Source organism: Odontesthes bonariensis, chromosome 10 (genome assembly GCF_027942865.1).
Source record: "Odontesthes bonariensis isolate fOdoBon6 chromosome 10, fOdoBon6.hap1, whole genome shotgun sequence".
NCBI lineage: Eukaryota > Metazoa > Chordata > Actinopteri > Atheriniformes > Atherinopsidae > Odontesthes > Odontesthes bonariensis.
Genome location: NC_134515.1, coordinates 19,928,327 through 19,999,531, shown reverse-complemented (window position 1 = coordinate 19,999,531; position 71,205 = coordinate 19,928,327). Strand labels below are relative to the sequence as shown.

The 71,205-nt window shown below is 41.8% G+C and overlaps 5 protein-coding genes across 8 annotated transcripts; all 5 read right to left on the bottom strand.

Annotated features, from left to right (window-relative positions):
- Positions 1 to 15,386: 15,386 nt before the first annotated feature.
- On the bottom strand, positions 15,387 to 20,903 carry LOC142390285 (uncharacterized). The gene is made up of 2 exons (XM_075475677.1): positions 20,347 to 20,903; positions 15,387 to 16,945 (listed from the first exon to the last, which is right to left on the bottom strand). Exons 1-2 carry the CDS (start codon positions 20,858 to 20,860, stop codon positions 16,548 to 16,550), a joined length of 912 nt encoding a protein of 303 aa, XP_075331792.1. The 5' UTR covers positions 20,861 to 20,903; the 3' UTR covers positions 15,387 to 16,547.
- Positions 20,904 to 30,242: 9,339 nt separating this feature from the next.
- On the bottom strand, positions 30,243 to 63,259 carry LOC142390913 (homeobox protein Hox-C4a). Of its 3 annotated transcripts, XM_075476790.1 has the most exons (5): positions 42,583 to 43,220; positions 41,722 to 42,073; positions 32,974 to 33,117; positions 32,485 to 32,648; positions 30,243 to 31,335 (listed from the first exon to the last, which is right to left on the bottom strand). In XM_075476790.1, the coding sequence occupies exons 1-3, from the start codon at positions 43,016 to 43,018 to the stop codon at positions 33,114 to 33,116; spliced, it is 792 nt and encodes a 263-aa protein (XP_075332905.1). In that variant the 5' UTR covers positions 43,019 to 43,220; the 3' UTR covers positions 30,243 to 31,335; positions 32,485 to 32,648; positions 32,974 to 33,113. The 3 variants fall into 3 exon arrangements, 2 of the variants coding, with proteins under 2 accessions (XP_075332905.1, XP_075332904.1); XR_012770498.1 differs by lacking the exons at positions 41,722 to 42,073; positions 42,583 to 43,220 and adding an exon at positions 62,804 to 63,259; XM_075476789.1 differs by lacking the exons at positions 30,243 to 31,335; positions 32,485 to 32,648; positions 32,974 to 33,117 and having other exon boundaries at positions 40,615 to 42,073.
- hoxc5a (homeobox C5a) lies at positions 51,568 to 54,296 on the bottom strand. The gene is made up of 2 exons (XM_075475676.1): positions 53,819 to 54,296; positions 51,568 to 52,651 (listed from the first exon to the last, which is right to left on the bottom strand). Exons 1-2 carry the CDS (start codon positions 54,294 to 54,296, stop codon positions 52,443 to 52,445), a joined length of 687 nt encoding a protein of 228 aa, XP_075331791.1. The 3' UTR covers positions 51,568 to 52,442.
- On the bottom strand, positions 55,314 to 57,548 carry hoxc6a (homeobox C6a). 2 transcript variants are annotated; one of them, XM_075475673.1, is made up of 2 exons: positions 56,893 to 57,548; positions 55,314 to 56,428 (listed from the first exon to the last, which is right to left on the bottom strand). In XM_075475673.1, exons 1-2 carry the CDS (start codon positions 57,287 to 57,289, stop codon positions 56,118 to 56,120), a joined length of 708 nt encoding a protein of 235 aa, XP_075331788.1. In that variant the 5' UTR covers positions 57,290 to 57,548; the 3' UTR covers positions 55,314 to 56,117. The 2 variants fall into 2 exon arrangements, with proteins under 2 accessions (XP_075331788.1, XP_075331790.1); XM_075475675.1 differs by having other exon boundaries at positions 55,314 to 56,425.
- Positions 63,260 to 66,292: 3,033 nt separating the features above from the next.
- hoxc8a (homeobox C8a) lies at positions 66,293 to 69,940 on the bottom strand. Its single transcript, XM_075475672.1, has 2 exons — positions 69,233 to 69,940; positions 66,293 to 67,897 (listed from the first exon to the last, which is right to left on the bottom strand). Exons 1-2 carry the CDS (start codon positions 69,666 to 69,668, stop codon positions 67,575 to 67,577), a joined length of 759 nt encoding a protein of 252 aa, XP_075331787.1. The 5' UTR covers positions 69,669 to 69,940; the 3' UTR covers positions 66,293 to 67,574.
- Positions 69,941 to 71,205: the final 1,265 nt, after the last annotated feature.

Below are 71,205 nucleotides of genomic sequence, written 5' to 3'. Positions count from 1 at the left end.
GACACGCCACGATAAGAGACTGACAGGAGATGAAGATGTTTTTAGATGTGTGAAGGGGCATGGAGACGGGTGGCTGGAGAATCTTTGAGTCGCCTCAAAATTGAATGAAAATGCTAATTCTAAAGGCTTGTTAAGGTTAATATAATGCTGAGGGAGGCTGGGGTCATAAACCAGTCATTTGCATGTTTTTAATCAGGGAACTTGGAGGGAAACATGCATAAATGAGCAACAGGACTTAACTGTGCAGCGTCTCAGGAGAGAGTGCATCATTTGCAGTTTCTTAGAGGGAGAAAAGTTGGAGGAAGAAAAAGAAAAAAAGGTGTCTGGCTCTTTTACTCTGCATCAACAGTTAGCAGTCCCCGTGAGGGCATTTTACCAATGCCGAGGTAGTGAGAGCCGCAGTCAAAATTTGGAAAAAAAGGAAAAGAAAAACACTGATGCTCCCCCTTTTCAAACTAACTCACCTCAGTGCTGTTTTCAAAGGTAGTTAGATCAGCAAAACAAATGAGTTAATGAACTAGGTTTGGAAGTGTCCCATGAGGAACATCCATCTTTGTGGTGAGTGGCAGCTCTGTCAATGAGCGCCAGGGCAGTAATGCACTGTATTTTGTTGGGCAGGCAATGTGTGTGTGTGTGTGTAAGTCTATGTGTACATTGTCCAGCATCCAGACGTTTGGCTGCCTCAACCAAGGAATGCTCTTACAGAGGATGTTGTTAAGTATAGTTGAATTGCACTGTTTTGCACCCTAGTCAGAGCTCTGTCTCCTGTATTAAAATTATGAGGAGTCTGATCACATTCTTCTTTCCTGCCTCTGTACTTTGCCTGCTCTGCATCTAGAGAGGGTATCTCTGTCTCTGTCTCCACTCTACTAATAATGGTCCATAATCCCTGCTGAGCCGATCTGGTGGTATTGCCGAATTTACAGTCATAATGAGGACTAATAGAGCCAATATCCATCCATTTGACCAGTAAATCAGAAATGTAGCTGAAGTAGGTGATAAATGTTGAATTCCCCTCCAATTTTCTGAATCATAAATGATGAAATAAGTCTCTTCAATCCAGATTAAGCTCCAGTGTGAGCTCAAAATTCATGTCCAATGTGAAATACAGTCACGAGTCTATCAGCTTTCCTCACATCTTGGACATTTAGCTCCTACTATCACTGACTATAAAGAAGGAATAAAAATTAAAATGTGGTATTGATACAAAAAAATTCCCGTTTTCAAAGGCATGCCAAAGCAAACAGTAACTTTGTGGCATCTACGGAGATGGTAGGGATTAATTTATATTTGACTATATTACTGCGATATGCATATTGCTTTCACGTGTTTTTCTTTTTTTTCATCTTCCTCATTCTGTATTGCACTTTGTGTTGAACTTGTGTTTAAAAGATGCTTCATAAATAAAGTTGAGTTGAGAGATACAGAAGAACCAACTATACCAGTGGCACTGATGTTTATTTAAACATTAATGTTCTGTGGATATTATCTTATCGCAGATGTTTTTACCTTTGTATTTACTAAACTACATTTGTTTAAAAAGATATATTTTCCTACAAAAAGTCACACATAAAAGTTACTTACACGTGACACAATATAATACAAACACAGGAAGGTAATTTGTGGAAAAAAAAGGGAGAAATTTGAATTTCTATTCATGTATTTATTAGACATATATTTTAAATTATACTTAACCCTAGAACACTAATGTGCATTTTTGTAACACCATTACCAACATTCAGTGTATTTTACCCAATATATTTTCATACATATTATATTAACCCCTCTCCCAAAAAAAATATCTCATGTAAATATGTTAAAATACAAGAATACATGGCAAATTGCAGTACTCTTCTTTTCTTATAAAACAAAAAAAAAGGTACCATGGGAGGACCCTATAGAAACGCCCTAGAATTACTCAAAAACAAGGGACTGGTTAACGAGATTCATAAAAACAATGATGATAATAATAACAATCATGCAGCTGGAAACTTACAAAAAGTCTAAGTATACACGACCTCCACTTGAACTTTTCACTGAAATATTTCAACACACGTATAATAATTCTTGTTTAAGTACACTTGGCTCTGATATGGGCTTAACTTTTTTTTTGTCACAACTGTCTGTTGAATAATATTATCACAGATATTGCCCTCTCTGAGATAGCATGTGTTTTGCATAGGCCTACAATTCTACAAACATACATGCTTAAGTTTATACTCACAACTCTATTTGAGTGAATGAGGGCAAATAGTTCACTATTTACAACTCAGCTGCTCATGTTGTGCTTGACACATTGCCACTGTGTAAAGCAGTGACACAATGACTTCAGTGAGTTATTGGTTATTAAAAACTTAAAAAAAAAAAAAATTGGATCTGAAAAGTGAATGTGCTTTAGCAAAGCCGCCCCATGCTACAGCTGCCAATAAGAGTAAATATTTAGAAATATAGTTTAACTAAAAAGGTATTGGTCTCTTGTTACTTACTTGAATGTATACTTTCATAAGCTAAGTATAGCTTTAGAAGTATAGACCTAGCAATTGTAAAGAAACTTAGAGTATAATGAAATAAAACTAACATGCAAGTACCTGAAGTATATTATTCTTTGGCTTACAATGTCTTTAATAGCATTTATCCACAAACCAAAACAGGGCCAGTTTAGTTCTAAAAAATACATTTATTCCAGAAAGTATATATGCAAACTTCACATAAGAGAGTCAACAAGTCCTGATTCAGTGGAAACCTGTACTTCCCATCCCATAATGGATGTATGGTAGACTTTTGTAACACTCTGCAGGAAAGTCTCTCTTGCTGATTATTGTCTTGGCCAGCACTCAGACAGCAGAAGCCTCGTGCCTGCTGCAGAATGTGCCCTGCAGAGTAGAAATCCCAGCCAGCCAACTGCATTAGGGATGCTCCTCTACCCTGCGGCTCCACTCAGGGAGTAGGAGGAGACGTACATGGCCATGGCTTCAGTACGACTGTCTGCTGGCCGCAGCCACATGGTCGCATAGTAGACGCTGATACTTCCCAATGAGTGAGTGAGTAGGAGACATTAGTGTACAGGCAGACACATAAATGGCACCAAGATGAGATCAATTAGACTGAGAGCAAGGTCATTAGGCCCCTGTAAGGCCAGTGGTCAAAGTGCAATGCTTGAATACTGTGTTGTGTCAGCTGTCAGTGGGTGCCCGTGTGTGTGTCTGCAACCAAGGTACAGTCAAACAGCATTTCCGGTCCTAGTGTAAACTTGTCAGGGTCAAACCTGCTGCAGTATCTTGTCGTGTTTTAGTCCCTGGAGTTGAGATGCAAGGTGGTGAGTAATCATGCAGTGTCTGCATGTGCTGTCATTGATTTTGTCTCGGCTCCTAGCTCTCCCAATTACCTCCTACTCCAGGCTGCCAGTCCCTTCACTGTCAGGGGGGAGGCTGGAGACTGGGGCCTCTGCGAGCTGTTTGTTTACACTGCTAATTGCTCCTGTTGTTTCCTTTCATTAGCCCAGGCTGAGCTATTGGGCTGCCTCACACAACTAAGTGCTCTTAGCCTTCTGGTCCCCTTGCCTATAGTAAATATTGTCGATGTATACAGTGCCTCCTAACATATGGCAGCAGACTGGAAATGATAGGCTCTGCTGGTGCAGTAGAGTGTTTTATACAGAGCCCCATGGAGCAGTGTTCTGCTCTGGTTATGTCTGACTTACAGTGTGGTCTAACATAACACGCAGCCTTGGTTTGGCCGATGGGGAAGAAAAAAGGCTCATACTAAATGAAATACCAGTATACCTGAAATTTCACTTTGGAAATGATGTGTCTGTGTGGTGAGAGTGCATTTACACCAGTGTGATATGTATGTTTACACATGTGTGTGTGTGTGTGTGTGTGTGTGTGTCTGTGTTTGCATGGCCTCTGTGAATCATAAATCAATGAATCAATCATGAATCAAAAGGTTGCATACCGGAGTCTGCCCCTGTGTCCGCAGTTCCAGCTCCCTACGCACACCCTACACACTCACACACACAGAAGCCCACAGCATCTCAGCACACACAACCGTGGCTCCGTAATGACTGCCATCCCTCTCTGTGCCACATTATTAATTAGCTCAATGATCCTTGCCAATGGGACCTGCACTGCAGATTAGAGCCCTCAGCGCCCGAACCCTGACTGCCGCTGTTACTGGTCCAGGCTAGGTGAAGAGGGACCAGGAGCAGAGAGTTATGTGCGCATATGCATTTGATCAAGGGAATTTAGTCGTTTCACAGTGAATATAAAATAGTTCTCCTGGCATTTTTTTTTTTTTCACCTGCATGACTGTACCCCTGAAGGGGCTTCAAGTTGGTCCCTGTGTAATATATGCTGGTGTATGTGTGAAGAGGTTAGGAAAGGGACTGTGAAGACTGTGTGCAAGAGCACAGGGATAAATCATGTAACAGTGGAGGAAGAAGGGTGGGTGTCACCTGGACAAGCCCCTTATGCAGAATGTTTGGCTCCCCTGTGCACCACAACCCCCTGCACACAACAAGATACATGAACTGGTATAGGCTCCCAGTGCCACAGTTCCTGGCTATCCCCTGAGTTGTCAAGCATACTATTATCTGTCTGAAAACAGTAGACTTCATTGCACTCCTCAGTCTTCTCCTAAATCGCAGGGGTGTTTTTCTGTGTGTTCCTAAAAATCCAACTCTTCATCAAGGGCTTAGTCAGTGTGGCATGCAAATGTGCATTAATATTTTTGTCAGGACAGAAAAAAGGGAAGAGGTGAGGGAGGAGGGGGGAAAAAAAGGGAAACGGCCTCTCCAGATGCTTCACAATTGCGCGGAGCAAATGAACATAAATGTCACTGTCAAGCTGAAATGAAGAAAAAACGTGTTATGGCAGCAAACTGTGCTGGAGTTGGAGGACAGCAGGACATGTTTTGCATATGAAGAGGTGAATGCCCAAGGAGAGAGAAGGAGATTCTGCACCTGTAACAAATGACTGCCCACTGTCAGTGTCATACGCTCACACCCAACCCAAAAAAAGCCATCCCATCAAAACACAGAAGTAGTGAGAGCAAATGTGATGTTTTGCATGACAGACAGAATCAACAGACTACTTCAGGGGTGATGTGCTGAATCTTTTTGACTCTGCCACAGTCACTTGTTTGGACCACCGGCGGAATAACAGTCCCTGTGCGATGCATGTTTCCTGCTCCCTGCCCATAGTTTCTGATGCTGTAATAGTGGTTCACAGTGTTATATACAAAGTAAAAGGGTAGCTTGGGCATGTGTAAGGATAGATATGCAGGGCATGCAGTCACTCCAAGGTGACAGTGAGGTGTGTTGTGATTATTGACTGTGTGACCTCGTGCTGACCCCGGCTGTGAGCGAGTAAAGGGCAGGGAGTTAGTGTGTGCCGCACCACCTGTCATGCCTGTCAATACACTGATGAATGGAGCTGGCGGTTATTAAAGCAGAATTAGAGCGGGGAGGGAGGTGTGTGGGGGGAGGAGGGCGGTGGGGGGATAAATGATGGTGCAAATGGTTTTGCAGTGGAGACTGTGGAGCCGGATGGCACAGCATCAGTGTCATCAGTCTTTATTACCCTCCAGGGAACAGAGGGGGAGAGACAGGGAGCGGTCAGCGCCACGCACCCCTCAACCCCCAGCCGCCACCAACACCTAGGTTGCACCTCCACACCTTCACTCTGACGACCAAACAACTAGTAGTGCTCATGTACTGTAATTGCATACTTACTTGCATGTCAACTTAACGTGTCTTCATCCTTGCCAGCTTGGACACTTTTTAAAAATGATCTGATGTATGAATGCCAACTGAAGGAGACACATACATACCTGTGAAGACATGTTTCACTTTACCCACCACACACTCTCTCCAGGCTTCTTTGCTTTGCCCATTATCCCCTCACTCTCCCCTGTTTTCCCTCCTCCATTTTCTGTCTCACTCAGGGAGAGCAGGACCCCCACTACAATCAATCATGGAGAAGTCACAGTGCACAGCGGCACACTCGGGGCACTGTGAAGATAAGCTGGTTAGAGGAAAGAAGGTGGAAAAACCCAGAGCTGCACTTGGAGGGGAGGCATGGACTGAGGGGAGGGTGCACTGGGTTCACTGCACAGTCAAAGAGTGGGCACGCTCTCTGCCAGGGTGAGTCGGGAATGGATAGATGAGCCAGTGCCATTGGTAAAGCCCCTGTGAGGCCCAACCCCTCAACACAGCGCTGTGCCTGCATACAGATGTAATCGTGCCATTGATATTCTCCCCCTGTGCTGTTGCTGCTGTTGCTCCGCTCCGCTTCTTTTTTCCTAATTAGAGGTTTATTTATTGATACCCCAGTTAATGTCTCTCCTAATTTTGCAGTAGGTCTGTCTCCATTACCCAGGAGATTCATTTGCCGCAGTGTTCAGAGCAGTACCGTCACCCGTTTTTTGGGCACTTCCTATTTCACCTTTCTACAAAATCTGTCCCCATCCCAACATGAGGCCTACTGTCCTCTATAGCACCTGACAGAGAAGAAATCTGACATCGACATTGCAAAATCTAACTAATGGAATGAAATGGCTGCAGCATTTTTTAGTGTAGAAATTCAGAAAGTTAGTAATTAGGAAATAGAGATATGAATTAGCAGTTTAAAATCTACTTCCCCTTCCGTTAACAAGTGATACACATAAAAGTAATGCCTTCTGAGTCTATAAATGATGCACATCACTTTGTTTCAGTCTAGTTTTTCTGAGAATTCCAGTACTATGCAGTGCAGCAAATGTTGATAAATGAGGTCCAGCAGGAGCAGAAGATGACAGAGATGCTTTTGCAGACACACAGGGTATAATGTATTTAAGTACAGCCAACATTTTATCAAATAAGTTTATTGTATTACTTATCCAGAGTCAGACAAACTCATCTGCAATAATCCCATCTCTTTGCATTCTGTTGAAAAATAGCTGCTGCTCTGGTGATAACCGAGCATATTAAGAGAAAGGAGCTACATTAAGAGCAACTAGCATCTTTATAGTGAGGAAATTGTCCTTCCAGCAACTTCAAGGTTGGTTGGTCTATCATTAATTTATATTACATGGCCTTAGTTGTTTTGCATAAATTCTGGGTTAGTTATTTTTTCTTGGTTAGTAATTCCTGTTTTTGTTCAGATTTATTGTGTTTTTAGTTTCATTCAAACACATTTGTGTTTGACTGCAAAGATTTTAAATCAATCATTTGAAATGAGCAGGCAATATGATGCATTTCCCAACTTGTTGTTATATAGAAATTGAAGTTTAAGCCTACTATTTCTTAGACATAGTTTCTCTTGTGGACCCTCAGAGCTTTTGCACACTCTAAAACAACAGTGAAAACTATGTGTTGACATCAGCCAAGTCGTCACTCGATTTAAAATAGAAACCCTTACATGTCATCTCTACAGTGGCCCTGCAGTGCAAAATGCTATCATATTTTATAAAACATGACCACAAAAGAGAAAACACAACCACATTTAATAATTGATTTATTAATGGGAAAACGTAGGGAATACAGATCTCGCTTATGATTGGACAGAATCCAAGTCCTGTTGCAACAGGTTGATGTCAGTTCCTGTTTTTGGTGTTTGCTTCTAATGATCTCATCAGTTACTTCACTCAATTTCCGAAGACTGAAAGAAAGAGCGAGGACTTTCTTTATTCTTTCAATCAATATTTCAATCTTTGGAGGACCTGTTTTTCTTCCTCTGTGGTTGTGTTCTGTAAAATGTGGTTGCGCTGGGCAGTCGTTTATCTCCGAAGTTCTTATGCTTTACAGGCCCTCTGTTGAGGAGATTTCTCACTTGGTACAAAAAAGTGCATAAATACATTATGAAACAACAGGTTATTTAGTGTGTGTTTATTACAGTTTTGTTTTTGTTTTACTTTTTGCATATTACTTTAAAGTTTTCCTCTCTTGAGAAATGAAAATTTCCCCTGAATTTGATCGTAACCCAATCCCTCTCAGGCGTACAATAGCTTTTCTAGTAGGATTTCAAGTAAAACACTGCTAACTTGGCATGCTGTATTCACACAATGCCATGACATCTTACTGGAAAAGTTCATTCTGTGGTCACTTGTCACTTGTCAAGGTTTGTGAATAGTGCAAGGCATTCTGATTATTAACTAGACTTTACATCGTGTAAATATAGACCAATCAAAAATCTTTTGGTGCAGGAAGGGAGAAATTGTTCTTTTATTGTCATTACACTGTTTTCAAAGGATCATATTTTAGTATATTTATTAAGTTAGAATTTGTTGTCTGGAGTGTTTTAAGGAAAACTATGAGGTCTTCCAAACCTTAACGAACAAATGGAGTTTAAAAAGTATCTGGTCTTCTGGATTAAAGCCCTGGGTAGCAGTCCGCTTCCAAAACCTTATACTGTGGATTTTTTTTTCATTCAGTTTATCTTATAAAAGACTTCTTTGTAATTGATAAACCTTTTATGACAGATGGATACCACAGTGCCTCTAAGCTATAATGATCTGAGAAGAATTAGAAGCAAATGTGGTTTTCACATGCCAGTTTCATGATATATATACATATATATCTATGCAGATGGTGATCATGAGAGTTAGATTTCAGAGGAGAAAAAGAGATAAAATATGTCCAATATGTTTACCAAACAAAATTTAAGCTGATGTTGTTGTTCATGGATTTCTCAGCTTGAATAAATTAGATGGCCTAACAGAATGTTTAAAAACAAAACAACCAAATCGGCAACTGCAGCCCACCATATATGTCGATATGTGGCGATTACATCATCCCTCTTAGTTTGAACAGATTCGTTGTTGCTGCCCATCTCTCCCAGCTGCTTCCTCAAGCCCAGGTGCTGCTACACTGACTAACTCATGGATCACAATCAACCCCCTCGTTCAGCCCAGGAACATCCCTGTCAGTCTCTTCTGCCTCCCCAGCCTCAGTCTGATCCTATTCCAGCCATCTCACTGACTACAGCTGCCCCTGGCTCTGCACTGGAATTGGATGGTCTGATGACTAGTGCGAATGGTCGATAAAAGTCCCTGCAATGGTGCACAAGACAATGAAACTCACAACCCCGGTTGTAATTTTGTGGTCGCAGTGTAGCTGGTTCTGCAAATGTGTCAAGAGATAAAGGTAAGATGCTAACAAGATACAAAAGCAGTTCACTGTCTCTTTATCATTTGGCTCTAATGCCCTTCAAATAGGGAGGATGAGCTTTTGTGCACCAGGCATCGACACCAATGGGTTAACTAATGATGGCATTAGTGTGTGTATTGGTGTGTGAATGGCTGCGCCTGTGTGCGCATGTCCCTGTCTGCATCAGAGTCTGTGAGGTATCGTTTGTGTGTATGTGTGCATGTGTGCATGTGTCTTTCACAGGTGATCAGTCAAGGCTATCCACTCAGCCGTTCTCTTGCAGCCCCCTCATTACAGCCCACTATCTCCTCTAAACACCTGCAGCCCCACAGCCCACCTTCAGCTCCTGGGCCCACACGTTGCCTCTTTTTGTCCCAGTGTGGAAAGAGCCTGCCCATCACATCAATCTACTGCACTGTTTATATTTATGTACAGGAGAGAGGCTAAAAAAGGCCCCTCTTACTGTGGGCTTTATTGACTAAGCATTAAGCGGACATTATCAGGCGATAGCCCAGTTATTTATGAGGCGGTGATAAAGGCTGCAGGACTGAGTTATGTGAGAACCAGGAGCAGGATGAAAGCTGCTCATACAGAGGCGCTGATATCCGACACTTGCCTCTCTCAGTCTTGGTAGAGAGGCATGGCAAATGCGCCAAACAGAGCTGAAACACTCAAGGATTTATGGGCGGCAAATTTATGCTCCCCATAGGTCAAACGAGGGACTGTTTATCTGAGTTTCATTGTCACTGTCCTCGTGGCGCTGTGCCGCAGGTACTGAAATTTTCATATTTGCTTTAGGCATGTTGCCAAGGAAGGGAGGGGAGGGGGGATCTCCAGGCGCAGTACTCCACTGACCTTCTGAACTTAGTTTTGAATTTTCATAGCAACACAGAGCTCGTGCTTTCGTGATGTTGACATAAATTATGCATGAGAGATCATACTCCTCTTTGATTGTGCATGTTGTACACTGTATTTCAGCAATGTGTAGTAACTTTGCTCAAAAGGTCTGTGGCTGTCTTTGACCTTTTGCAGGAGGGTTGCATCAATGTTGTTGACATTTAGTGTCTACATACCAGGAGTTCACTTTGATTTGGTTCTTGCACTGTTAAGCCTGAAGCACCTTTGGGTCTTGTGTCACTTGTTTCTCTTCAGAGTGCATACACAGCTGAGGTATATTTTTTTGTGTCGCTTTCATAAATCTCAACCCCCTCTGCCACTAAAATTCTTGACATACATATATCCTCACCTCTGTATACTGTACATCGCCCCGTCTTAGCTAGCCAAAGCCATCTCTCTTTTCAATAAACCAGGTCAACAAACAAAAAGCAATTACGTTGGGCAGCTGCCGCCTGGGAATGGGTAATTACAGTGTGGTGTGGACAGCTTCATTCTAAACAGGTACTAAAAGCATCATTAATCATCCTCCCTCTGATGCCTCACCCTGGTCACGTGACACAGGCTGCTGATGAGCTGGGGAGGGGGATCTGCCTTGGCTGGGGGGGAAAGACCTGATTGGCTACTTACAGAAGTCCTTTTAGAGGTCAGCCAGTCAGCAGAGATGACCCGCCAATGACCTTGTATCACTTGACCCCTGAGGGCCCGAGGGTCACCCTCTCATATCAGTTGGAGAGCAGGCAGCAGAAAGACAGAGGGGAAGACGAATGACACAGAACGAGGGAAGAGGAGGAGAAGAATGGTGCGAGGGTAGATGGAAGGCACACAGAGGGTTTGTGCAGAGAAGCAGTGGGAGGGGTAAAGATGAAAAATAAAACAGTAGGCGTGAGGTTTGATTGAGCACCTGGTCTTTTCCTTTTGCATAAAAAGGCTGACGGAAAAAAACTAACTGTTTTTATAACAGCAAGGCCAGTCTTGATGCCCGCTATAATCCTACACACCTCTTCTCCTTTCATTCTTGTCTCCCTGCTCCCCCTTTTTCTTGTCTAATGCCAAGCTGCCCTCAGGTGGGCTAAAAAGTTGATAACATCAGATGAATCTAATTAGTGAGGACCAAAAACATGTGTATGTTTGCTCTCTTGATGTTGATTAGTCATTTAAGTAAACAACAAAACAGGCAAGAGACTGCAAAATGTGGGTAGATCTAGCCTAATCAATTTGATGATACACATACTTTCTTCTGAGGGCCGAAAAGTTGGCTCATAAAATCATTTCTCTGCCACGTGAAAATGGAGCGAAGGTGGCGCCTGATACTTGATACTGAGACTTGACTGAGGAAAGTTCATGAACTGTTCCTTCACGGAGCATAGACTTCCATGGATGGCTGATTGACAGATGAAACACAAAGACACATTTGAAATATAGAGCGCCAACATCCTCATACCGGCACCCATCCCTTTCTCCTCTGTCGTCCCTCCAGCTCACCCCTTTAGCCCCACCCCTTCAACCCGGCTCCCTTTCTCTCCTCTCTCTCCATATGTCTATGAATCTGTCACTATGGCAACCTCGCCCCGGGGGCAGAGAGTAGGGGGTTGCCTTCGTACAGACAAATAAGCATTGCAGGGCTAATTTATGATGGTTTGTTTAGGGATTATAATACACTGATGAGAGGTCAAAATCTGTGTTCTTGCACATATGTTTGGAAATAAGGCTGCATGTGTATGATGGAGCCTACTCACATTAGATTGTGTGTGGCATCTTGCTAAGCATATGTGCTACAGCTGCACTGTACACATTTTTGAAGGATAAAAAAGACAGAAGAAATACATTTAATCGAGACATTGGATAGCTTTACACAACAATTGCAAATTTGTGATGTGATGCAAATTTAGGAGGACAAGGCAACTTACTACTGTAAGGGCATTGCCATTAAGCCAGTGCCATCATTAGCATCAAAGGTCCAAGTTTCAGCCGATGTCTCTGATGCAAAATCAGCATTATCTAAAAGGGCTTATTGCATTGTTTCCCTTTTTTTTCCTTCACTTTATGCTTGCCTGCAACTTTTCAAAGGTCAGCCGAAACTAGTAAGTAGACAGAGCTACATGGGAGAGGTCACATAGCCAGATACGTCTCAGGGCCGTCTTGATTGAGTTTGTTGAAGCTGCATGATGTTACATGCAGCATGCAGCAGTACATACTGTACACGATGCTCTCCTGCTTCATTCCAGCACACAACAACAGAGTTCCCAGGGAATGTAGGTTATATTTTATACTTTTCCTTTTTTTTTTTTTTTTAGTGCGGCACACTTGCAACCTTGACACAGTTTCACCTCTGTGTGCACCCCTCTTCTCCTTCTCACTCTTTTCCCCTCTCCTCCCATCCACACAAAACCTTCCACTGACTCAATGGACCCATCCCCACCCCACCCCACCCCACCCACCCCCACCCCCAAGAGCAAATTTCCCACTGCAGCCAGAAGTGCTGAGTGCTGCTGTTTGCTGTGTACACAGAAATTCGCTGAGGCTGTAAGCTGTCCCCAAACATCTGCTCCCTGGAGTGGAGCAGAAGAGGAGAAGCAAAGACTGGACTGGTGTGTGTGCTGTTTAGTGTGGCTCCGTCAGAATGTGTTACGTACAGACATGTATGTGTGGGAGTGCGTGCGCGTGTGAGTGAACAATTATTCAAATAGGTGCTTTGTATGCTTTTAAACGCAATATTAGTAGCACCTAGGAAACAAAACACATATTTGTGTAATTGTACACAGAGCATCCAAATAGGCATTGGCACACACTCACACAGACAGGTGCACTTCATTTCAACTTTCTTGATGCACAAATTGTTTGTTAGTCAAATATGTGAATTAGACCGACCAAAAAGACTAATAGTGCGTGAAAGTCTTTGCAAATGAAGAAAAACAGTAAAACCAGACAAGCAGAAAAACTAAAAAGGAGGAGAGCATTCAAATGATCTATGATTGCAACATCAACAGAGCTATATGTATGTGTTTCACAAAGAGTTAGAAAGAACTTAACATGACCAATTGATTTTACTCCCCAGAGCTCTGGTAAGGATGTTACATGCATATTATGTGTTGAGTTAATTTTAGGTCAATGTAGCATTAATTACAATGAGCTCAGAAAACGTATATATGTTCATTTAAAATGCAATGGAAGATATTCTGTAAAGCACATACGCTCCCTCGTTGCTCATACCACACAGCCTTCCCCTGGAGAGTCATAACAGCTGCCCACATCAGCCAACTTGCAACAGGATACGGAAGGAAATAGAGGCTGTCAATACTCTCATCCATCATGCACGAATACATTACTGGATTTAATTTGATATCTCACTTGTGGTGTTTCGTGTTCAGGAGAGTTTCATCCAAACAAAATGTGGCAGGAACTTTATTTTTATAAAAAATGAGGACTTTATTATTAATTTGCCTCTTGTTGATTAAAATGAATAAGTGAAATAACCAGATTTCTAGAGCGGATTTAATCATGAGAAATTAAGGTGAAGAATTAAGGTGAAGGAAACTGTAGCTTGTTCAGTGTTTGGCTCAGCGCTTGGCTACTGATGGGAAGCAAGTTTTCTTTTTTGTTTCTCTCTGTTTTTGTGCTTCATGTTTGCAAGTTTGAGCACAACAAAGCTGTCAGTCTTGCGAACCCTCCGCACATCTTCAGCAAGGAATTACAGAAGAGTAGAAATTCATTAGACTGGGGTCACACTCAAATGCTTTCAGACTAAATGTCAGGTCTGAACAAACAATGCAGTTCCCCTTTCATCAATTGTGACGCAAATGCTGAAGCTGCCACAGAGTGAAATTAGAATGATAGTTCACCCAAAATAAATCAGCACTTCCTTTGGCCTTCACCTCAGCCATGTGATTCAAAATAACTACTTCCTTTCATATGTTTGGTCCTTGCTAACAGTACATTTCTAAATGAATCCATTAAAACTATGATGAAGTAAGTCTGGATTTTAAAAAAGAAGTCTCAGTGCACACCTGCTGCAAGCATCCCTTGTGCACATTCTAACCTGAAGCCCTGAGGCAGGGGAACATGTTTGCACAAGATGATAAAGGAGTTTCTAATAAGGTCAACTTACACTTCTCAGCAGGAATCATTTCTATAATCGCGGGCATTGTCATTATGTTGTTTCCGACATCGTCATCATCCCCGTAACCTTGACAAGTGCTCACTTTGCATTGAAGAGATGGACACATTTGGCGGTTTTGTTAAACATTCCACTTTGTGCTATTTTGTTTAGAGAAAGGCAGCCTTGATGGCCTGCGTTTTGCTTAAATGCAAATTTGAAATAAATTGAGCGCGACACTTTTTTTTAATTCTGCTTGCATGTAAAATTTTTCTCATGAATTACCCCCCAAAAAAACAACTTTCAAATGTCATCTTCTCTCCATGTTTGGTCTTTTATTTCTCTCTAGTTTTATTTCAAATTAATGACATAAACATCGTAGAAAGTTTTTTTGGGGGGATTAATGTGTTTTTAAAAATTATTCAGGTAAATGTGTGTGTGAAATAAATAAGCTGAGAGCATCAAATGAATAGTTGCTCCAAATGTTGTTTGTGCTGCATTGAATAACATTTAGTGCTCAAGTAACTTTTTTAACTTTGCTATTAGAAATAGCCCTTTGGTTTATATTCTAAAAACCTATTGGGGGGTAAAGAGTCTTTCATCCAGTTTATAAAGTGAGCCGGTAGCATATTTTTTGGCTTATTAGAATAAGAAATAGACCAAAAATTAGGTTAGCTCTTGGTGCAGAAAAAAAAAGCATTATCCGGTCTGCTATGGAATTATAATATGAACAATTATCATATGGCCTGGTCGCTCTGCTATTCAGCTCGATGAAATATTGTTGTGTGGACACAGAGACTCACACACACCAGAACAAAAGCGCTGGGAGTTGTATGTCGGGGAGAAAAAAAAAAGAGAAAATGAATGAAAGAAAAAGCTCAGACTTGGAGGTCACCCAAATTAATGGTGCATCTTTCTCTCTGAGAGCCACTGACCAGGTCATCGTTGTCCCGAGGCAAGACAAGGGTCAAGAGGTGAGAGTTGAACTCTGGTGTAACTGCATATATTAGCTTGGCCTTGCAGCCCTCGTGTCCACTGTTTCGCCCCACAGAAGTGCAATTGTCAAAGTGTTATCCGTAGCATTTCGTTTGCATGCTAAAATTCTAAGGATGACACCTGTTAAAGGTTTAAAACATGCCTTATTATTCTTTTAGTTACAGCGTTTTATTTCAAACCAAGTTTGATTAATTTGTTGTGATGAATTTTGGAAGTATCAACAATCATCTCCAAAGCAATGACGTTTAATTGAAAGCTAAACAAAAATATTCCCTTGCAAAGAATTAATGTGGCTGATGGCTTATAGCTTGATATCATAATAGACATTAACATGATAGAAATGCCCTCTGATACCGAGCACACAGCAGTGTTTAAGAGTCGTGTTTACAATCATTTATTTTATATGAGAAGAGATGTGAATCTGGGAGGAATATTTAGCTGCTCAAACTGCTGGGGCCACCCAGTTTATGGGTGAATCTGCAAAACAGCACAGACATTTTATTGTCTCTTCTCCCGCATGAGTGTTCAAGCCACATTATCATTTCCTGATGCATGTATAGGGGTAATAAAAGACGCAACATCTCCCAATCGTGATGCCTTTGCGTTTCATTAACACGCAGTTAAAGATACATGCAAATGCCCCCAGATTTTCAGACTTAAACAGATGGACCACCGTGGATCAATATTCTAATACGTTCGGTCAATAAATCTATCCCTCAATTATGACATGTTAATTTCTCGGTGGATGTAGGATAATGAAAAACTCAAAACGGGACAAAGAGACTATATAATATATCACAAAATAAGCATCAACGCTTCGCTGAATTAAACTCTGCTAACATATCGAGTCTTAAACAGGAGCATCTGAGTTAAAGAGAATCAAATAAACCAATCAGATCGTTTGAGACAGCAGCAGTGGGATTTTATGGAATATTCTTCCTTAATTTATTGAAAAGGGGGATTCAAATAATGCTAAATAGATATTCTGTTTGTGTAGGGGAATTTTTTTTTTACACCAAATGCTGATCTTAAATCAATTATATTAATTTGTGTAGCCTATTTCGAACAAAACACGTGTTCTGTTGAATATATTCAAGTAACGTCGGTTCCTGAATAAATTGTCCAAAATAAACAAATAGCCCTCCACAGCTTTTATGGTCAATTGAACAAGTTTGTATCTTCGTTTACATTGTGTAGATAGGAGCGCAATGGGATGACTTGAATTTTAATATTCAAATCAGAGCGCCAGTCTGAAGCCGGGGAGAATGACAAATCGCATTCACCCGTTCTTGCGTGGAGATACCTGCCATTGCGCTTCTCGCGAATAGCATCCAATCGTTGTAAACAAATAAAGGTAAAGCCCGATTGAGAGCGATGCAAACGCGAATCAAAACATCTGCTGCCTGGCGTCCGCGCTGTCTTAACGCACGATGCAGTTCAGGAGTTCAGGGGCAGGTGCTTTGGCGAGGTCGGTCCGGCAGATGAGTGGGTGTCCAGCAGAACGGCGTGTGAGTGCGCGGCCCCGGGCCGCTGGTCGCAGAGCAGCCCATCCCTCTGTAATTTCTTCTGTTTCATGCGTCTGTTCTGAAACCAAACTTTCACCTGCGTCTCGGTGAGCTGCAGGGCGCTGGCGACCTCCGCCCGCCTGGCCCGCGTCAGGTACTTGTTGAAGTGGAACTCCTTCTCCAGCTCGGTCAGCTGCTTGGTGCTATAGTTGGTCCTCGCGGCCCCGTTCACCGTCAGATGGCCGTCCTTGCAGATGCCGCGGCTTCCAGCCTCCAGGTCACCGAGGCCCGAGCCGACAACACTGAACCCACAGGTCATGTGCATTCTGGCTGGGAACAAGAGCACAAGGAGAAAGAGGAAAAAAAAAAAAAAAGTCATCAGTAAGATCAATGAGGCGAGCCACAAAAGAAGCACAGAACTTCTCTGAATTAAATTATCCACGCCCATATCCTGAAAATGAGATGAGCTTTGCCTCAAAAGTTGCAACGGGGAAAAAAAATCTGTTGTATTAAAAGCTGACCACATTTATATATAAACAGAGCTTTTGTATATAAAGTGGATAAACATTTACTACAGATCTAAATCATGTACAGCCAAATCTGAAAAAAAAAACATGGAAAGGATAATTAAAAAAAAAAAGATCAGATACAGAGAAAACAAGTATTAAAGTATTCAAAGGGCCTGTATTAAACTGATTTGTAGGAACAGGCTCAGGGCCAGTTTGTTTTCACTCTGTGCCATATTTCTGTCTGTACAACAAAGATGTATTTCACAGAGGTATCAACTTTAACAATAGCCCATAGGCACACTGCAAAATCCTGTGGAGCTGTGAAACAGCTTGATTTGGAACTGTGTGTTATCTACAGATGTGGACGTGATAACAGACACAAACGTGCAGTACAAAGCATCACAAGTCAAGTTTGGGAAAAAAAAACAATCACCAAAGCTTTGTATGGACACCTCTGGGAGATTTGAACATTTCACTTGAAACGCAGGGCTGTTACAGCATTGCATTAGCCTACACGTTTATTGTGTTGATGCTACACTGCAGGCTGATCTGGGGGAAAAAAAGTGCCATACTGAAAGCGGTAGAAGTGTTTGGCCATTCACAACTTTGTAGCATTTACAGTCCATTAACTGTATTCATCAGAATCATTAATTATTTGCCTTTGGGCCATTCTGTGTCAATGACAGTTTAACAGTTTACAAATCCTTACAAACACTGCTTAATGACAAATGTCCCCCATTCTTATCCTCTGAGGTTTCTGGGTTACGCATTAAAGTATCATCTGCGCTACTTATGTGCAATGAATGACAGGGACTGCAGCTATATCTTGATTTTTCATTGCTGGCATTGTGGGTTGTCGTCAGTGTGTCTTCACCTCTGAGAAAATGTGCTGCTGTTGGTGCTGCTGCTGCATAATGGAGCCAGGTGTGGAGCAAAGCCTCCCACCAGAATTCATTGAGAAGAAGGTTAACAGGCCTCCAGCCACTTGGAAAAGCATAGCAGATGGAAAGGTCAGTTATAGGATAAATGTCAACATCTGTGTATCAAGAAAATGAATGTGAGGGTAAGTAAGAGAATTAGGAGGCAGTGAATATGAGGGGCCAATACACAGAAGCTGTACGTAATTAAGAACCTCTGCTTTCAGTAGTGCAAATCACATGCACGTTCTGATTAATGGCTGCAAAGATAATAGAATTGATGCCAGCCAGAAGGCATAAAAGAATCAAACTAAATATTTGAGCAATGACTTGTACGCTTAAAAATAGCCAGCCAGCACATGGAATAGAAGGGCTTTCCAAACCAAGGAGAGGGAAGAGGAAAAGGTATAGATCAATACACATTGCCTCAGTCATCTGGGCATCCAGCCCACAGTAATTCAGGTGCTGTCAAAGCATAATTGAAGAATGACGCACAGGGAGTATATACACCAAGAGCCAGGAGATCAGGTTACAGCAGGTCTTTGGAGGCCTTTCAACACAGAAGAATACGTGAGACTTTTTTTTTTTTGAGCCAAAACCAATACCACCTCAATAGGAAAGCGCACTTTCACTAATGATTCTTTTACAAGTTACACAGTAGTGCTAATGACTTACTCCTTCAGATGATCTCCTTCAGAGAGATGCAGAAAGAGGTTACAGAGATCCCAACAAAGCTGCGAGGAAACGTCTTTGTGTGTGGGTGGGTGTGAGTAAATGGCTTTCTGGAGTGCATGGATTTGGATCAGATGAGCAGCTATTGTGTTATGGATAAAGTGACTTCTACCTGTCAAAGGTGTGGTTGCCAACTTACCTCCCGCATTTTGGCAACATCAGAGTTTATCCACAACAATGAAAAAAAAAAAAAAGTCAACATGCATGAGCATGAACAAAAGTAGTTTCCTTGTTAGGTTTCCCCCAACATTGCATTATTCAAGACATGTCAATGGTGTTTATATCGTGTTTCCCAAAATAAAAGCATGTTCGCAAGAATGAATGCACATATACCCACTAATTTGAATTTAGATTTATGGCTCTCAATCTGTAGTGCCAAAGTTAGGAGTGTTCCATCATATGATACTGAAAGTGTGTGTAAAATCCACCTCAACCCACAAAATCCATATGTTGAGCTTGTTAATTGGTGACGAAACAACGGATTAATTTGTTTATACTGAACTGAAGTTTGTATCAGTTTCTTATTGGTTTGTTGCATCTCTTGCAGAGGACCTTTTATGGCCTTTTACCACAAACAGATAAAGCTGCATCGTGGGTCAGCTGAGCATTAGGGCAGCACCACTTACGCTCTTGTAAATCTTCCTAAAATTTATGAAACCCAACCAAAGTACAGTGGCCAGTCAGTCAAGTGACACTATTGATCAAATGAAGGATCTATATAAGATACTATAACTCAAATGAAATTGAGGATTGATAGGCATTTTTCACATTAGTAGCCTATTGGTATTTTTAAGCCTGGGATGTGTATTCTTCTGCGGGCTCCCTGCCCAGAACTCATCAGTCAGTGAAATGATGATCTGTGACAGCAATTATGTTAAAAAGGTGGACACATGTAAAGGTGCTGCAAACTGAAATCAATACACAAGGGCTTTCATTACAAACAGACAACTAATCAATACTTGGGGAGCACTCCAGCTTAGAAGAGTAAGTTTTACTCAACTTCCTGTGAGTGTCGACAGGCAGTGGTCTGCTGCATTATTCAAAGTCTGCTGGTTAGTAAGGGCAAGGGTAAATAATTAATCACCATCTGGGTTGAATATACACTGAGGCTAAGCAGGCCTTTCACTGTACCCTCCCTCCCTCTCTGTACAGTCTAAATCCTGCTTGTAACAGTAGGTGGAGCAAAAATGTTAAATAACACAGCATGGAACCGTTAAGGAAATATGAAGCGACTCCTCGTGTGCATATTCAAATGTCTCATCGGGCAAACAGTTATTACTGCCATTCAAAGGTTTCGATTCGATTTGTATGCATTTATTATTCAACGCTTGCTTATTGATGACGGAGAAAATTGTTTTGGGTGACGCACAAAGGACGTCAGCTATTTTTCTTTTTTTTCCCCTCTTTTCCAAGACCGAGTTAGAAACTTCTGACAAACTCTCCCAGCCACGAACGAACGTATCAGCTAAACACACTCAAGCTTGTGCAAATATAGAGTATAAACGTATGTTTAAAGATCCATATATCCCTCTATTCACTTCTAAAAAAAAAAAAAAAAAAAAAAAAAAATTACCCGCCCGGTGCTGACTCCTTTTCATCCTCATCCACTCAAAAGTTTCCCTCCTGTCATCCGTAGCAGTTCCGTGACAGTCCGAGCTGGCCGAACTTCCCACGGCGACGTGAATCTCGCGGCCACTGTTGGAGGAGGCGTGGATTTGCTCTGAAAGTGACCCAAATACGGGGTGTCGAGTGTCGTTGTTGTGTGAATGTTTGCATCCTTGAGAGTCGTGCGCCCTGCACCGCCAGGGGACACGGGACGAATGGAGGGAGGCCGGTGTGGAGAAGCCCTCGTGAGTCTCACATTGCGGTTGTGCAGGAGGGCTGTCCGGAGAGGTGAGCTCCGTCAGATACGGAGAATACAATCCAGAAGGAGCTTCCAGCTCCACTTTACCCTCCTCCTGACGACTGCAGAGTTCAGGAGCAGACCTGCCGCCCAGTTCCAGGTTTATGACCTCTTTAGCTCGGCAGAAGTTAGTGAACAGAAGGCTCGTCTGCCCCTCGGCCGTTAACTCGTGATAAGAAGTCATTATCACCTTTCCCCTGCATAGTCATTGGACGGGGTTGCACTCTATGCCCGGCCTCTCATGCATCCAGCTACGCTTGGTCAGGCGGCTGGACAAGCGTGGGGACATTCCACAGAAGAGAAACAGCAGTTTCTGATTGATAGAGATGACGTGCCCTCCTAGTCTCGGCCAATAGCCGGACATCTCTGCCACGAGGAAGGACAACGCGGATTAAGCCAAGCAAACAACTTGTGATGCTCAGGCCAGGTCAACAATTTAGAGTTGTCCGCGCACAGCAAGCAGGCCACACCTCAAAGCGATACACCTTCCCACAAAGTAGCAGATCCCCAGCTGTAGCTGTGGGCCTTCGTTTGCCCCTCACCTGTCCAGACAAAGAAGAAATGACGTCGTTGGTATTTAGATTAAGTATGCTTCTTTTTTATTGAAAGTTTGTTTTTCCAGAGAACAACCCCCCCCCCAAAAAAAAAAAAAAAGAAATAAAAAAGCTAAATTAGCATAATATAGGCCCAGCTAATGGATTATGCAAATTTCCAAATGATTCTTGAAAACCCGAGGCCCTATTAAGCAAAGGGCTTAGGTCATGTGAAAGGCACACTTAATGGATTCAGAGGTCCAGGCAGCTGGTATTTGGAACTTTAGCGGATTTGTAATTATCCTGAAACTTTTTTAAAAAACGGGGTGGGGGGTTTCTAAAAATGCTACGACGATTAATAAAATGAAACTGACCGTGCGATCATGTCTGGTTAACTCCTCAGTGTAAAACATTCAAGTTAGAGCCTCATGAATCTGCTTTGAGGACTGCGCTTTGTGTGTGTGTTTCCTTACAGAAATGAATTGCTGTGATGCACTCAAAGTTGCTGGAGAGACATATAGAATATTACTCCTTCTCATCGTCGCTCAAGCCAGAGACTGTTAAAAACATGCGGACAGTTCAAGTGGCCCGCGTGAGCAGCAGCAGCAGCAGACCTTCAGCCAGCGGTGGAATGTTTGCAGTGCAGAAACCAAACTGAATGAGCTCCACAGTGCAGCACAAGTCTGACCTACTTTCACTTAACTGTGAAAAATTGGAACTAATAAAGCCAATAACCTCCCGTGCCAGTGTCAACTTCTAATTGCAATAATTCCCAACAGTTTATTTTTTCCTTTTAATTCAGGAGATGTGTCTCGTGTACAAGACTAAAATGAAAACAGGAAACTTGAATTCGCCTGTCGCATTTTAAACTCTACTGGCTTTCGCTCATTTTAAGGTGACCAACTTAAGTGATATTTAAGTGATATCAAACTATCACTGACGAACAAAAGTTATGTTTGCATTAGTTATTAGACCTAATTCATTAGCATTATTGATTTTTTTTTCTCATTGTTGTATTCTTAGAAATAATAGTGAGAAATAAATACAATATATGAATAAAAAGTACTTTATAAATGAGACTTCTAATTAATAATAATAATAATAATAATAATAATAATAACAATAATAATAATAATACATTTACCAATGCCTAACACGTTCATCCCGTAACATTTAATTATCCCAAAAACCTAATCCTCAAACTACTCTGTTCTTATCGGTTTATTTTTAATACTTCTGATGTCATTTAGGTTTGTAGTAATCACAAAATAATTCAGCGTAATGAACAACTTCTAACTGCATTCTTACAACACGGAAATATGGTCCCAGCTGTGGGAGTTAATGGGATTCTACAGGCAGCGATGTGCTGAATGACTGAGTGCAATATATCCCTTCTCTCCATGCATTTGCATGGTGCACTGATCCATCTTCATGTCAGCTCGGAGGTTACTCAGGGTTCACGCGCTAGCTTGTTTCTCTCCTCCACACTCAATAAATAAATCTCTGCAGCTTTCTGTTTACCGCCTGAATATAAATTTGTTTGCAGTCGATCGAAGACCTGTGCGGAGGTATTAGAAATTGTATTTCTGTAATGGCTTTCAGCAGTGGGAGGAGGAAGGGGGGCAGGAAGGGACTACAGAGAGGGGAAAAGAGGAAGAAGAGGAGAAAAAAACAGGTGTGAGCAATCTCTGCTTTTTTTCCCCCTTTTTTCAAACGAAGTTTTAAGAAATACTGCAGCCTCATCCTGGTACAGCCCTTGGACACACTGAGATGGAATTTAAAGTATCTAGCAACCATTTTATATCACAGGATGGCAACAGCAGTCCACGTTAGTTCCAAAGGGCCATATGTTTGATTAGCATATTTGAGGTGTTGTTCCACATCACCGCTCACCGCAACAGAAGTTACACATTTAGTAAAACAGCAACAACAAAACATGTCAGCTGAGGCACTGTCCTTCAGACGGCTCTTACCCCCTTATCCACTAATTTCTGCTTGAGAATCTTTTTTTTTTTTTCTAAATGAGAAAAAATCACAGCCTTGCCAGTAAGGTGAAATAGATTGTGGATTTGATTCTTCTTAAGCCAAACTGGAAATATTCTGCCTTCTAACCCATAAAACACCCTCTTAAAATTCAATAGATGCATTTCTCATCATGATCACTGTGTCAATTGCTGTGACTGCAGGTGAGGTAAACATGGCAGCTCCTGGGTGGCTGTGTCAGAATGAGGAAGGGGGGAGAGAATATTGACTGATGCTAATTTGTTTTGCTTCCACGCTTTGATGTGTGTCAATAGGCAGTCAAGGTCCTGGGATCAGTGTGGCTGATGCTTGGATTAGCTCCTTGGTTTGGACTGAACCCTCCTACCGCCTCTGTTGACACCGGACCCTTGCCTGGCCTTGCAGCACTGTCAAGCCTCATTATGTGTCAGCTCTCGAACCCTCACAAGACTGGGAATTAACCAGCACTGACAGACGACTGTCACCACGAGCCAGACAGGTCACTGATGTTAATGCAGTTCCAAAGATGGGAAGATGACAGCCGTCGATGGCTGGTTTATGGCGCAAAGGCTCATCAGGCATCATAATCGAGCAGTTATATGGCACAGGGACATAGGGGCACAATGCGGGAGAAAACAGTGGAATTATAAGGAAGGGTCAGAGCGAGGCTGAAGACTAAGCAGACAAAGTGAAGCACATTGACTGGCTGGAAGATGGCTATCTATTTGATTGATAGGGCATGTCAGCTTTTTTCAAATATTGACATTTGTGAAAAATTGCCATGTCAGATGTAAGGTTTAGCCTAGTGTGTATCCAGCCCCCACACACTCCAAGAAAGACCTCATGAAAACACACACACACACAAATTATCCACACACAGCATGAAACTCTAATTATCGTCTTTGCTTTGTTGTCAAATGATATGAAATCTATCCCGGTTCACAAGCCATTCTCATAAATCCAATACAACTACAGTGCAAATGGCCAGGGACATTACAGATAACTGCATTGTGCTCAGACCCAACAGTGTGACAATGAAGCAATACCTTGCTAATACCAGGACTTTTCAACAATAGCCTGTAGTATGTGTTGCAGCTCTTCGCAGCTTCAGTGAGCCAAGAGGCTTGGAGTCGGCAGAATCCCAAACATCATGACAACAAGCCATCAGTCATCTTCCCCCCAAGCTGCTGCGCACTCTTGTGTGTTTCCGGAGTTCTTACTGTGGGAAATGAGCAGGGTTAAACATGAAACAGGAGGAAATGTTCATCACTGCAGCTCACTCTGTAATATTCTCCCTCAGCATTGTTTTAGCTGCAGGGAAAAAGTAAGAGCTGTTTTTTAATATTTTTTTTCCTTGCTTAAACACCCCCTGCTTGTTCACACTGCAGATCAGCAGTCTACTGTGCATACTAATCATGGTTATTAACAAATGGCTGATGTAAAAATTACATTGTATTAATATGCAGTGTCACTAATCTTATGTTAAAATGTAAGAAGGATCGTGCCTGGAATTTAAAAAAAAAAGTTGTTTATTTGCAATGTGAAAATAATAGATTAACGTCTTTTATATAATATTAAGAGGCTTTAAGGGAGTCAAAACACTCTTATATCTCCCTGTTTGACAATTACAAAGGACCTTTCTGATTGTTCCCGCACTGTGTTGAAGTTAAATATTTGAACTCAATGCAGTTTGCTTATGAACTCCATTGTTCCATCAGAGGAATATTTGAGCATCATTTAATCCTTTTTGTGTGGTAGAAAAAGGTAAATGTATTATTAGTTATTTAGGTTTAAATGTTTGGTAGCACAGCATGGGTGTAATCAGTGAAACTGAGTTCACATTGAAGTTTCAGAAATCTTCAGTTTTAATGCCAGAGGTTAAGTAACAACAATGTATGTAGTCGAGTCAGAAAGAAGTCATTGTTTTGTGTAAGGTCACATGTTTTTTTTCTTTTTTTGTTTCTGATGACCTTTACTTCCAGTGTCCACTGTCACACAGACCACCATGTTGTTCTTGGAAAATGATGATGTTATTTGCAAAGCTCACCAAACTTCTTTTTTTCTTGAAGGGGTTGCGTTCTGGGTTTAAATCCAATATGTAGAAATGGATTTGAGAAGTAACTCTAAAAGTGCTACGAGCTGAGCCTGTGCTGATGATGAAGGTGATAAAACATTTATGGGACTATAAAGTAGAATTATTGCACCTAAAAAAGATAAATATTCAATATTTTACATAATATGTAATCTGTATATATGAGGAAATGTATAATCCGCTGCCAGTTTATTAGGCGCGTTAGTGGAAAAATAATGCAGTCTAATGTAACAGTACAATAAATCCTATGTTTGTAAAGATTATATATTCGCTTATGTGGAAACTGTTGCCAGGAGGCGTTTACTCTACTTTCTGTTTTACTTTGGAAGCTGTCATGAGCAAAGCTGTTACTAATATTATACTGAAATGTTTTTCTAATATTGAGTATATCCTCATCTGTATAAGTGGTCGATAAATGAACACTTAAAGCTTAAAAAAAACTAAAAACTAAAATGGAGCATCATGATGAAGGATTCAGTGCAGAGCTGTTTTTATTAAACTGTGTTAATGTAATCTCAACCTACCGTATGTAAGATATTCCCATTCCCTTGTATCTGAGTGCATATCTGTATAAATATGTATCTATGTGTATATGTTTTCAGAGAAGTTGTGGCAAACAAAAACTTAGACTAAGCTGCACCAAGAACAAATTCCAATAGGATATATACAGAAACATCAACATCTTGTTATTTTAATTCTAAATTTGGGCAGATTTTACTGTTTGAAGAAGCACTGCCAACATCAATCACAGTCATAGATCAGGCAATCTGAAACCTGTCAGATATATGTCAGAAACCTCCAAAACGCTACTTCAGCTTAAAATCATGTTTGCAAGCAGTTCCATGAAAAACAGGCAACACTATACACGAGCAAGTGCTGTCACAGACAAATCAACATCTCTGGAAAAACATTCTAGCAAACATCAGTTTGAACAATAATTCAAATGTCCAAAAATCAGTATGAGATATGTTTGCATTTTATTCACCGGTGACATTATCTTTTTATCCTTTGGTATTGAGGGATTTTCTTTCTTCTGTATACAAGTATGTCAGAGTAGCGGAAAGAGTGTGCATTGATTAGGTTCAATGTGATGAAGCCATTGGAAGCTGAACAATTCAGGAGCGTTCGATATCAGTCAACATGTGGCATTTAGCTGACGGTTGTGCCTACAAGTTCATTCATTTGACCAGAGCTCTTCGGAGGGAGAAGCCAGTTCCAGCAGGTGACGGACTCCCTGTGCACAGCACCGCTCACCACTGCTGAGACAGTCTCATCACTAACTTACCTTTTTATTGTCACCGATCATCCTTAACTGGGAAGCATTTAAAATGTCATTGATCTTGATAATGCTGTGCTATAATATGACAGTAACAGTTGTATGAGATTCAGGAAGTCAAATTTCCAAGACTGATGAGTCGTAGCAGTTGAGTTATAATCCATCTACCTGAGTGATGCTCCGGCTCTTTTCTGCATGAAGGAGCAGACAAATAAATAAAAGCCATAAAGGTGACACAGGAAATTGATACTTAACAATCATTTTGAGCAACAAGCACCTGGAGAGAGTGGTGGGCAGCAGTTACTGCTGTGGAGGGAAACAGGCTGAGAAGGTTAACAGGTCATTAAAGGGAAAGACTCCTTAAGGCCGAGCATAAAAGTTTAAGATTTTACTCCATGACAGGCAAAAGTTTTGCTCGTGAACCTTTCCTCTGGTAATGTAAAAGGAAAACTTAAGTTTGATAACATCATAATTTTGCAGATTTTGGAGTCTGTCTGATAAAAAAACAAGACAACACACAGGAAAGATAACCAGTGTTACTTAGATAACTTAATTTTGTATAATAGCGCCTAAGAAAACTTTGAAAACAGCTCTCTGTGCTGTGTGATTGTCTTATTCCAGTGTTGGAGTTTTCCCCGAATGCTTTTTAGTTTTATTCATAAAACATTTTCTGATAACCTGTGATATTTGTCCCATTGACCTGACATATTGTTTGAGATTTACAAATACAACACACATAAAAACACAACCATTATGTTGTCCATAGACCTTTTAAAAATGTTTTATAAAATGAGGAAATACATTTTTTTCACAAAGGGTACGAAAATGTACAAGATAAATATAAATGACCACAAATACAAAAGATGTGTAACCAGCCCTCTTGGGGTTCATTTTTTGTATTTTTTGCCTGAACCGAACATTAACTAAATCTGCCAGAACCGGGTCTTTTTGTTTTCTTTTTGAGTTTGTGAATACTACTCTAACATACTGACTCATGAAAGAAGGAAATCGCAGTGACAGTGCTATGATGTGTCTGTCACACTCTGATACATATTCATTGCTGTTTCTTCATTTGGGAGCAGTCGTTCGGGTTCACCCTGTGATTTGAGCAAATCCTCTCTGTATCCTCGTCTTTAAAGTTTTTCAGAAGCTTTTCCGTGAGATGTTGTGTTTCATTACAGAGAGGGGACACAAGGTTTTTGTCTTTAACATTTTTCAAATTCAGCAGGTCTATTGTTACTGCTCTTGTACACCAACAGAAGTTTTCTTATTCGTAATGCATTAGAGACATTCCTCTTCATGTGTTTCCAATAAGACTTGTTTACCAAAACATGAGCTTTATGAATGACGGTTAAAAAAAAGAAGTGCAAACTGTGGCTCCAGTAGTGAAACACACTGATGATGATATGATGATATAGATATATAATGATATAGATGGGTGCATATCCTCTGGGAGGAAAAACCTCCTGTCATATTTTAGGAGCCTCCCATTTTTAGGCCAAATTTCAATCAGAGAACAGACATCTTACTGGTGAATGGACTCACACATAAGACACTGATTATTGATATTATAATTTTTCATGTTATGTCAGATAGTGATACCCATGTAATGAATGGAATCACAACTTCCTAAGGGTCTGACTGACAGCAGGAGGATGCTGTGACAACAAATTGACAAGCTGCTGGCTTTTACGAGTGTATTGTGCAGGGTCAAATGCTTTCCAAGATACTTAAGGCCACACATCTTTGTTAAGCTCAGAGCAGTTTTGTTTTCACACCAGCTTAAGAGAAGTCTTCACGCACAGGGCATTTTTCAAGTCCAGCAGCAAATCTGTTTCACAACAGCTGCAAATGGGACAGTCAAGCATCAGTCATAGTAAAGGACAACATATTTTAAAATTAATGATGGGCCGTAACCAAAGCTGGTTTCATGGCAAACTACTACCAGCATCATTTATCACTTCAAAGAGCCACTTAATGCAATGCTAAAATTGTGAGTCTGTTTTAAAAAAATTACATGTAAGGATCTCTGGCTTTGCAGATCTTTCCCTCTAAGGACACACGTCAAGCTGTCGGAGGAGTCAAGTGAGTAAGAAGGAAATAATGACTTTAGCTGCTAACTAGGAGCTGCCTAATGTGAGAACAACTGGCTAACCTAATGTTGAGATGGATGTTGAGTGTTCCCCCTTGCAGTGGGGCCCTTAAGGGGAGGCTTTCCTTGACCTCTGGGGATCCCCCTTGACCCCCTGCATAGAATAACTGCACTCCAGTTGTGGATCCTCCTGGCTTTTAGTGTCTGCACGGAGAGCGTGTTGAGGAACCAGAGGTAAAGGTCCTTTTGAGCCTCAGCACCATTAGAACCATAAATCACCCAGCATATGCAAGAATCCCAGGAATCCAGCACTATCTGTTCCTTCTTTCTCACAATCCCCCCTCTTTTGGTCTCTCTGAAAGTGAGCAGATTTACAGGGAGGAGCTTTTTTTCCCTTTGCCTTTTTCTCTCTTGGCCTTTATTACTTTTCTCATGTCACCACATCTCTGAAAAAGATGTGGTGAACACTTCTCTGTATTTGATTCAAAATGTTCATGTCTGGGTGCCGTATGGGCTCCCCTGACAACTACAGAGATCTGCTGCAAATGGTGTCAAATATTTACCAAATGACAACTGATCCATGGGCTGATTATGAATTGGGAGCAAGAAGTCATTCTACCCAGGATCAGTTTCACCGCTTCCCATTTCATAGCTGTCAGTAGACCTCCATGACAGCTCATTCACTAAGACCACTGATATAAAACTGTCAGCATGCCCAAAATTTGTGTGCAGTTTTATTTGCAAAACTGATACTGAGGCTCACATTATCAAGTGTAAAGGAAAAGCTTGCTCCTTTATCATGTGAAGTTATAATCTTTGACAAGCAAAAGTGTTGAAACCCTGAAGCACAAGTGACCCACATCTGTCAAAAATGCCCTTTTTACTCGGTTAGACTCCAACATTTTGAAAGGGAAATTATATTTCTATGACACAGTTTGCGTTTGAGAATCCACTCTCCATAAAAGCACAGCGGATGCCAGTAAACAACTCTAAGTTGTTCTTTAACATAACATATTGTCATCGGTGATTGAGCGGTATTGGTCTCTTGTGGCCGTGTGACATGCTGGAAGGGCTTCCACGCTACACAACTAACATGCCCCTGAGAGGGAGGCCAGCCCCAACTTGCAGCACTACAATTTGGCTATTGAAAAGGCAAAGGCTGGGAAGGAGGAGGCAAGAGATCTTGTCATGGTGCCCAGTGGGTTTAGAGTTTGTGGTTGGAGCACTGGAAAGGCTGCCTTGTCTCAGTGATTAATGACGGGGAACTCTAAGGCAGAGGAGAGGGAGAGGTAGGATTGTGCAACTTGAATGCACGATACTGTAGAGTTTTCAATGAATCTAAAGCATGCTTTAATTTGATTACAGAATCCTTCTCATTTTTTTTTTTCCATTTGGGATCGAAACCAGGAATCTTCAATCATAAAATACTGCTGGAAAAAAATGATTTCTAATCAGCTATGAATTGGGTAAATACTGCACAAGGGCTACAGTTTTCCCCGATGCATTTATTAAGCATGTACAGTATATGACATCTCAATTAATCAAGAGCGGTATGAAAGATTTGTTGGATGTTTTAATGGCTTAACAAAAAATATAACATAATCCAATATGAACAGTATTCTGCTCATTTCACAGTTAAAGCATTTTACACAAACAACCTGCTTTTACAGTTCACAATGAAAAAGACTTCTAATGCAAAACATGACAATACACTTAGTTACCGTCTAAGAGAGGGAAATAGAAAAAAAAAATCCTCTCTCAGGTCTGATTCCCACATGTGTTAAACATGCAACTACACGAATGTTACACCCATAAAAGTATAGCACGAGACAATTATGTAATAATTGTTCCAATGTCTCCTGCATGCTGTGAAACATGATATGAGCCGCAAAAATGTAAAGACCAGCAGTCTTCAGTTGCTCTGACTGAGAAACATGAATGATATTGCTGTATCTCTCCTTTAATTAGGCTGTCTTCATATTGTTTAATTAAAATGTTACGTGAACAATGAAAGATTGGTTAAGGGGATTGCATTCCTGGGATGATGATCAGACACCCACCAGTATTTCATAAGTAAGTAAAAGTGGATGCATGATTGAGATTTTGATGAGCGCAGAAGAGATGGCCATTATGAGGCCTCAGGGCCAGTTTGAAATATCGGCATGCTGATGACCATCTACACCCTTTCGGCAGGGTGGTGGACCATTTGCAACAGAGGGAAACATGCAGTCTAGATGGGGCAGATCTGCAGGCTGAAAACACTGTGCACTACTGCTGTTGCTAAAGGAACTAAACAGGGAAGACATAGCACAATCCATGGAGTGCAGGTCTGAGGATGAAGAGGAAGAAGCTCTGAAAGCACATGCTGATGGGAGCCTCAGGTGGTCTGCACAAGAGCTTAGGCTGTAAGGAGGACTCTGTGAAAAATCTGTCGCTTTTCCATGCATGTGTTGCTTCTTGTGCCTCATCCTGCGGTTCTGAAACCAGATCTTAACCTGCCGATCGGTGAGCTGCAGCCCGGCAGCCATCTCCAGCCTCCGGCGACGATGCAGGTAAGGGCTGAAGTGGAACTCCTTCTCCAGCTCCAGCAGCTGGTTGCTGGTGAAGGCTGTTCTCTCCCTCCTCACTCGTCTGCCTGACACAGTAGCTGCCACACCTCTGCTGACTGATGGTGGAGGAAAGTACATAAAGAAAAGAAGATGTTAAAAGCAAGTGCCATGCATCTAACAGCTCCGTCCGGAAATGTACAGCCTCTAAAAGGAAACCTCAGGTGCCAGCCAGGCCCGTGTTAATTCTCAGCTAATCAACCTGAGACAATGTGGAGCCCTCATTTCTTATTCAGTTGTGCTTGAGACACCATAGAAGACTGGTTGTCTACTGTTTCATGTTTGGAGGGAAAGTTCCCTCCCAAAGAGGCAGTCTGGGGGAAACATCTGACGCCACTACGGCTGCCTGACAGGCCACATTAATCAGAGCGACACATGGAAGCAGACCTGTCAAATCCCCATCTCAGTCACTTAAAAGGTACCTTGGGAGCAACACTGAAAATAATCACCATTAGGGATTCAGCTTGACATGAATATGAGCAATACCAGGGCCCTGTTGATAACAACATGACATAGAGGGGTTAATGGATGTTTAATAAGACCTATAGTGAGTGCCTTAGAGAGAAAGCTGCACTCTTTAACATGGCAGACTCTTTTCTTTTTATATGCTGGCTTGTTTGTAGAACTATGACTGTGATAGCTATCTGTTTATGTGGAAAATAACAGCATCATTAGTATTACATTCAAGCAATCATGAATGAAATTGCTGTTGGTGCCTTTCTTTCATCACATAGATAATCTCTCTTTGAGGTTGTCTTCTGTTATCTTTTTGCAAATTGTTCAGAGATTTGTGATTGTGCACTAAAAATAAACTTACATACCCACCCTTTGGGGCATAGTATAATAGGACCCTATTTTGTATTTGTGTTAAGAAACAACAGAATGTAAAGTGATGACATTTGCCATTTAAAAAGCAGGATCCTCAGTTGCAAATTTACAGCCCATGTGCTGCAGCTCTTCTTATTTGAACATTTGCCTACAGGAGTGGTAGAACAAACAGTGCGTGACGTTAAATTTGTTTAACTGTGCTGCAACATTTTGCCATAGACTAAAAAGAAAGAGATGTCACATCCGTAGGGGACTTTAACAAGCTGTTTGGCAATCAGGATCCTCATTCCACTCAAAAAGTAGCAACAACCACGAATCATAACTATTCTATGTGTACTCAGTTCTTACCTTTAAAAGATTGTAAAGAAAAGTTTAGTTACCAGATTGTTCAGAGGCAGTTGTCCGTGGCTTCATCCATGGAAAAATCCCCCCTGAGTGGCAGATGGTGAGTAGACTGCAGCCCCTGCTTTTCATATCCTCCTTGCCCTTGGCATGACAGTGAAATGCAGGCTCCAGTGGGCACTCATGCGAGTTCAACCTGGAACTGAGAGAAGTAGAAGAGGTCATGTTTTGCTGTTTAAGTTCTGCCACATGGCCTCCTCCTCCTCCTTCACTATATCCCTCGTTTGGTTTTGGCAAATGTCCAGATCTCATTGCAAAACTGTTGCCATGCAGCTGCAGTGGGAGGGCATCAGACTGTTGGGGGTCCATGGAACCGGCTCATCAAACTGTCTAAAATAAAAATCAAGAGTCCCTCAACAGCAGTAAAGAGAAGGACCTCTATCGGTCTAATAACAGATCACAATTAACCTGAATGAATAAAGGCATGCGGAACAGTAAACCATGTGGAACATTTGAATAATATTTACCAGAAGGGTGCCGTGGTCACGTGTTGCCGTCCGCCAATGACTGAGCTCTGGAGTTGCAAAGTAATCCGCTGGCAACTTGGGGAGCCCGAAGAAGCTTCTGCCATATTTCTTCAGACATTTCTATGATCAGCCTGCCTTTCTTACCTAGGGATTAAAAAAAAATAAAAATCACTGCACGGAATATGAAAAGATGCGAAGAAATGTGTGATCAGTGGGCTAGAGAAAGAGGGAGATGCGTTTAAACGGAGAGAGGGAAATGGCAGACAGACAAAGATTGCACGTGTGGTGAGGAGCGTCTTATTAGAAAGTGAGCAAAGATTTCTTATAATATTGTAAATCCTTTGACAAGAATTGAAGGAGCCGACGCATGCAGCTGCACACCCTTAACTGTTTGGTGGTAGGTTTTCATCACAAAATGACGGCAGAATAAGAGTTGCTGCTACAGAAGCCATGTGTCTATATGCAATATAATTTACGGTTACGAGCTGCTTACAGAACACTTTTCTATTTTGCTGGAGCTTTCGAAAATTATTTGAATACATTTAGCTTTGTTCCACTTTCTACACACAAACATGATAACAAACATTGAGACTACCCCTGTTTTCATGCTGCTGGAGGCTCAGCCTGCAGTAAAGGCGTTTTAAGCCTTTAAAACTAAATTACAGGAATTATTTTTGATAACTTCATTTTCAACTAATTTAAGGGCGCATTATAAATCGGCGGGGTTTTGCTTTAAATAAGAGCATATGCTTATAACTGTCGGAGTGGAAGTGTAGCTTAATAGGATTCACTGGGAGTGGTCAAACAAAGGCATGACAGTCATTGCTGCACAAAGACAAAGGAGGCAATCATTAAAGATTTTTTTTCCTCTATAGGACGACTCCACTCATTTGCATTAATCAGGCATCACCGTACAGTATCGGTCGGTAGCTCTGTGAAGCAACATTGTGGACATGTTTTGATGCTCAATCCCGCTTGCTGCACGCCTGAATGGACAAAAGGAGGACATGTTCAGCACAGAGCTCCAATGTGCGCCCGTTTTCAACCACAGCGCTCAGCACACAATACACCACAGGGATCTGGAAATACAGACTGGCTATGAAGGAGCAATACACTTAAATAAAATATGGAATTTGCAACTTAATTTCAAAACCCCATAATAAATATTTTCAGGGAGATATTTTATCATTTATTTATTTATATATATATTTTGTACAAATAGCTACTGATTGTGGTATAACTGAGTTATTGTGTTTGGGGGGGGGACTCATAAAATGCGTTTGCTTAATTTCAGCAATGCACAAATATATGCAAAATGGATAAATAAGTAGAATAATGAATCCAACACAAGCATTTTTAAAAGTGCCCCCTCTTCCAGAGGGTTGAGAGAAGTCTGGGCCAGAATCAATCTTAGTTGAAGCAAGCTTCGGATATAGCCGAAGTTCCTTGTGGTGTTTCACTGCAACAAAGCTGTCTAGAAAGCCCTCTTTAGATGTCTCAGAGGTGATGGATTATGCACTCAGGGTTGCATAGCTTGGAAGGAGAGGAGCCGTCCTCCTTCTCTGTTTCACCCTTGCTGCCACTGTCGCCGAGGTTTTACCTGCAGCTCCAGAGAGCAAAGGTGTCTTTTAGAGTTTTACTTTAATTTCAGTTCCAACTGATGGCATGATTGAGCTACTTCAAAGCCACACGGATGCCCCTACTGATTGACTGATTGACTTGATATATGTATATGATCATTTGACTATTGTTGGGCCCCAACTTTGGACAATTTAAGACACTGGAATATTCTGTTTATTTTAGCTTTTAATTGTGGGCAATATGACTAAAGCAGTGGCCTCGTGTTGTACTTCCAGTGCTCTTTAGGCTAAATTGTAAAATCACTGCAGTCAGTGTCAGGATCAGGTGAAAGTACAAAAATGTGACATCTGCTTCTGTCTAGTTTGAATATAATTGCCCAATAATTATTAGGATTATAATTGTTGTTATTATTATTAGCATGGTCGTTATTATTATTATTATAAGATAGGGAGGTTCACCCCAGGATTGAGTGAAAAGTAATTAAATTCGTTTAGTTTTCCTCGCCTCACACCCCTGAACACACTCTCTGAATTGAAGATAGAATCCATGATATACTGGCTCAGCAAGACCATAATTTAGCTCCTCCGCGCCTCCACCACAATTCTCCGTGAACTCTGTTTGAACCGCCTCACTGGCAATAAATCATTTTTCTCTCTCACACAAAAGCGCGCCGGTCGCTCGGGGTGTCAACCCTTTTACAATTCCTCCTTACCTTCTGCGCTCTCTCGCCTGCTGACACAAACAACCGAGGAAATTGTCGATAAACTTTTATTTTTCATACCAATAACCCACAGAGAGATCGGAAAAGGGGAAATGTCTGCAGCTGCACACGGGAAGCGAAATCGGGCGAATGCAGCACTATGCTTTTATTTTCCTTTGCCATAAATTAAACATTAATGTAATATATATTCCTTACACCAAAATAAGCAAGAATGTTGTTTTTTTCAGGGCTCAAGGGAGGCACGGATCAGTTAATGCATGTCCAGGGGACAGAGCTGCACAGATAAGGGGAGACTGAGAGAGAGCTGGGGAGAAGACGTTAATGGGCAGAGGATGCTGTCGGTTAAAACGGTGCATACAAATGGCGCTGCCAGAGCAAGGAGAAGATTTATGGGCCCGGTGCCCTATATTGCTGTAAACAATGCAGAGTGAAATGAAAGGACCAGAGTTTGCAGACTGTTCTTCATAAGGAAGGAGAAGACACACGTTGTCAATTTCCCAAACAAGTGCCGACTTTTGTAAGCATGTGCATTAACGTGTAGCATTAATGTCGGCCTGTGCGTCACACCAGCCCTCCGTAAAGCCTGGCCTGTCCGCTGCAGAGTGGAGGCAAACATTACTCCTGCAGCTTGGAAAAGTGCAACTTGAAGGTGACACTTGGATATAACTTCTTTCCCCTTAAAATATTTTTTTTAGGTACACATACATTCATGCACTTAGACTATGTAGGCAATTTGACAACACACGATATTTTTTTCTTTTCTTTTCTCTTTCTTTCTTTCATTCTTTCTGTTTCCCCCCCCCCCCCCCCCCCCCCCCCCCCCATATACTTCACAATTCAATCTGGCGTGTATCTAAATAGCACAACACTAAAGGCACATTTTCGCGCGTGATTTGGGCTCATTTTAAGCTTTTTTGTCATTTTTACAGTGCAACCTGACAGGTGAAGAGGTAATGGTTGTTCGGAGCAGGGTGTCATTCCTAGAAAGTACCAGGAGTAAAATGATTCGCGAAAAAAATGTAGAGGCACGCAACGTCACTTGATGTGTTACATGAGACCTGGCTGTGGAGCTCATATGCTCAATCAAAACTAGTTTGTTTGGGTTGAATGTTGATAAACAAAGCCCAAATATAATTTTGCATCACATGTGATCGAGTGAGTTTAAGCTGACAGTTCTAAGAAAATCCATTTCTTTTATTTTTGTTGTTTTAGATCAAAACTTGTTCATCAATCTTGGACATTTTTGCAATGTGAACGTGGAGGGAGGGGTTGTGTTTTTTTAGTTTTTGGTTTCACTTTGTTCCCCACATAGTCTATCATACAGTAAGTAATCTGTTATGATGGCATTTATAAATGTAAAACTACAGGGGTAGTCCTCAGAGTGCTCCAAGTACACATCGCTGCAGCTTAGATGCAACTGGTGGCCACGTCGACGAATCATTGTAAAATGAAGAAAAATGAAAATAAAAATCAAATCACTTATCCCACGTAGTTGTAGATCTGTAGTGTCAGGATTGCACATTCACATCACCTCTGCTGATGAAACGTTAATAACATAACCATAACTCAGTCTAGTGAGTATCTGGGCCCCTGGTGACACATTCAAGGGAGGGAAATGACTGTCATTTTTAGGGTCCTCAACGATGCAGCAAATAGGCAAATTAAATATTTCTCAGCGAGGCATTATGATGACATAAAATACACCGATATGTTCAGCCGCACCATCATTTCTATGTGATGTAAAGTCCACACTGGGAGTGTTTATCCAGGCTGCACTCGTCCCCTGCTTCAAACGTTCGCCAAGCGCTGACGGTAAATCTTTTCAACATTTCTGATAGGTTTTTGAAATCTAACTTTTATGGAAATGAATACCACTCCACCTCCAACGTAGGCGCGTGTACGTACATGCGCTGCTGCAAGCTGGTGCATTTGCTCCCTTGAGGGAACGGATGGGAGAGAGATTTACGGATTTATGACACACCCACTGCTGGTCAATGAGAAGCAGCCTCTCCGTCCCTGGAAAATAGCAGCGTGACCCCTGTTTCAACCCTGGGCCTTAATGCAGCTGCTATGGCCGCCGTTCAAACACACCACACACATAAACAATGCTTCGGCTCCGCACCTTTCCCCACAAACCAAAGTGGCAGAATGAGACACTTACCTGAGAGGAGTGGACAAACATGTGTCGCTGCTCAGCCTGGCGCAGACAATAAATGCTGGTCATAACTCACGTGAGCGCCAGAGCAGCTGCTCATTTCTGTTTTGTACTTGTTCAAATATTTCGATGGGTGCTTATGTAAAGTTTTTATATCTTCCGAGAGAGAGAGAGAGAGGGGCCTCGCCCGAGGTGCTCCATAAATCACAGGGAGCCTGCAGCGGTGCAGTGTGGGCTGGAAATCATGTGTGTTTCAACAGATTCAAGTCTGAGAACCAGCTACAGCTGAGTAAGTGTTTAGGAATTTAAACAGTGAAATTCAAACAAACAAAAGAAATGCACCATACTATGCAAGCTGGAGGGGTTAAAAAAGACACCACCTCTCAAAGTTAACCCACAGATTCGGCTTCGAGCAGAGGGCTTGTAAAGCTTTAAATCAACATACTTATTCTAGACTTCAAGAATCACATACTCATTCATAAACAAGACTGAAGGCAGAGGACGTTGTTTGGATGGATAATATCTCTCGCATTCATGTTGATTCTCTGACAGATAAGAGCTTGGCTTTGAAATACGGGTTGAATTAACAACATGCTTGCTCAGACCATGTGAAAAAAAGTAGACTACAGACGTTTTTTTTTGTTGTTGTTGTTGTTGTTGTTGTTGCTGTTGTTTTTTTTTTTTTTTAATTATCACATCTAACGAGGATAACTATCAATGTAAATACCAAGAAAGGTTGTGGCGTTGGTGGCGGCACGACGTCAAAAAACAGAAATGTGAGACATTATGCTGATTTATGACGACAAACGAGGGGTTTCTTTGTAGAGATTACAATGCAAATCTCAGGTTTAGTTTTACACCAACCCAAAGAAAGTCCAACAAAGCTATAAAGGAAAGTCAAATTCAAATTACACAAACCCTCATTTACAAGAGCTCAAACAAACGGTCCATGTGGTCACTGTTCGGAGTGTACAATCTGAGCTTCACCTGCAGCTTTGAAGACATGACAGGGAGGATGAAGGATCAAATGACACAGTGACACATTGGCCTTCGCTGTCAGCTGTTAATCTTGGAAGACAAGCTGTGGAATATTTTTCCATCAACGCTGAAAGTTTGGTCCTTGCCACAGAAGAAAGATGTTAGCCAAATGATACAAGTGGAGTGTTGAGGGTGAAACAAAAGTAAAACATTTTCAAATAAAATTAGAAAATAATGGCATTAATTTTTCTTCACCAGTCATAGCACACGGGTCAGTTTAAGGATTGTCAGCGTTCAAAAGCTAAATACACTGGGAGAAGTTTGCAAGTGCGTAAAACTAAACGTTTGAGGGGAATGTGGAGTCTCATTGGAAGGTTTTTCTGAGCAGAAACTTCAAGGTCCCGGTGCATAAACTAATCACACTGAACCAAGTGTCCCAATACTGTCAGAAACACCTATAATTGGCAGCTCACTTCTGAACACAGGAGCCAACCTGGGACCAGTTAGTCGTTTAAGTATAAGTCACGTGAGCACACAGAGTTGAACTATTTTTACTGCGTCTTTTTTAGGGGCCCTGCGGGACTGTCACTAATCACTATGTAAAAAATGTTGTTTGTTTTTTTCAATCCTGCTTCTAAATTTAACGGCTAACTGCGAGCAACCAGCTTGCATAAAAAAATCTGCTACGATAAAAACATTGAATATAAAATACTTTTTTGTTTTTGTTTTAGTATTTCAAAAACCATTTTGGACAAGATCGAATGAGGCTCCAGACAAAGTAGGCGCGTATTTGGGTGTCCTGAAGATCTGCTGGATGCAGAAAGAAGGACTTGTCCGTGGGTTCAACGCTGTCTGATGTCACCCTTTTAACAAAGGGAGCAGCACATTCAGTGATGCCCCGCTGCAGGCCCCTCTATAGACTCGACGCAGAAAAATCCACAAAGAAAGCCTAGGCCAAGGGGGACCAGCGAGGGTGCACACAGAAGGTACACGTATAGTGAGTGAGTCAGGTCACAGGGTTGGAGAGGTCGGCCATCCAGACTGAAATGAGCCTAATGGGACAGAAAATGTGTCCTCGAGGTGAACTCGGCCTTCTCCTATTTCGCCCCCAAACTTCAATGAAGTACCTTTTCAGCCTCGCGACATGGAGGCGACAGGGCCTAGAAAAGGGCTGGAGGGATGCTGCGACTGTGGCGAGCACATTAATTTCTCTAATCTGTCCAGCAACATAAAGGCTTCTGGATTCATTTTTCAGCGCCGTCTCATCGCTATTCTAGTGACTTTCCCAAACCACGTCCCAAAAGCAGATTTTAACATCTGTTCCCGTTAAAGTGGTCTTTTCTGGAGTGCAGCTACAAATTCACATTTGTGGAGAGTGGTACAGATTTCAGCATGGTAGATAACATTTGATGGGATAAAAAACCGGCTATCTTCAGGGCTGTTTTCCAGAACATAATACAAAGCTCTGCGGTGAAAGATTGATGATGGAGAATATCTATTCCCTTTGTGTTCCTTTGCCTCCCACTAAGCAAGGCATTTTATAAGACCTATTCATGTCACAGTTTCAATAATCTATCAAATTCTTGCGCGTCTTTGGGTTTAAGTCATGTTTAAACTCCATCTGTCCAAAAAAAAAGAAGAAGAAAAAAGAAAAGAAAAAGTGGGCTGAAAAAAAGGAGAAACAAGAAAAAAATCGTAAGACTTGTCAGTTGAAAGTGCAGTTTGAGTGATAACTTTCTCAATCCAGCAGGTCTGCAGCTGTAAAACAGCCCTACAGTCCGGTGAAAGGCGCAGGATGACGTTGCACAGTGTCTCCTTAAGCGCCGTTTTTTGAAAGAGTGGGGTTTTGTATTCTCGCGAGTTGCTGCAAACCATGGAGGTAAAGTGCACTAGGGAGTCAAAACAAAAGGTGTTTCTACAAGCAGAACGCATAGAGTGAGCACACAAGGAAACATCCCTGCGGCCAGAACCTGATAACAAAGGTCAGCCAGTTAACCGCAGCACCCTCCTAAGATTTAACCAACACCACAAGAGGCATTACATTGGATCTATCGGCAGTTCACGACTTTATTTTATTTATTTATTTATTTTCACATATGAAAACCCAGTCGCATGGCGCAGTGGAGAATAGAAAAAGCAGGGCCACTAGTCGTGTTACAAAATGAATAAGAATATTATTACAACAACCTATAAACCACAACACATTACAAATGTACTCTAAATGAACCGCATGCATATTTGTGTTGAAGTCAGGGAGACGGAAGCAAAGGGCTTCATTTGTGGCACCAGCACAGGCAGTGCAGTGTGGACTGGAGGGCCTCAGAGGCTTGTCTGTAGCGTTAATTGAATGCCCTTCAGACTGATGAGGTTGTACGTATAACGCACAGCGTAAACTACTTCTTTTTCATATTTCAGAAACAACTTCAGTCCATTAGACGTGAGGCTTTAAACAAAACGTGCACACGCACTCATTCCCACACACACGCCATGTTTGTACACATTGCTAATTCAAGGGCGCAAAAAAAAGAAGAAACTGAAGGGTTGAAAACTCAGTCTGAAAACACAGTGATTCTTACTTCCCTCATAAAATGTTCTATATTTACACATATGTACAGTGTTAAGAAGAACCTCCACTCTATAGTCGTAGACCTCACCATACCTTAAATGAACTTCGAGCAAACGTTATGTAAAACTAGTAGACACTCACTGTTTTATTGACCAATATGATTAGCACAAGTACACTAAACTCCGTTTATTGCATTTCACAATAATCTGCTTTTGAACGGTCTAAACACAACAACAACACCACAAAAACTAAACTGCAGATCAAAAATCCTGTTTCTGAAATACACGAGGCAATTCACATGGTTGTAGTCCTAAACACACAAGTTCAAGATCAATGGTGTGTTCCAGCTTTTTTATATACCAAAAATAATTATTATTATAGCGATATCCTTCCAGTGTTGTTTGAAATAAATAGATTGTGCATTTTACCTTGGGCAGCAGGGCAAAAGAATGGCCCACAATAACATTTTGATAAAATGTAATTTTTTTTCTACTTTTTCCTCCTTCATTCAAAACATTTTTTTAATAAAAAACATCATAATAATTGAACTTCAAATAAATTAAACCCTGTGTCACGTAAAAATAATTCATCGGTGTTCGCAGTAATCCATGCCATATAACATGCATTTTATATAACTTTGGACTTAAAGGAAACCGCACATGATAGCTAAGAAAACAAAATATATAATTGTTCTATAAATAACCAGTTCTTTGTCTACCCCCACTCTTGGTTCGTGGTTTTTATAACCTGGTAATATCCTCGCCATGCTGTGCTCCGGTGAGTTCGTCGGGGGCCCCAGTGTTAGTGGCCGAAGCAGCGGCCACTCCGCCGGCTGCTGAGCTTGTGTTGGACCCGGAGGAGGAGGAAGATCTCACTTTGGTGTTCGGGAGCCTGTGATCCTTTTTCCATTTCATCCTGCGGTTTTGAAACCAGATTTTAATCTGTCGCTCGGAGAGAACCAGGGTGTGTGCGATCTCGATGCGCCTCCGCCGTGTTAAATATCGGTTATAGTGGAATTCCTTCTCCAATTCTAAGACTTGCTGCCGGGTGTATGCTGTCCGAGACCGCTTTGGCTCCGTCCCATTGTAAGCAGAGTTCACTGGAAAAGGGAGAAGTGGAGAGAAAGAGAGACACAGAAGGGAGGAAAGGAGGGGTAAACAAGAATCGCCTCAACTGAGATATGGCTCCAAAGATTTATTGGACATAAATGTTTAGCTGTTTGAGAAATTTAAATGGGAAGTTAAGAACTTCTCAGCGTAATGAGAGGACACTCACATCCAACCATGTTCTAAATTATTAATGCAAGATTACAAAGCTCAGTTTTTTTTTTCTTATTCATTTCTCCCCCTCTCTTCGTCGCGCAATACATAACAGCAGAAGCCACATGGTGATACGGCTGCCCTGAGTATACCTCGGCTATAAAATTTATGGTGGGTGTAATTACCAATGCCGAGTCGTAAATCCGCCTCAATTGTGCCATTTCAAAGGCTTCCCTGCTATCGGAGCAGGGGCTGGCAACGAGATGGGAGTCAGAGGGACAGATAAAGGGAGGGAAAGGGAGAGAGCAGCATGAGGAGAGCAGGGAACATAAACACACAAGTTTCCTACCAGTGCTGACGTGAATTTTCTTCATCCATGGGTACACCACAGGCTGTTTGGAGGAGGCTGTGCTGTTTGGATGCTCCGGGGTAGCTTGGTTGCAGGCGGAGGTTGCGGCCGGTGGGGTGGCAGGGGACATGGACAACTGTGGGGTTTCACATGAAGCAGGTTGCCCTTTTCCTGTCAGCAGGTGCGCAGAATGGGGTACTCCATGTCCCCTTGGCGTGTCAGGCTCAGGGATGCTTGCACAGTTATACTGGCGCTCTTGGTAGCTCGCCCGCGGAGGATATAACTCCTGGTGGTGATGCTGGTAGCCAGTGTCCCTTGCGCGGCTGTAATATTCTGGACTATGCTCAGGGATGTAGTTATTTTGCGAATATTCCTCGCATGGAGGAAATTTCGGATCAATGTAGTTAGACTCCATCAAATACGAGCTCATGATCATTAATTTCTGGAGTGGAAAATAATTTTTCTAGCTTTGTCGTTTTTCTGCTCCATAAAGCCCTCCTACTTGCGAGCAGCCCTGTAAAGTTACTTTAACCACGTGACCCAATGGCCCAATAGCAGAGTAAGAGGTAGTTCCCGGATAAGGAACCAGAGGTATTTAGCATACCTACAGTCGCCATTGTGGGCACAAAGCGCTCTCTCTCTCTCTTTTTCTGTGTTTCTGTCTGTCTCCCCCTCCTTCTCCTTCACCACCCCTCTCTCTCCCCCCTCCCTCTCTCTGGTTGTATTACCAAGGCAATTGATCTTGGGGACAAAACTAGTAGCTGCTGACCAAGGAAAAAATAAAACAGGCAAAATTCACTGGTCTCAATTATTCAAAGGGACAATGGTTCGCCAAGGATAAGGCACTACAATAGCGAACCAATCATTTTGTTAGTTTGCATGTCTTATGTAAAGGTTATCTGCTAATTAATGGAGTCACATTCTTTACCAACAGCACTTCAGCTGTGAAACAGATTACGGTCCATTAATACAGTTACGAATTAGAGCTGCCTGTGTCTGTAAAGAGGTACTCCTAAAACCATTTGAGTACTAAAGCTAGGTAGGTTGTGACTGTCAGGGTGCACCGGAGAGGTGATGCTCTGGGGGTGTGGCTGAATTTAGAAAACATGGCTTGATCATTCATAAAGCCGGTCAATACTAGACATGAAGAGACAGCTGCCTGGAAAAAAAAGAAGTTTTTCCTCCCACACAAATTTTGAAATAACATTTTTCTTTCAGGTTCTTCAACAAAAAAATTTGCATCTGTTTTATGTTAAGTTTTGGCGAGAAAAACAATGACAATGCGTCTGATTGAGATTCCGATTCAGCATAATTCCCCAAAAAAGCTGTCAGGGTAGTCAAAATATGTGTGAACCAAAGGTGTTGCATGATATTTGAAAAAAGTAACAAACTGTTAACAGTAGTAGTGTCATGTTGGTCCTACTCTATGGTACACAAAGAAAAAAGTAGACAAGCCAAACTTTAAACTCAAATAATAACTTGCGCCTCTTAAAAGTTCAGTGAAAACATTATTTATGTAAAGTTTGATTTCATTGTGAGTATTTTGATGCCACCTGCAAAATGCCATAGAACTGCAAAAATGTTGCAAAAACAGATCAATGCTACATATTACAACACATCACAGAGCACGGTGCAGTGATGCCACAAACCTGACAACTTTGCAGCACAGTAACATCATTCCGAGGCCACAAATCTGTCAGGACTGAAACCAGAACAACCGTGATGTCACAAACCAGGGAGTATCAGAAAGCTATGATCTGTTGACTTAACTACAGAGGACAAGTGTTATGTAATTTTTTTGTGGTTAAGCAAAAAATCCATGGAGCCCCCTTCTGGAGCAATGCCACATCTTAGTGACACATTTAGCAAACCTTATAGGGAAGCTCTTAGAGATAAATAAATAAATAGAGATCAAACGCTTCAGCACTTGCCTCCCTCTGACAAAATCACTGCACTTGGCTACATTATTTCACTATCCTCACGACTACAACTGATAAGCCCTTGTCTGCAACTTTTCTGCACATGATGTGAGCTTAAAAAGAAACAATAAATGAATAAACTGCATCTGGGCGGGGACTAGTGTTAGTATGACACAGCACATAGGAGCTGTAAGCCATATTCCATATAGAAAGCACATAGAAAGAGTTCAGAATTCCTTAATATCCGTATAAATAACTGATACACATAGGCCTACAGAAATGGCTACACTATATTTTATATGTATTTTAAACCTCTCTGGGCCTCTTTGAACTGTCCAAATATTTTAGATTTACAGAAATATTTCCTCCCACCTGGAAATCCTTTCCTCTACATGTTACATGCTAATCCTGACTGAGGCCCTGACCATGAGCTAGGCTACATTACTGGTGGTCTCCCTTCATATTGTAAACTGATCCTGCCTAGCTGTTTAAGCTTGTCACATGCTCTTGGTTTCCCATTCTTATCTCAGCCAGTTGTATACAGTGTGAGCTTGTTACTCTAACTCCCTGACATCTGAGCAGTCTATCCTGCCAATGTGACTTACACATATAATAATGACAATAATTACGATAATGATGATAATAATCAGAAAAAGAAGAAGAATATTTATTAATAAATACTAGGGTGCTGCTTGAAAAACATTGGGCCTGCACAGATGTGTCTGCCCGTCAATATTTTGGTCAAAAGCACCACATTGGAAATCAAAGGATCTATTGTCACAACAAAAATTGCATAATAAGGTTAAGAACGACGTGAAACTGCATATCATATTTCTGGCTGTAGAGTTTGTAAAGAATGCGCACGACATTTCTATTACCCCTCGCGAGGATGTTAGAGGGGTTTTATAGAGCAATAAAAGCCGTAAATCAGTCACTTTTAAACGACCCCTGGTTTCTAACGTGTTTTACAGGGTCTGACACAGTAGTAGCCGCCCGCTGCACACATGGCTTCACTCTCTGTGGCCTACCTACACAGTCCATGGCTGTTTTGGACTATGAATACATTATGTGACAGTGTTATTGCATCGTGCAGGCTGCACGTATCATCGCTGGTGCTTGTACTGTGCCTGCAAAAGCAGGAGGGGAATAAAAGCCAGAGAGACGTGAGGAGAAGTAGATGCAGAACGATCCATTGGCCGGCGCGTGGTATTTCAGTTGCCCATGTATTCCTGTAGAGACGTATTTGCGATTGTTTTTACTCCACACAAATTCGGTTCTACAGGGTACATATAGACAACTAATGTGTTTTAGGTTTGACGCTGCAAGAAGGGTCTGTCGGGTAAACAAGCAGGTTATCATGTCTGACATCTAAGTGGCATGCATTGCAGGGAGGTGCTATAACACAGTCCACTGCTGCCATAGAGGAGAAATATCTCAGAAAGCATGTGCCAAAGCGGGCGTTGTTTATCAGGAATACTGAAGCCACAAACATAAACGTTCTCTGCTATTGGAAATATCTTCTCCCCCCCAAAAGAACATCCGTGCGCACACACATATGCCTACACACACACACACACACACACACACACACAGAAGCAGAGGACAGAGGGGTCTCTTTTCTCAACATTCAGACTCTGTCTTTGAGGTGGCTCCTGTATGAATATTCAGCCACAAACACACAGGACACAAAGGGACGGCGTGACAGCGCAGATGAAAAATAAGTTTCCATTGTTCCCAACCATTTCTTCTGCTTGCTATTACCATACTGACCGCTCGGTAACCTTTCTTCCTGCCACTCTGGGGGCTAATGAGAAAAGCCTTGGATGAAAAATGCAATTTCTGACATGTGACCTGTTTCGAGGTTATTAAAAACAGAAAACATGCTCAGATTGTGAATCAATAGAAATTGATCACAGTGGAGGTGCGCATGGGACTTCAAACACCGTCAAAAATGTCTAAATCTGAATATGTCTGTGCTGGCATCACTTTGATGTATTTGTTTTTTAACATTTGTGTTATCATATTTTATTAATCTTTTCAATTTTTATTGTAAGATAGCTTTTTCGGCCAATAAGCATCAAACTGTCTTAGAAATGGCTACAAAAAGTGAATACTGCCGTATTAATATCCTTTGCCATATACTGATCTATTTACATACTGTTTGCTGTGCACCCAGCCGGTGTGAAAGAGCTGCACGCACGCACACTCCCTCTCTCCCCCTGCGCTCTGGCGAACGCATTTTAATATTAGTTAGACAGCCTGACCCGCGTTTCACCCCTCGTGTTTGACTGGTTCCAATAGTTCACTGCCAAGGATTATTGATGGAGAGACAGCAATGAATTCTTTCTTCCCACAAATGGCTTTCAGATCGTGCACCTAGTTCAATAACTAGTTATAATGTAGAAGTAGAAAAAATGAGACCCTCAGGCGGACTAATTTGATGTTTCATTTGTTCATTTGAGAGATTGTGAACCCCCCCCCCCCATACATACACACTGCAAAACAGCTGCACAAGCGTGTTCACACATGTTACACGTGTAAACAAAGTAAAGCTGTGTAAAAATATGTAGAGGTCGCTCTGTCTGTTTGTGGCTGATTTTAATTTGGTGGCCGAGTACCTGACCTGGATGTAAGCAGGGCAGCGATACTGTGCTCCCTGATGAAAATGGTTACGATGCGCATTTAATCAAACCCATAACCTAACAGCCTTTGCGCACTTACTCTACCCAGGTGTAATAACGTTAGGCTGGATGGTCCAGCTAAAATAAAAATAGTTTTAATGAAGTGCAGACGCTAATTTTACATGAATAGTCTTTAAAAGCCAGGGGAGCAAAGGTGGTTCTAGAAACCGTAACCCCCCCACATACGCCGCTGCTTGGCTTTGCTGCAGTGTTGTGGTTCATTACTCCACTGTCAAATAACTTCCGAAACAACAGTTCTTCTTTTCTGATTATTAATTAGATCAAATGAAGCTCTTAATCAATCTAATTCTTGATATCGAAACAAGAAAATCCCTAAAATGAAATAAATAAACAAAGGCCAGATGTCAGAAGAGACAGCTGCTTGCCTTCAGCCAAATTACAGGCTCCACCACGAAGGTTCACTCCTGACTGAAGTCAGGTGGATATGCGTGGGGCGATGTTACACACTTACTGATAAATCCACGCCTGCACTCATTTTGACCCGACGGGGTGTCTGAAACAAAAAAAAGAGAGAAAATGTTCATTAAGAAAGGCCCAACGAGGCTCTGTTCCAGATAATCTTTTTTTTAAAGTAAAGAAACTTTTTTTAATCCAAATGGTGCTATTCCACAAGTTGTCGAATCAAACATTTTGATTCCTGGACACATATTAGATAAATGAATTATCCGAAATCTCTCTAAATTAATTCAGTGAGGGTCCCATTTCCAAAGTCGCGTTTACAGGCGAAATATATGTCGAAATCAGCTCGGACTCTTTGTACCATATTAAGCTCTTTGCTCAATTTAAAATCTCAACCCCCAAAAAAGTTTTGAAATGGTAATGAGATAAATCCAAATAAATATTAATATATATCTATATGTGTATAGCTAAAAAAAAAAACATTAGGCGATTTTGAAAACATAGCTTATATTTTTCCTACTTTTAAAGTCAAATTGTTAAGAAAACCAAAAAAAAATAAAAAACACACACTAGAAATGAGCAGAAAGAAATCATTTTGCAACGTTGCCATATCATTTTTTTTTGTAAGTCTTAACCTGATGATACATCTGTCTCCAACGTCCTCTCTCATCTCACAGGGAGGCTGTGCTAGAAATATCTCTGACACGTATGAGCTCCTGCAGAACAGGGACCGAGGACAGACATTTAGGACGGGTCGTTTTCATACAGCAAAACTAAATTTACAAGGTGTTTTTGGGGGGGTATTTCCTTGGGCAAATGTGCTATGAATAGAAATCCCTGGACTTCAGCGCCGATGAATTATGGCGCGCAGTCAATAAAAAAAAATCACGACTTTGTCTTCAAATCGCATTCTTGCCGTGTTCCGAAACTAAGTAATGGAGCTTTATGGTTCTTATTTGGACAAAGGGAGTTCTGTGCTCACCCGGAAATGACCTCTGCAGATTGAATGATGACGATGTCAGCTCCACAGGTCAAAGAAAGGAATACAAGAGCACAGTGAAAACGGATGTTTACGCCGTTTCACTTTTATGATGGGGGTTATTGGATTACTCTGAGCAGGGGCTGTTTTAGGATTAAACTATATCTTTCGGTCAAGTTTAGCATTGGCTGGAAAGTCACAAGAATGACATCATTTCGATACAGTGACTAGGATGATTTCAAAATGTGTTTCTGTTAAGAAAATTAAACCATCAATTTGTTTTTGACCAACCAAAAAGAAAAAAAAATAGTCTGGGAATTACTGATTATTTCCTGGTTCTGGAAGTACAAAGAATTAAAAAATGAAAAATATGAATAAAAAGCTAGTGCGGGGGGAGCGAAACAGAATCAAATCTCTGGCAGAAATGACCTCTGCAAGATACCATGGCTTGGACATGATACCCCCACAGTGCATCACTCACACAGGAGCATGTTACACAGTGCCCCCTATTGAAAGTGTACGATTGATCCTGAACACCTGAAAGCAAACCTACAACTCTATCCTGACACAAACATTCTGCACCGAGGGCAGCTCAATAAGACGGAAACCAGCAAGTGACAGGCCACAGGAAACATACCAGCAACGTCTAATTTCGATGAGAGTTTAATATAAAAATAATCCTTTTCATTTCTGTTCATGGCAAATATCCCCTTCATTGGCTCCTGAATCTGCATCACTGTTTGCAGGTGCATCCCGGCTGCACCATGCGCCTGTCAGCTTCCATAAAACTCACCAGACTTGATACCAAAATGTGCAATTCCACACATTGAATAAGCACAGAGCGCTGTTTCATGCTGAAACATACGGGTAATTAAATAATGTGTCCAACAAAGGCACGGAAAATGTTTGCGGATAAAAGATCCCACTGTCCCACCAGTCTCCAAACTGATCAGATCCGCAAAATCTGTCTATGGGATGAGGTAACAAGCCAAACAAGAAGAGAAAATAGATATTTATATAGGAACGTTAAAAGAACATTTTGATCTAAAGTTTACACCCAGACTGTTTGGGTTTGACTTTGGATCGTGGCAAAATTACACTGCAAGAATTGTTGATGGAGACACGACCTTCCAACAACACGACGCCAGCTCACCAGCACAAACAGTACAGCTGTTTCAAGGTGAAACAATAAAGCCAGCTATTTTGACGTTTTTTTTTCTCCAGCTCGCACAGTAAATACATACAATGCATTTAACAACATAGCAAGATGATAGTAGGGACAAAATCCATTTATTTGCCACAGAGCCTCCAAAAAGGGTCGATTCTAAGGGACGCTACTCAGAAATAACCAAAAATATTTCCATTCACAAATCGCATGTGAGCAAGAGAGTCTCAGATAGTGTGTGTTAGAAAGAGAGGGAGGGAAAGGGTGGGTTGGATGGTGAGGAAGGACTCCAGATGATTTTTAATAGTTCTGTCTCACTTTTCATTTTCCTCACAGTCACTTTTTGTTTTTGTCTTTAAAAAAGAAGGTTTTCTTTTGTCGCACTGACAATATTGGCATGCAGAGCAAACTGTTGAATCAAGCAGTTTCTACCCATTGGGGTCAGAATTAAAAAATAATTTGTTTTTGTTAATAATATTATCACTACTTTGCCATTTAAAGACGAAAATGCAAGAGATTAACAAAATAATTCCGAAGCGATGCTGGTTTAAAACAAGTGCCATGTCCACAAAATGACCATGATCCGCATTTCTATATGATCCCTTTTTTTCCCCTGGTGAACTGAACATGCAGGTATCCTTTAAAATATACTGAAACGAACATTTGCCATCTATTTCAATAACATGACATCTGCATTTATATTAATTGTCAGTAAATAGCGTTGATTTCGGAGTTGGACGGCTGAACGTCCGCGCAATCATAGTCAAACTAAGATTAAACAAAAGCGACATTTTTCAGGCTGAAATAACGGCACAGACGCGGGCCTCTTAGTCAAAGTTAAAAGCAACTTACAGCCGCAGCTCGTAGACCTCCGCACCGCTCCACTCCACAGTCCGGAGAAAGGTACTGCATCCTCACTGCCACAAAGCCCTTTCTTCCTCCGATAAGGGGAAGCCAGCAGCTGCGATTCCGGACAGTTAAGATTATATATGATGTGTATATATCGAAGGTTTGTCAGCTCTTCCAGGCCATAAAACCCACTTAAATGACACCACGTGCTTCCCATGCACCATTCACAGGCCCTGCTTGGGGCAATTGGCATATGTAACCTTGTAAACTTTAAAATACCCTAAAAGAAAGACATACAAAAAGGGATTGAATACGTCGTCCACGTATAGGTTAGGCCCAACAGAGAGCAGAGAAAGTGGACGCTTAGCTGGCCGGTTGTCTTAACGTGCAGGAAGCTCAGTAGGAAGCTTTTAGTTTGGGAGGTGAGTTGATTTTTTTTTTAATTTTCTTTAAGTAGTGGTAGAGAGAAGAATTGCCTCATGACCTCAGGCTATTCTGCGTCATATCTCCACGAACGTTGCTGTTGAATTCAGGCACCCAGCAAGTGGCTTGATTTTATGTCCTCTATAATACTCAACAGTGCTGCTTTAACTACATTGGTATTAAAGAGCAGGGCGATATCATAAAGTGGCCATATGGCCTTTTCTCTGATGACGCGTCAGCGTGAGGAGACAGGAAAGCAAAGTTTAGCGTCCATGTTGTGTTGTTATCACAGGCTAGTGTGTCCCTTCCTTCGCTGACAAAACAGGAAACGGAGTGTGCCTGTGGTGTGGTGGAAGAGGGGCAATAAAGTTTTATGAGGGCTTTAAACTTCAGAGCGCGTTTGTCAGCCTGAGAAATTCTGGGGAGAGCTAAAGAAACGTGACCAAACCAAAGAATTCTACACTTAAAGGACGTGCAATTTATTCAGAGAATACATAGCTTTAGAAAGAAAAAAAAAAAAAAGCAGTAATTATAAGTCAACTGTATTAATTTCTCGAATAAACCCTGGTATGAGGGGGGAATTATAGAATTGGGCACACTGACAGTGGGATATTTCCTCAATTTTAATGATTTTATTGGTTACAATCCACAAACAGGCCATCTATCAGTTAGTCCAGGCCTTGGCTTTTCCAGACACCTTTAGTTGACAAAGGGGGAAAGAGATAGCTTCATTGCACATTACATTATTATCACATATAAACACTGAAGTACACATGTTTCAGATTCATAGGAATATGACATAAAACAGGGATGATGCCTTCACAGGAATCCACTCACAAAGACATTGCTTACTGAACACACCACACGTTCAACAACACCCTGACTGCAACACACTGCTTTTAAAAGAAAAAGAAACGAGAGGGAATGTCGTTTTGAACACTTTGCTTATAGGACAAGTTGTGATTTATTTAGTATTTTCTTGATTCACTGACCTTAAATTTGAACAACATTATGACATAGCTGGAAGGATGCAGGCCACCGCCCAGCCGCAACTTACACTTACCCTAACCATGAGCACAGAGTATTAATATTGTGCAGCTTTTAAGTGCAATGCAGACCAAAGCCTGGCAGCGTCAGGGCTCCCCTCAACCTCCTGTTCCCTTCGCGCAGTAAAGTGAGGTTATCATCGCATGGGCGGCAAATTAATTTAGAAATGTAAACCGATTGATCAAAGTGAGTGATATTCAATACATTAGGTCCCAAACTGCAGCAAGTGACACATAATTGGTGATGAAGCACGCAGAGCGGTGTCATGATGTCATTGCTCCTAGCGGTTCATCCGAAGGTCAGGCGGCACTCCAGCACTGTGCAGTCAGTGAGGGGCTGAAAACGTGCTGCATGCACCCAGTTCACTGGGTACACTTTTACTCCTTCACTTTGATCTTTGAGTCCTTCTTCCACTTCATTCGTCTGTTCTGGAACCAGATTTTGATCTGCCTCTCGTTTAGACACAGATTGTGGGCGATCTCTATGCGCCTGCGGCGGCTCAGGTACCGGTTGAAGTGAAACTCTTTCTCCAGCTCCAGAGTCTGGTAGCGGGTGTAACTGGTCCTGGACCGCTTACCCTCCGATTCTAAAGTGGTATTGAAATAAGTTAGTTTTCAATAGCAATGTAATTGTCAATAAATATTAATAATAGATTAAGATATTATTGCATTAGATAAATCTCGGTTACCCATAAACTGCAAGCAAAGATCTACCCACTTAGCCCCCCTTCCAGCCCAGCGTTTAAAGATCAAATATTTTCACACTACTTAATCTAGCCAGATAATACTGTGGATTTGTGCAATAAAAAATTATGATGTGCTGATAAGGATGGTTGGCCAGATACTATAAATATACTAAGCGTAAACTAAGAGGGCCCTCTTCATCGCTTCAGACATAAAGAACAATATTATTGGTTAATAAATCGTCTTTAATTTCAATATGTAAAATCAGATAATTGTAAAATGTGGGCCTCCTTTTAGACACTGCATCAGTCTCATACAGCGCCACAGCAGTGTAGAGGAGTATAATGTCGTGGGAGCAGAAACGGATATGTACAGTCCAAATAAGTGGAATTAATAAACGGAAACTGATGTTTTCCAGATATTTATCTATTTATAGACTGACACAGTGCCAAGTAAAGCCACAGGCCTGTGCTGCTGGACTTTCATTTTTGTAACATCCATGTGTGCTCCTAGATATTTACATAACGTGGGAACTAAAAACAGCTTTCGTGGCTTCTTTTTTTGTGTGTGTATTTACAGTCCATCTTGCAGTCTAAATAGTCAGCCAGTGGTTTAAGGGCACGCAGAAGGAGCATGCCTATTCAAATCTTTTCGAGGTGAAAAGTTCATGATTGGGTCAGGGCATTGGTGTTTCCCAGAGTTCAATTTAGGGCTAAAGCTTTTACTTTCTCAGAGCCTCCTGGTGTAAAACATGAACAAAAAGGGCAAAAAACTAACGCTCTGATTTGGATATGTGATATTATTTCGTAGTTTTATCATAGTTTTGGTCTCTTATCCAATCATACGACCATAAATCACACCACAGATCACCTCTTCACCGTAACAGAGCAGGTTTACGAGCAATGGATGCCTTTGTCATAAAATTTATGACCACGAGTTTTTATTATTTCCTGCGTTTGGCCTATAAAACTCATGAGAGACAGTGGAACGAGCGAAAAGAAGGGTTGCTACGTTAAGAGTGTATAAGGGAAAGCATCTTAGCCGCACTTTAGAAAAGAGGCAAACTTTACCGTGGCTCATGTGCAGTTTTGTCATCCATGGATAAATCTGTGGCCGCTGCTCACTGTCCTGACGCTGGTTGACATTTGTGTTTCGTTTCACTGATTGCGTGTTGTCCGCGTTTTTGTCGCTTTCCTGGTTCTGGTTGCCGCCGGATTTGGCGCTCCTGTCCGGGTCTCTGTCTACCCCGAGTCCCAGCAGCGTGCTGCTGCCGTAGCTGAGCCCGCTTGCGTCCACGGACGAGCTACTGGAGACCATGGTTATCTGTGGTCCTGACGGGAGAGGAGTATCCGTGCTGCCACGCAGGCTAGTTTTCATCTCCTCCCGTTCGACAGAGGTCGTGGGGACGGGACAAGAGTAAATCCCGTTCACATTAACACCCTCATAGCGGCTGGACCTGCGCCCAGAAAGATCGAAACTAAACATAGTGTTAGGAGAAGTTGTATCGCTTGTTTGCCTGAGACCGGAGCTGTCAACATAGGAGCTCATTTCAAATTAGCACCGACACTTTCTTTTTTAAACTACACAGGGCTGCGGGAAGGGAGTTGCGGGTATTTCCTTGTTTTTGTTGATCATTGCTTTTCTTTGTAGCCGCTTTTGGAAAATTCAGAGCTGTCTGCCTTAAAAAAAATAATCCAGGATTTATACGTGGAGAAGGCTTTGGTATCTTTTTTTTTTTTTAATTCTTGATCCGGCGCGCGCTGCCCAAATATGGGGTATTTGTATGCGATCACGTGCGCATGTTGGCCAGTCATAAATTGGCTTGATACTCAATGGGGATATTGATGAATAGGAGAAACGTGTCCGGTAAACTTTGAGCTGTTGGTTGTTGGGGACCAGGCAGGGGTGTTTAGCGCAAAAAGGGCAGGACAGTAAGACAAGAGCGTCATCTGGCGTCTGGAATGGAGAAAGGACGGTCAGCAGCGGCCAGAGCTCTCTGCCACTGACCCACTAAGGGTCCAGTAGTGTACTCTTAATAATAATAATAATAGTAATAATGATAATAATAATTCTAATAATTGTAATAATTCTAAAAATAATATTAGGTTGAAATATTTTAGGCATGCATTTCTTGAAACATGAACGTTGCTGTCGTCGCTGTGACTTTGTATTATTGTAAAGCAGCCGGAGGGAATGTCGGAATGTTATGGTGTTTATACTGTCCAAAAGCTCATTCCTGTTCTCCCGTGATACCAACCAAAAAAAAGGGTCCCAAAGTTAATTCTAAAGAGGCAGAATTTAGCTTAAAACGCCTCTCCTAGCCTAACTGTTTCCGTTTGCCTGTACAACCTACTGAATATTAAACAAAACAAAAGGAAAACAACTCGTGATGAAATGAAAGAGTAACGGCAAAAACTTTCACGGTCATACACTCTTTGGGGCTCCAGTGAAAACCCTGCCTTTTCAAAGACGTCTGAAGCCATGTCGCAAAATGGCAAACGCACCCAACAAGACAGACAGAACCAGGGCGAAAGTTTTACAAAGATTTTATTTCATGATACACAGTTATGACAAAACATGAACCTCTTTTTAACTCTCAAACAAAAGTGGAGAATTACTAAGTGTACAAATATCCCACATGAAAGGCCTATTGTGTGAAATGATCGAAAACAAGGCGTTAGGCGCAATTTTTACATACCGCAGCTCCTAACAAAGCGCGTAAATGCACAGGTACTCACGGGATTGACATAATATACTGTTGCTTTTATTATATACAGGTATTTCAGTTGTGTTAGCGTGTGGATTGGACATTCTCCGTGCAACTTCCAGGGCCCTTTATCCGCGGACGATTCAAGTACTAGTTTACACTGTGGTCAAGTGAGTGTCCGCCTGGTCCTTTTTTTTTCCCTTGCGTAATGCCGTGGAATGTGCATGTACAATAATGAGCTAAGTCAAACCAACACTGTATTACGTGTGGTGATCAAAGAGTTCACAGTGATGGATGGGGTGTGGGTGGTAAATACACAGATTTCCTGGTATGGCAAATAACGCAGAAAATAATACTTCTTTTTATTTTCACAATACAGGGTGGGACATAGCAATAATAATAATTATAATGATACTAATAATAATAATAATAATAATAATTATAAAAAAAACCCTCAATGCTCCAAATGTCACAGAGACCAAACTGTGGCTGAAATAATTCGGATTTTCTAAGGCTCCACACACTCCTGTGGTCAATATGAGATAAAGAGCAGCAGGGCAGCCATCATGCAGTGAAGTCGCTCTCAAGTCCATATAGATTTTTAGGTAGTTACGTTGGATTTGAATGGTAATCAGGTGATTTCCCCCTCCCTCTTCTTATGACTATTCTTTCTTCTTGTCCTCATCCTTCCCTTCTTCAATTGCGCCACCGCGTTCCTCTTCTTGTGTGGCTCCTGTCTGTTCGCTTCCAGACACCGTGGAGGTCAGGTTGCTCTCTTTCTTCCATTTCATGCGTCGGTTCTGAAACCAGATTTTGATCTGCCGCTCTGTCAAACAAAGCGCGTTTGCGATTTCGATGCGTCTGCGCCTGGTCAGGTAGCGGTTGAAGTGAAATTCCTTCTCCAGCTCTAGTGTTTGGTAACGAGAGTATATTTGGCGTCCTCTGCGTCTGTCCGTCCCGTAGCCCACTCCTGCTGGAATATAAAGTAAAGGCACTAATTTAATCGCTTACAAAGCCAAGTCACGCTTCACATGCAAACATGCCTCTGCCTGTGGTCTGATTATACTTAAGGCGGTACTTAATCAGATAGCTGATCTCAAATTGTGCCACACTTTTAGAGCGAGAATCTAAATCTACAGCGAAAGAAAAAAGGAAAATGCAATGAATGCATACAATCTTATCTCCAAGAGTATAGTTGCCTTATTATGCAAAATTATGGAAACATCCTAACACATCCTTTCTGTCTCATTTTACCGATCATGGCCACTATATCATTCTTAAAATGAAAGGTGTTTGTTTGCACATGTTAGAACCCATCTACAAGTCGAGAGGATACAGTAATGTTTTATGAGGCCATAAAAAGTAACTTACTCTCTTGGTAAGACAAATCGTAAAACTGGCCCATTTCCTTAATTTATTTGTCGTAGTAAAACTCACCGCTGTGTGAGTTCATTCGCTGCATCCACGGGTAGATCGGGATGTTACTTTTCTGGTCCTGGGATCCTGCTCTTCCTTGATCCAGACTGTACTCTTGAGCAATGTGGCTTTGTGTGTTGAGTCCCATGTTTGTTTGTCTGCAGCTGGGCAGCACGTCCTTGTCTTGAAGAAACACATTTGATCCGTACTCATACTGTGTTCTTCCAGAGCCAAAAACGACATTATCTTGAGGGGAGTAGAAAGGTGCATATATCCGATTCTGGGTCACGGCAGCGCCGTAGGACGAAAAATGTCTGACTGTGTCATAGGTGGTGGAGTTCAGGGGGACGTTAGGCAAAATATCTTGACCACCGGATAAATGGCAGGAGAGCGACGGGTTTGCGAAATAAGAATTCATACCTTGCTTGTAACCCTCTCTCCAACTCTCCCCACTTCTTTATCGGTCTCTTTTCAATCTCCTTCTCAGTAAATCTTCTTCCCGTCTGTGTCAACCAACCACACGTTTCTCCAAGATCTTCAGTTTTTTCCTCGACTTTCTGCCTCTCTAACTGGAAGTGGGCTACTTTGAGGATTGAATATTATTAATTTCCAATCTCCGGTTAAGACGCACAAACCCGAGTGTTATAGCCGAGGCTTGGCTCGGTGAGAGACAATATGACAATGTCAGCTGACCATTCTCAACCAATTGAGACGCAGGAGTTGAGGCGAATCTGTAGCTTTTAGCTCAGAGCTTGAACATTAGTGCTAAATGCCGATAAACACAACGTAGACTTGGAGAGGCACACTATCCAGCTTGGCTGGATAAGAAGTTTTTGGCTTGAAGTTTAAGAGTATGTCGTTTTTAAAAGGAAACCACAGCGCAGAATGTGGCCAAAGACGTTCAGTGCAGTGATTACATAGTAGGGAAGCAGGAAATCTGGATGAAAGTACACGAAAACATGTCCATGTGCAATTCAGGAAAAAAAAAAGAAGCTATTTTGATATACAATACAGAGCTCTCAACTGAAATACTAACTTCGTGTGTATGAGTGTGTGTGTGTGTGTGTGTGTGTGTGTGTGTGTGTGCGCGCGCGCGCGCTCGTGCGCGTGCGCGTGTTGTTAAGTCAGATTTTATTTCACAACACCACAGCAGAGTTAGAGGCTACAGCAGCTGCTCTCAGTAGTTGCATTTCTATTAGGATCCAAACGAATATGAGGCATTCAATGTTTATCTCAGCCAAATCAAAGAGTTCCCAACTAACTCTTAATGTGTCCTTTGTGTATGAATTATCTGGCAAGTGAGCACTTTCCATGCTTTAGCAGCGAACTGGGGGAGGGTGTAGGTGGTAAGAATGCGTTTATGGTCTCTCTTCTGTGAGGGCAATAAAACAAGTGACGTTCCCCAGCTCACCAACAACTATCTCTGCAGCAAAGCTTTGCAACTCAGGCAGAAATCTACCAGGTTCAGAAATGAAAGCGTTGCACAGCATGAGGAGGCAAAGCTAAAGAAGGGAGGGAAACCGCGTGCAGGTACAGCCTTAAGAACTATTATTAAGAATTTCTACTGAGAAAATGACTTCTCACATCATCTTGAAAAGAAAAGAAAGGGGGAAAAATCACTTTGGCGATTTGATTGTCCAGCAAGACGTCAGACAAACTCATCCACAGGCCAGCTGTGCCCGGTGTTCACTGTACTTGTCAGGTACAGTCTCTTCAACTCCCAGCAATAAAGTGCACGCTTCAGATCAATTTTTCACACCGAAGAGTCAAACACAGCGGGCTGAAATCTCTTCACAGATGTTTGCGTCTTTTTTTGTTTTGCTCTGATCTGATACCTCGACATTCCCTTGACACAAGCAGAGGAAACAGGAACCGATAATTACCTCTGCAGCAAATTGTGGGTTTGAAAATCACTTTGGAGGTTTTGTATAAATCTGGCACACCTTAAACTCCTATTAAGGCAATATGGGCTGCTTCCTAAATCGTAAAATATTATTTCACGGAAAGCAGCCTGTCCGCTTTTCTGAATTAATTCATGAGAGAGAAAAAAAAAAGAAAGTTTAGAACACCGCATTTTATCTTACAAATGTCCCATTCCCCCCAATTTAGATGCTTTTAAACGGCATGAAAAATAAAACTCTATACATGCACTTGAAAGAGCAATTTCGCATTATCTCTCCGTTTTGCATCCAGCCATAATAGATGCCAATAAAATAATCAATAATACTATTGAAAATGTCTGCTCAAACGCAGTCGCTCTGGTACAGCAGCCTATTGGTTCAGCTCAGTTATTTCTTCAACAGAATCCTAAACGTGCAACACTATTTGGTCTGTTGTTTGGGATCTTGGAAAGCCCATAAAAAGAGACAAGAACAAAGAGAAGGAAGTAGCTGGTGCAATAAAAGTTTCTCGTCGCCTGTTCGTGGCCATATGTGACATCCGCACCGCAGAGGATTCAGGCAACAAAAAAAAAAAAAAAAAAAGCAAAAAAGTTGTAGACTGTAACGGACAAACGCCGTTGTCCTAGTATTGTTTCTTTTGTGGGGGGCTATTTTCTTCTCCTTTTCGATATGAAGTTACGAATTAGTTGGTGACGAGGTAAAAAAAAAAACATGCACGAAAAGACGAATTTTGTTTTAGGATTTACACAATTTTTCATCTTTCAGTGTCGGAGAAAATAACTATACATCCCATGTTGGACACAAAATGTGACCTCATCCCTTTGACTGCTGCCTGATTTGCATTTAAACGCTGTAAAAGGCTACATGTGAGAAAAAAAATCGTCCCTCAGCAGTGTGACTTTCTTAATTTGTCATGCTCACGGTGTCAGAAACAGGATGCGTATTGGCCTTGTGAACGCCATCGGTTAGTTTGACCATTTCCATTGCCTTTCACGCAATTTGTAAAGTCTCTGTAAAAGCGTTTGATATCAGCACAACTTTTAATGGCCACTGTACAAATAAAAGAGATGGGAATTATTTTGCTTTACAAACACAGCTTTTTTTCTTCCCCCCTTTTTTTGTTTCTCTCTCTCTCTCTCTCTCTCTCTCTCTCTCTCTCTCTCTCTCTCTCTCTCTCTCTCTCACACACACACACACACACACACACACACACGCACACACACACACACACACACACACACACACACACACACACACACACACACACACACACACACACAAACAGGAAAAACACGCTCGTCCATAAAGTTGAGGCTGTAAATAAAGGCTGAACAGTGAAGCCAATGTGTGGACTGGAATGCAGCAGAGGTTGTGTCAGTGTGCAGAATCAGAAAGGTCATTCTTTCCTCAGAGTTTTAGTGTTTTATTGCGGCCCGTGAGGCAAATCACATGCACGGCTTTTGATGCACGAAGAGAGGAAGCCGTTTGGTTCACGTTTCTACGATTTTAAGGAAAGGACATTTTGCACTATGACGAATGAGTGAACAGGAGAGAATCTCGGACAAAAATGTTGTATTTGAAATGATGGTCTGTATAAACAGAGGGAAACAACACTTAGCATTAGTGATTAATTCATGTGGACATGGCTTAATTTGTAGCTACTTAGCAGGTGATGTACATTAAAGCGTGAATTGTAGACGATTATCATCATCATTATTACTATTGTTATTACTATTATTATTATTATTACTAGCAGCAGTAGTGTTGGTTTTAAAATTACGCTAAAATGAGTTCATTCGCTCCCCAGGCCTAACTTTAACATTGTGCTCACCCGCAGCACAACAAGGCCCATCCACGTCTTTGAACCCGCAGCTTCTATAGCTACTCGCTTACAGAGAGCAGCTGCCATCCAACGGCACGACATAACTCAGCATTAGTTGTACGGGACCTTTAAAATTCTACATTATCAGCCATGATTAAAAACACAGCGAAGGAAGCAAAGTCTGGTCAGCCCTCGGTGCTTTTTCCTCTCCCCCACTCCTAATAAGGAGTAATTCACATACTAACAATGTAAAGCCCCTCTATAAGCACTTTGCCATCGCTGGCTGGCCCAATTAATGTCCGGAAGTGTTCGGCTTTATGCTCGTTAAGCACTCAGGAAGCTGTTGCCCAATGAGCGCATGTTGATCCACACTTCATAAATTATGACCATTAGAAGGCAAAATTTTTTGTCCTGTCGAGGTTTGTAAGTGAGGTTCTAAATGTGGTGATGCAGACATATTCATGACTTCATGAGGTTTTATGTGAGCATATCTCTGGTTTTAAAAACTCAACAGGGCTAAACAATAGGCTGCGGTTTTCCCCTCTTATTTCAAACAGATTTACCTAACAACCTAAATGGCATCTCTTAAATATACTGTCTGTCTGTCTCTTTCTCTCTGTAGGCACAGTGCTGGGCAAAAAGCGGACACGATCCATTGCAGCAGCAATGTTTCATAAGGGAAAAGCAAACAACGTAACAGTAGGTTATAAGACTTTAAAGGCTTCCGCAAGGAGACTTTGCCAGTTATTGTATTTTGGAAGATTGAAACGCGGAAATGCAGCAGCAGAGAGAAACACATGAAAGCAATTTATCACACAAAACAATATGTTGTCTGTGCACAGACAACAAAACTCAGAGGGGACTTTTCTTCAAGCTGAACTTTAAATGAGCAGAGATTACTGCCCCCCCCCCCCCCCCCCCCCCCCCCCCACTTGCTCACCCCTCCACCCCCCCCCAACACACACACGAACAATTTAAGATGCTTTTAGACTCTTCTGCAGTAGTTGCATGTTTGTTTAAATATTACCTAGCGGTGCTGGGCTATTTCTGTATTTTATTCTGCATTTATTTCTTGCACACAGTTGTCGCTCCAGTGAGGAGCTTCTTTTTTTAAATAATTTATTTAGTAAATTGTAATGTTGAGAGAATGTTGCTGATTTGTAATTTTCTTATTTTTTCCTCCACTCAGATCAAATCTGGGAAAAAAAACGTCCAAGAAACTGAGTTGTGTTTGATGCACCTTTCATTTATGACGTAGTTGTGATGCCCCTGCAGTTTACAACGCCATTCCCACTCATGTTAAATGTTTGATGTTATTGCTGCTGGTTTGAATGATAATGGGGGATATTTGTCATGATTATTTAAAAATGATTATTATCATTATTATTATTATTATTATTATTATTATCATGGCACAAATAAAATTTCGTGTTAACTTCTTATGACGTCGTCAGTGATTTATGTCGCGGATGGTCATCGCAGATGCATTACTACATCTGAACAGAACAACAAAAAGAGCCAGAATTTTCAGATACAAAAGCGAGGACAACAAATAAGACACACTCCTCGGTGTCAGCTCGAGCAGTAACACGCTGGCAGGAGTCAGCTGACATCCGCAGTGAACCGCCGCCGAAAACCAGCAGCCATAAACAACAAGACTCAACACCCGCCCACTTCCACATGCGACACCTCAGGTCGCTAGGGGGCACTGCCGGGAGCCACCAGCGTGTCCTAAATACTTTCAGGATATGTGTGCGTGTTTATGTGACATTAAAAAGCGTGATATTGTTCCTAGATGTTACTCATACTCATGGCTCCTGTGACAAGAGGCGTTGAAGCCACACGCAATTAGAGCACATCAGCCTGCTCTGAATGCAATTCTTCAGTTTCTGGTCACAAGGGCCTTGAGTGATGAGAAAGTTTACTATCAGAGTGCAATTCATTACAGCAGACTGGCACAGCACATCTAGGAAGCTCCCTTAATTCAGGCTAAGCCGGCCAGTGAATACGCAGGTGCTCCAAACAGTGAGGAATTAATGACAACTGCTCCGAGCATCAGCAGCCTCCCAGGCTACAGGTCAGGTCAACTACACACAACAGACACTTTCAGCTTGTGTGATCTCACGCGCTCACGTCATTCATCATTACGCATCAGCAATAGGACCAAAAAGAATACAGCAATAGGCCTACTGAAAGTGTGTAATCTTACCTGAACGTCACAACAAACTGCGGTCCAAAACAGCAGCTGGGGTCACAACGCCGAGAGGGGGGGGATATCAACACAGCGCGCATCTCCCGCTTACAGCTGCTTGTCGTCACACTCCGTCGATAAGGAGCCCATGGAGGCACGGTGTCTGACTGCCGAGAAAAGTCTTTTCTTGCTGGCTTGCTTGCTCTTTTTGCTTTCCCAGTCGAGGTTTTATTGCCTCCGGAGGAGGGGGGGCGATAAACGCAGGCAGCGGCTGGTAGAGGCGGCGACTGTCCAGAAGATCCCTCTGTCAGGAAGTCGAAGATCGGGTGAATATCACACGCAGCCGTGCACCAAAGTGGCTGTGCTGTATTTTTTCTATACATTAGAGTTAAAAAGAAAAGACGTTTCGTCGTCCCTGCTTAGTCTGCTGCTGATACAAGGGACGGTAGAGAGAATAGACAACAGCATAAAGTTCATGTTCATAGAGCGTGTGCCACGTGGCTGGCTACAGCCAATCGCAGAAAGGATTCAGTCGTAAACTTTTATTACTCAGCTGTAAATTTCTCCCTTTAACAACCAGGAATGTTTGCACCCATCGTATACTTCCTTTTTTTTCCTCCGATGGGACAAAAATAAAAAAAAACGGCCACACACCACATGAAGCGCAATGCCGAAATTTCCAATATGTCACAAATCAGGCATGCGTCCAAATATGACAGTTCCCTGTGCAGACAAGAGACGTGCCATAGCCTACCCAAGCCACGGAGGAAATGGGAAATTAAAGTGTGTGAGTAACAAGGGGAGATGTGCTAGGAAAGGATACAAAATATATCTTATATTACACTTAACTGAAGCCAAATTTTTACTTCATATGAGGGCCTATGCTTCGCATGACAGTAAGATGACAGGTTCAGTTCCCTCCTCACATTCAGCATCAACGAGATGTTCCATATGCAAGGAAAGTAAAGTACTATTATGACCGTCTCAATCTATTTTGTCTATTCCTTTTTACTTCAAGACAAGTGCAGTTTAAGCCTTGGGGATAAGACACACAAAATATCAGAACTATAACATTTGATGAAAAGCAGCCTACATGCGCTAAAAAACCTCAAGCAAACTTCCAATCAGAGCTGTGAGCCACACACAGAAAATTACACCTTTGGAAAATAAGGACATATAAGTTTTACATCATGGAAACGGGGAGAACATACGGCGGCAACAGGGTTTATGAGGTAATTTGCTGCACTTGACCAAATATTGATGTACGCACGAATGCGTGCAGCAATAGGATTCAAGATTTGGACTATAGACTAATACTTTAATTTGAGCCCCATTACGAATCACGCAAATCCAACCAGAGAAACATCTCTTCTGAACAATCTCATAACATGAAGTCAGGGAGACGAATATGATCGCATGTTTCCACTCATATAACAAAAGGAAAATTGTGTTACATACTTGGACGAGCGGTGCATCCTTGCAGGTCGAGATTTCCACAGTGAGCGGCGGCAAAAGGAGCCAAAAAGATGCAGGCCCATGTGAGCCGTGTCTTTACACCCCAATAAAGTTTACTGCAGCTACACTAAACTTTATTGGTAATGTCAACCCTCTGGTAAAAGTACACACACATACACAAAGAGGCAATCCTGGGTGCAGTATAGACGTGACTTAAGGACGCATCCGGGATTTTCTAAAGACTACAAGCCTGCAAAGAAAGAGTCCAAGAAAGAAAATAACACACCGTGTGGGAAGAAACAAACTGGAGATATGTAAAACTTAAAACTTTTTTTTATCTCATGATTCAATGAGATTAAAGAAAAATTGTTCATCTATAAATTAGGTTGCAGATTGTGCAACGCAGTCCGCGCTTTGACGCAAAAAAAGAAAAAAAGATAACGAAATCGAAAAGCTTTATTGTTGTTGTTTCCTATACATTCGTTCGAAACTGGTCTATGTTGGCATACTAGTAGCAGAGCAAACGGCTCCCTGTTCAATATTATTGTCCCATGTTTAAGTTCTTTTCCAATGAAAAAGTAAAAAGAAAGCACAACTAAAATAAATATCATCATCTGGAAATAAGAAAAGCTGTTTTCTAATCACCAGAACCAAGCATCACATTGAAAAAGACAAACAAACACACACAGACATCCTGTGAGAAATTATAATGTTCACTGGAGGATCAGTGAACACTCACACGTGTTAAAGCATTTGCATCCACCGTTTCTTCACATGTAACGGATAACTTCAGTTTATTCAAATAGTTTATAACTGAGCAAGAGGCGGACAAGCACTCTCCACATCAGGGCTTTGAATCTAAATAATTTAGATGCCTGACAATGAAAGTACGAATTACTGATGCCGTGTGACCTGACGGCTCTCGGCTGCAGGACCAGAAGGAAAGAATAGAAAAACAGATCATATTTCGGTGAATTTATTAGTCAAAAGTATGAAGATGAACATGGGAATCACATGTTTTGACAAATAGGGAGCAGATGTCTGTTTGGCTAATATGGTCGAACAGGTACTGCCACTTTACGCACGGCAATAACACCTCAAGCGACCTACACCGCTGTGCTGTTTGAGACAAGTTGCAGTGTTTGTTCCACGTCATTGCTGCCCGGAGTTTACATGGCCTGCTCTTTTTCTACGTTTCATGCACACCGTCACCACGAGAAGCAGCAGCAGCAGCGGCAGGACTGAGGAGGAGGAAACGTCGGCAGTTACCTGCACTTGGCCTCCCATTCGATTTCAACGCTCTGATGTGTTCCGGAGGTTTGTCTGGACACCAAGTTTCACACTACACCTTTGTGTACCTACCCCGCCCCCCACCCCCCTCCTCTCCCTCATGCTTTGCAATTACTTAGTCTGATTATTAACGCGACGCGTCAGGTGTTTGTTCGTCTCATCTCAAAGAGCCATTACTCATCCCAAGATTCATTAAGAAAAGCCTCGCGTCCTCCCCGAAGAGAGGAAGTTTGTTATTAAGAGGATGAATCAAAAACGATTCGGGCTGTGGAAGGTAGGCCTGCTGTGAAAAGTATTCGCAGTTTTTCCCTTAAAAGGTAAAGAAATAAATGTGCAAATGCACGTCTGACGTTTCCCTTTCTTTCCTCTTTTGCATGTTATGAGTTTGAAAGTTTGAATGATGCCGGGTGTGCAGCAGTCCTGCCTCCGTCAACAACTATGCAGGACGCGAAAGGGTCGAAAATAAAAGAAATCATCGAAGCATCAGCAATTTTTGCTTGTTTAGCCATTTTCCAAGTGAATTATTTTAATCGTTTGAGCAAATCTCCTCTGGAGGTGCTCCGGTGTTGGAACTGTTGGTCATTTTGAGTTATGAACGTTTCTCCAATATCTGAAAATACATTAATTTAACTCCATGTGCAAGACCAGATGTTTTCCTTCACTTACATATGAACCAGTTTGTAAGAATGGGAAGGGAGACTGGGGACAATGTGTTCAATGGGCGTTTGTATCAATAAAAAACCGAAATGAATGTGAGCCATCTTGTTTATTTGTGATTTTACATCAACAATGGCGGGGACACACAAATTCCGTCTTTCACAGGAGAAACAACAGGAAACGAGCATATTGTTAACATCAATATATAACAAGACGTACATAAAGATTATATTCAGTGCAAAACAACTACGCTATATCACCAGCACATTAAAATAAAAGTTCCCTTACTTTAAATTGGTTGTAATTGTAGCAGGTATTATCATACGCAGTAAATGTGCGTTATAGGCAGTTTTAGTTGTTGGGGAAATAGCTTGCAATCAAATCAGAGCGATGCCACACTTGTGTGGGTTAGAAACTCCGCAGGGACAAAGCTCTGAGTTTAGGTAGTGCCGTGGTACAATCTCAAAATTGCTTGCTTGGCTTTCAGCTTATCGTCTTCCCAAGACTCACAAATTGTCTTCTACAAGTGTTTATTGAATACTGGGTAAATGCTACACACATAACTTAATAATAGAAGGTTGATATAGAACACTTAAAATTAAAACCATATGAAATCTCTATATTCAGAAATCTCTATTGCAATTTCCCCAGGTTTAGGTAGCATCAAAGGATTTCAAACGGTTGCATTTCCCTGGTAATCCTAGAAAAAAAGATGTCTGAGGAGCTAAAGGATCTCTGTCTGGGCCATTCACATGAAAACAAGAAAAACAGTAACAGTAACAATCCTAATACTTAAACGTGTAGTTTATACATGGACTGTCAGCCAATGTAACTGCTGTGAAGATGTTTGAACACCAAGTTACAGGCCTACATTTGTTTAGCAGTTTCCGAGAGGCTATTCCGAGAGGATGTTCTTCAAATATGTAGGCTTGAATCTATTTACAACACAGGTCGGCGTTGGTCATCTTTTGATCTTATTCGTCTATGCTTTTTTTTTTAATAGAGAAAGTATATTACCTAAAAAAAAAAAGAAAAGAACAACAACGAAACAAAATAATAAAAAAAAAAACAGCTAAGCCATTTTCCATAACATGCGGTTTAATTGACCCTTTTTGTGTAAGGGTGAGAGTTCTATCAAAGAAAAACTGTCTACAAGCGTGTGTAGCTTCTCCAAATGGCAATACGCATCATGTTAGGACAATCGAGGGAAGGGAGAAATTTTGTCTATTTATGACAGCAATATTGGTGGGATTCCTGTTCCCTCTTGACAAAATGGAAGGATGGTCATAAAGTTGATGCTCTCTGCCTCCTTGTCTCTCCGTCTGTTTATGGGACCTCTCTTTTTTTCTCCTTTTCAGCCATATAACCATAAAAAGGACCATAAAAATCACTCCTTGCTCTCCTCTTTCTCTTCCGCTTCTTTCTCCTCTGCCTCTTCCCCTTCACCGTCCTCGTTGCCCTCTTCCTCGGCCTCTGCTTCGGCTTCGGCCTCTCCTCTCTGACCCGGAAACTTGTCTTTGTTGTTCTCTTTTTTCCACTTCATCCTTCTGTTCTGAAACCAGATCTTCACCTGCCGCTCGGTCAGGCTCAGGGCGTGGGACACCTCGATCCTTCTCTTGCGGGTCAGGTAAGGGTTGAAGAGAAACTCCTTCTCCAGTTCAAGAGTTTGGTAGCGACTGTAGGTTTGTCTCCCATTCCGTCTGCCTGGGGCTTGGATGAAATAAAGCGAGAGGTTAGGTGGTCTCACCACGGTCTCCTATAAGAACATTTAGATGACTGATAAATTTTTCTTCATTTGCTTTGTACCTCAGTCTGAATAGCAATCTAACCAAACCGTCATTCGCTGATAATGAACGGGGGAAATTATTTTGTTCCGACTGTTAGTTGAGTTAAAAAATAGAAGGTCTATTAACAGTAGCATTTCTCCGTCTATACATACCCTCACCACAAAAACAACAGAGCCCCTATTATGTTCGGAACCTGTAAATTGTCTTCCAACTGGCAATAAGTGACACTTAAATCTGTTGCATTTACAGAGGTTATCAACTGTGCGCTGCAACTTTTACACCCACCTCTGCAAACGGTTAGATAAGACCGTAGGCTACTTGCATTTTTGCAAAAGTGTACTATAGGCTATACACACGTTTATCAATTTAGAAAAAAAAACTATACTTAACTTAATGATACTCATTCCCTACCAACAAAAGTCATGCAATATTCTATTTAAGTAACTTGTCAGAAATTACTACTATATTTATTTTTAAAACAACATGGCCTGAACAAGCTTGGTTGAGAATTTCAGTCATACAAACACACACACACACACACACACACACGTAGGAGGAAAATAAGGAGGGAAAGTATGAAAACAGAAAGATGAGATAACCAACAGATGGGGACAGGCTAATGATGTATATCTCTCTGAGCAGATAAAGATGAAGCTCACACCTGTGTGGAGTTAATGTAGCCTGATAGCCTGAACAGAATGGTCCATGAATGGAATAGCAATATCCACAAAGCCTTATGGCTGTTTGAGTCTGAGCCACATTGGGCCTGTGGGTCAGATTACCCCTAAAACCCAGATTTTGGATAATCTGGGTGTGCTGTGTTTCAGTTAACCCTCCTGTCACTTTGAATGCTGCTGGTGTGCGTGGTATCATCATATCTTGAGCTATGACCGATTCGTCCCTCCTCATCGTGCGCTCAGAGTTTGTGAAATATCATTACTGAACGGCAATTGACTTAAAAGAGCTGTTGTTATGAGCTGTTGAATCTGCAATCCAGCGTTTGAAGGCACCTTTGAAATCAGCCCTGTATGGACATGTGCTGCTGAGTAACAGCAGCTTTCATCTCATTTTGTATGTGCCCCGTCACGTTCTCTAACTTATATAGTTGTTTAGTTTAGAAACATACTCCTGCATACCCAGGGATATTTAACACTCATGCACAGACACATACACGCAAGGCAGATACACGCTGAAGCGCACACATGAGCGCGCCACAGAGTAGCACAGAAAGAAAATTGAATAATGATATTTTTCTGACCGTGGGGTCTCATCCAAGGAAACATAAGACTGGGAGAGGAGTTTTGATTTAAGTGGCCTTGTCCTTCTCCGGGGTTAGAGCTGCTCGACGATTTACAGTCTGGGTATTGCGCTAAGCTTGCGTCTTGCTGGGTACCATAAAGCGTTTGCCTCGGAAGGGCTTCGTATCCATAAAATTTCGTTGCGTCTCCGTGGCAAGCTAAAGCGCAGGGGTTTTGTTGGTATCCGGGGTTGGAGATCCCCGTGGTCCCGTGGTGGAAAAAGTCCTGCACATGATGGGATGGGTGCTGAAAGCCCGGTGCGGCTGCTCCGGGTCCGTAAACCAACGTGTGGCTGCGGGCAACGCTTTGTGGAAACCTGCAGTCGTAGTAAGTTGGTTCCAGTGACTCGCTGCCTTTGTATTTAGAAAAAAGAGGGTTAACAAAATAGGAGCTCATGTTTAGTTAGCATCAAGCAGACGGGCTCTCTCGCAGTTGAATATCTCCTTTAGGATGATGGCAGCCTTTTGTTTAGGGTCCCAACTCGCACAGCGCACACAGCCAGACAAACCGGAACTGGGAGAAACGCTGCCCCTTTGGACAATCTACGGCAGCTCACTCTCTCTGAGCCGTTCCTCTCATCGGATTTCTCTCGCAGTCGTAAGTGTGTTTTCTTCCAGATTTTGCTGCCTCAAACCCGGCTCATGGCATGTGCTGTGGATGTGCGTTGGCTAAGGGTAAAGCTGCCTTGCTCCACCGGCACAGTCACAGGCGCTGCTCTTTTCTTTCTTTTTCCTTTTTTCAGCTTCCCACCCAACCGCCCCCACCACAAGCGCCTCCACCCCCCTCCACCCCTTCATCTTTCCATGACCGGTCAGACGTGGGCCCTACGTATATCCACCTTGAGGAGAGCTTCACTAATCATAACCCAACAATCTAAGAGGCTGTAAATATGATCAATGTTGTGTTTATCACAAAAAGCTTTGTTACATGCTGACCAATGGAGCAGTGAAACGGTTCAAACATAAAGAGTAGCGTGATGCATTTCCACAGTTGTCTGAATTTATAGTTTAGCTGGTTGCCTTTGCATAGGGCTTGGGACGTGTTTGAAGCAGGAGAGATCCCCACTTTTATAACCAGATAAAGCTGTTATGAGTTGGTATTTGCCCTGCTCGGCTCTAAAGCTCATTGCCTACTCGTTTCTAGCACACAGTTGACCTTTAAAGAGCTCCAGCAGGTCAGCATAGCATTTGCGAGCACTACAGTTTTGTGAAACAACATTAGAAATACAAAATCAACACCAACTAAAGCCAGTCTAGGGCCTGCGGGGAAAACAATGCGTTTAAGACAAAACATCCTCCTCGATGTAAGCCAGTAAAGGCCAAGGCGACACACTTGTGCCAGGCGCTGTAAAACACCGTCACACGCAAATATAAACACGACCTATGAATACTATGTGCCACTAACTGACCCCGTAAAACCGACGGGGATAAGCAGTAAATCTCCCACATGGTGGGGTTCATAAAATGTAACATTGGATGTTTAGCTGCAATCAACGCGCGCACGATCCCTCTGCTCAATAGTTGTACGTTCCCTCTCTCCCAATATGCCAGCGTGGTTTTGTGGGGTTACTGACGTTTTATACACATCATCGTAAAATATTAAAGGAGCACTGGGCGAATTTATAGACCTTTCACACTCAATAAATATGCAGATTGCCAATCACTTCTTGGGACTTTGAACTGGGACAGACGTTTCAACCGAGTAAGCCCACAAAGGATTGAAATGAGCAGGGAAAATATATTATTCTAACAATGAACTCTATCATCATTATTACTATGATTATTATTGATTATCTTTATTATTATTATTATTATTGTTGTTATTGTTATTATGCTAGTTGCTGTATTTTGTCCTCGTTAATTTTGTGGTCCAAGTTTTTTCATTATGTATTTTCGTTATTTATTGCACTGATTTTATGTTGCTGCCACAGCTT

Bases quoted from the DNA above. Each gene is read 5' to 3' on its own strand.
- hoxc6a (XM_075475673.1), bottom strand. From the start codon at position 57,289: ATGAATTCTTATTTCGCAAACCCGTCGCTCTCCTGCCATTTATCCGGT. The intron at 56,429-56,892 runs GTGAGTTTTACT...TTTATATTCCAG, and splicing joins GCGAATGAACTCACACAGCG to CAGGAGTGGGCTACGGGACG.
- hoxc5a (XM_075475676.1), bottom strand. From the start codon at position 54,296: ATGAGCTCCTATGTTGACAGCTCCGGTCTCAGGCAAACAAGCGATACA. The intron at 52,652-53,818 runs GTAAAGTTTGCC...ATACCACTTTAG, and splicing joins AAAACTGCACATGAGCCACG to AATCGGAGGGTAAGCGGTCC.
- LOC142390285 (XM_075475677.1), bottom strand. From the start codon at position 20,860: ATGACTTCTTATCACGAGTTAACGGCCGAGGGGCAGACGAGCCTTCTG. The intron at 16,946-20,346 runs GTAATTTTTTTT...TCTTGTTCCCAG, and splicing joins AAGGAGTCAGCACCGGGCGG to CCAGAATGCACATGACCTGT.
- hoxc8a (XM_075475672.1), bottom strand. From the start codon at position 69,668: ATGAGCTCCTATTTTGTTAACCCTCTTTTTTCTAAATACAAAGGCAGC. The intron at 67,898-69,232 runs GTCAGAAAAATA...ATTTCATCCAAG, and splicing joins TCCTTGGATGAGACCCCACG to CCCCAGGCAGACGGAATGGG.
- LOC142390913 (XM_075476789.1), bottom strand. From the start codon at position 43,018: ATGATCATGAGCTCGTATTTGATGGAGTCTAACTACATTGATCCGAAA. The intron at 42,074-42,582 runs GTAGGAAACTTG...TCCCTTTTCCAG, and splicing joins GAAAATTCACGTCAGCACTG to TGAACTCTGCTTACAATGGG.